Below are 69851 nucleotides of genomic sequence, written 5' to 3'. Positions count from 1 at the left end.
ATTCCAGGTTACAGTCAGCTTGTGAGCCCTCTCTATCAAGTGACCTGAAAGAAGAACAATTTTCATTGGGGTCCTGAGCAGCAACAAGCCTTTGAGCACATCAAACAAGAGATAGCTCGAGCGGTAGCTCTTGGGCCTGTTCAGACAGGACCAGCTGTGCAAAATATACTTTACACATCAACTGGGGAGCACGGACTCACATGGAGCCTCTGGCAGAAGATACCAGGTGAAACTCGAGGTCGACCATTAGGATTTTGGAGCCGGGGATATCGAGGATCAGAAGCCCACTACACTCCGACTGAAAAGGAGATACTGGCAGCATATGAGGGGATTCGAGCTGCTTCAGAAGTTGTTGGTACAGAAGCACAGCTCCTCTTGGCACCACGGCTGCCTGTATTAGATTGGATGTTCAAAGGAAACATCCCTTCCACACACCATGCAACCAGTGCTACCTGGAGTAAATGGGTCGCGTTAATCACGCAACGGGCTCGACTGGGGAAACCCAACCATCCAGGGATCCTGGAAGAGATCATGGACTGGCCAGAAGGTAGAGATTTTGGAGCGTTGCCTGAGGAGGTGGCTCTTGCCCAAGAGGCACCGCCATATAACAAGTTACCAGAAGATGAGAGGTGTTATGCTCTCTTTACTGATGGATCCTGTCGTGTGGTAGGAAGCCATCGGAAGTGGAAAGCTGCTGTGTGGAGTCCCACAAGACAAGTCGTTGAGGCCACTGAAGGAGAAGGAGAGTCAAGTCAGTTCGCAGAAGTAAAAGCGATCCAACTTGCCCTAAAGATTGCTGAACGGGAAAAGTGGCCAGTATTATATCTCTACACGGACTCCTGGAGGGTGGCTAACGCCCTGTGGGGGTGGCTACAGGAGTGGAAGAAGACCAATTGGCAGCGCAGAGGTAAACCCATCTGGGCTGCTGCATTGTGGCAGGACATCGCTGCCTGAGTGGAAAACGTGGCTCTAAAGGTACGTCATGTAGATGCTCATGTGCCCAAAAGGCGTGCCACTGAAGAACATCAAAACAATGAGCAAGCAGACAAAGCTGCCAAAATTGAAGTAGCTCAGGCTGGACCCGGACTGGGAGCGTAAGGGTGAGCTGTTTGTGGCTCGATGGGCCCATGAACCATCAGGGCATCTTGGCAGAGATGCAACGTACAGATGGGCTCGTGATCGAGGGGTGGACCTGACCATGGAGGCCATCTCACAGGTCACTCACGAATGTGAAACATGTGCTGCAATCAAGCGAGCCACACGAGTAAAGTCTCCCTGGAACAGAGGGCGATGGCTGAGTTTTCAATACGGTGAGGCCTGGCAGATTGACTCTATTGGACCACTGCCACGAACACGCCAAGGCAAGCGCTACATACTCACCATGGTAGAAGTAACTACGGGTTGGCTAGAAACGTACCCTGTAAATCATGCCACTGCCCGAAATACCATCTTGGGTCTTGAAAGGCAAATTTTATGGCGACATGGTACTCCTGAAAGAATCGAGTCAGACAACGGGACCCATTTTCGAAATAATCTTATAAACTCCTGGGCAAAGAAACACGGCATTGAGTGGGTGTATCCCATCCCTTATTACCCACAAGCATCTGGAAAGATTGAAAGATATAATGGACTGTTGAAGACTATGTTGAGAGCATTGGACAATGGGGGATGGAAGCATTGGGATATAAATTTAGCAGAAGCCACTTGGCTAATTAATACCAGAGGATCTGTTACCCGTCCTGGGCCTGCCCAAACAAACCCCCTTCATCCTGTGGGAGGAGATAAGGTCCCTGTAGTACACACAGGGAGGTGGCTGGGGAAGGCAGTGTGGATTGCTCCTCCCTTGGGAAAAGGCAAGCCCACTCGTGGGTTTGTCTTTGCTCAGGGACTGGATGTACTTGGTGGGTAATGCGGGAGGATGGGACTACTCAGTGTGTGCCTCAAGGACATTTAACCTTGGGGGGAAAGCAATCTGTGGGATGAGTTGTATGTTGCAGGAAGTGATGGAGGAAGTAGGAACGATGAAGAGTGAACCAGATACGTGCAATGACGACCCAAACCTAGCCGGTGCTGGAGTCCAACGGTCAAGCATACTTCTGTCCTGAGCATCTATCTTGACAGATGGAAGCCAAGTCACTGAACATCTGAAGGAGTGAAGAAAGCTTATGGAATGGAGAAATGAATATTATGTGGGACCTGGGCATAACGTAAATGGTATGGAATAAGGGGTGGAGACTGTATTGGGTCTGGCTGAACTGGAATTGGTTTTCCCCTATAGCAGCCCCATGGTGCTGTGGTTTATGCTGGGAGCTGCAGGGTGTTGGCAGCACCCTGGTGTTGTGGCTGCTGCTGAGCAGTGCTCACACAGCACCAAGGCTCTTTCTGATATTTTCCCCTGCAGTGGGACGGGGTGGGCAAGATCTCGGGAGGGGACACAGCCAGGACAGCTGACCCAAACCGACCAAAGGGATATTCCAGCCCATATGACGTCTGCTCAGTATAAAGCTGGGAGAAAGGAGGAAGGGGGTGGGGGTCACCCTTGGTCCTCCGAGGCAACTACTACGCATATTGGAGCCCTGCTTCCGGAGAAGGCCCGACATCGCCTCTTCATGGGAAGTAGAGAATAAATCTGTTTGCTTTTGCTTCCGCACGCGGACTTTTGCTTCACTTTGCTTATATTAAAACTGCTTTTGTTTCACCCACAAGGGTTCGTTTATCTTCTTTCCCCTCTTTACCCTGTTGAGAAAACAAAGGGAAGGGGGGGGGGGGGGAGTGATAGAGCGACTTGGTGGATACCTGGCATTTAGCCAGAGTCAAACCATCACAAGCTTAAACATCATAAAACATGTCTGTCTTGAATATATCCTTATCTTTCTTCGTGTGGAGGCAAGATAACAGGGCCACAGAGACAGTTGTCCAGCCTTGGGACCTGATGTGTGACCTTGCTCATAAATCAATTAGATAAGCTGGGAAACTCCCTGAGCTTCCCTGAGCCCTGGCCAGGCTCTGGGGGAATCTCATGTGAGAGTGAAACCAGGTATTTCTGCTTAAAACAAAGGTGCCAGCTCTTCTGGCTTGTTGATTTTTGGGTCTATAAGGCTGGACCCGCTCACAGCGACTTTGGAGGCCTCAGCTACGGGTGGAGGCACCGTGTAGGATTTCCCACTGCCCGGGACAGGCTCTGCAAACCCTCGCTGTGACCAGGGCTGCCCAGCGCTGCGGGGCTGGGGGATGGTAAAGTGTGCGAGTGGGGATGGATCTTTTCTCAAACACTACTCTCCCTCTCATGTAGTAATGATTTGATGAGTTACCCCGTATTTTCCTATTTGTTTGAGTGCACTATTCTGTCTTCTCTTACTGTATGTATTCTGTATTACTGTGTTATATTACTTAGTTATGTCTAGTAAAATACACCTGCTCTTTTCACTCTGGTGTCTAATTGGTATCCCTAATCAGCAAAACATAAATTGGTGGCAGCTGTGGGATTCGACAAAAAATGCCATTATTTAAATTTAAAGGTAATCTTTCAAGTCTACCAGATATTCCTGGCTGGGAAAATCCTCCCTATCGTTCACTGGCCCAGGAGTGGGCCAGGGTGGGAGGACTGTGCAAACAATGGGAGAGCTGGCTGAAAGAGGCCAAGCCATTAGATCTTCTAAATTGTATGAAAAAGGTACCGCATGAAAAAGGAAAAGAAACTACAAATTTGAATAAGCGAGGACGGGTTTTGTTAACTGCCTGTAGAAAACAACACCAGAGTAAAGAGAGGCTGTTGTCAGAGCACTCCCAAATGAAGCAACAGATGTGTGATTTGCAGCAATGCCAGAATAAGTTGTTTGCTGATAAGCTGCATACTGATCAGACAGTGGCAGAGAAAGCTGCGGTGCGAGTAGCACAATATAAATATAGGAGAAGGAGGGGGCGAGTGAATTGTAAGAAAGTGCATGTGGTGATTGCAAAGTGGGTGTGCAGTGGGATCCCAGTAAAGATCCTAATATTGGGCAACCTGTGAGGAAGGATCTGATAGAGGATTATACACAGTATAGTGATATAATTGAAGATTCAAGCAGAGACCAGCTCTTTTGGATGGTGAGTTTGCAGGATCAGGGAGTGGCAGGGGTAACCCTAGACACAGGAGATGCTATAAGATTTTTGATTTTAGGTTCAGATTCTTTTGTGCAGGATGCATTTCAAATCAACACTCAGAATATTAATTTGTTAGCATTGGCTGCTCTGGGATGTAATACCAGATATCCTACAGAGAATGACTGGCTGGCATCTGACTGTCAGCAGTTTGCTTTGTGAGACTGTATAAAACGAATGAAAGAGGATTGGGCACCACTCTCTGACTTGTACCCTTGGCAGGAGGCAAGGGAGGTGAGTCAACATTATGATCAGCACAAATGAATTAATGGCCAAGCTCCAGGGCAGTGGGTACAGAAGGACCGATGGCCCCATGTGGAGCTCAAAACTTTTTGGAACAACCAGTCCCCGCAAACTGTAAATGCCCCAGTTGACACTGGAGTGGAGCCCTCTTTAATATTTGGAAACGCAAAGAAGTGTAGGGGACAACCCACAGTTATTACTGGGTTAGGAGGAAAACAAATTGAGGCAGTGCAAACACAAATCGAAATGAAAATAGGGAACCTCCCAAAGCAATTGTACTTGGTAATGATTGTTCTATTCCTGAATATATAATCGGCATAGACATTTTGAAAGGACTGACTTTAAAGCTCTCTGATGGTCAGTATCAGTTTGGAGTCAGATCCTATATAAGGGCCTGTTATGGTTGGTAAAGTCAAAATGCCTCCTGTGCAGATCCCAGCTGCAGCTAAGTTAGTTACAATGAGGCAATATAGAATTCTGGGAGGACATGAAGAGATATCACAGAAAATTAGCTATTTATTAGATGTAGGAGTTTTAAGGTGGCAGTCCAGTGTGGCCTGTCAAGAGAAGTGATGGATCCTAGAGAATGACGGTGTATTTTAGAGAAGTAAACAAACATCCTGCACTGCTTGCAGCAGCTGTGCCAGACACTGTCACTTTAATATAAGAAGTTCAGAAACATCCAGGAACTTGCTACGCTATAATAGATTTGGCTAATGCATTTTTTACTGTCCCAATTGCAGAAGAGCTTTGGGACCAATTTGCTTTCACAAGGGTGGCTGCACAGCCCCACCGTCTGTTACAGAATTGTAGCTGAACACTTAGATGAAACGCAGCTGCCTCCTCACACACAATTGAGTTACTATATAGATGATATTTTGATTCAAGGAAATGAGGAGGAGGAAATACAACAAGTTCTTGAATTAGTGGTAGATCATATGAAACAGAAGGGTTGGGAAATTAACTCTGCAAAAGTCCAAGGACCATCTCAGACAGTGAAGTTTCTGGGAATTCAGTGGCACTGCGGGCACTGAACCAGCCCCACATGGCCCTGACCACCCCAGAAATCCATCTCCTTTTCCAGGACAACCTGTCTTAGTCGAACTCCCCATGGTGAGAGCAGCACCACTGGTATTGGATACCCCAATGAACAAGTACACCTGGAAAGCTAAAGATGCGCATGGAAAGGAGCACAAAATTAATACAAGGTAGATTATCCCATCTTTCTAACTATAACCCACCTCCAGTTCTCAGAATGAACCGAGAAGCTTTTCTTTCCTTTTTCTTGCAGGTAAACCCCCCCAGAGAAAAATACCCTGAGTCACGATGGGGGATCCTTATGTGAATTTAAATTTTTGTATAGTATTGATGTTCACTGTCTTATTAATATTTCTAGGATATGCTGTTTATCATTGCAAAAATTGCTTTGCGTGACTGTTTCCCTCTCGCTTGGTGCTGGGGGAAGCTCCAGCTTTCTAAGTGTTAACCAGGAATGGGAGGAAAATGAATTTGTGGGTTTAAGTCATTCTGTTGCAGTATTACGAGCAAACAACAGACACCAAATCAGGGGAAGGTCCCTTTGTTAATGGGGCCTGGGGCGAGATGGAGGTACCAACTCCTAAACCACACCTGCACTCTGGGCTGGGGGCGTGGAAATCCATTTTCCTGCTGCGTAGGCAGATCCCCAACTCCAGCGAGCCAGAGCATGATTTTCAGCTCCACAACTGACAACAAACCCCAGAATATTTTCCCTTGTGATTTGTATGTGTTGGTCTTGTAAGTGTCCATGTAAACAGTCTTGTAATTGTACTTGTTCATGTAGATAACCACCTTCTCCCCCCTAATCCCTAAGGACCAGGAGCACATCCTTAGGCCTGGCCTGGAACACATTTTGATTAAAAACGTTTAGTTAAAAGATTGTTAATTGACATTGCCTGCGGGTCCAGATGATGGTAACGGGTGCCAGGGGTGATGGATCTTAATCACTATTCTCTCTCTCAGGTCGTAATGATTTGATGCATTAACCTCTATTTTCCTATTTATTTGAGTGCGCTATTCTGTCTTTGCTTACTGTATGTTTTCTGTATTTCTATGTTATATTACTTAGTTATTTCTGGTAAAATACGCCTGCTCTTTTCACTCTGGTGTCTGAGTTTAATTGGTATCCCTAATCAGCAAAACACCCTCCTGATGCTGTTTTGCAGGTACCGTAGCAGAACTCATCAGTGCTGGTTTCCTTCCTTCCTGTGAATCCGGGACCGACCTCAGGGCTCTCCCCTCAGTCCAGGGCAGTGCTGCTCCAGCCTGCAGTGCTGATCAGGTTCCTGAAGCCAAAGCTCGGACACAGGGCTGGGCCTGCTGGAGATCAGCGGTTCCCCTCAGGCCTCTGTCCCAGCTGAGTGAAAGACTTTCTCCTGGTGACCCCCTTTCCACACCTGTCCCTAATGGTGCCTTTTCAGGGGTGGGAGGCGGGAGGTGGGGGTGCCCTGCTGAGCCACTGGGCAGAGAAGTGTTTCTGTAAGGCCCTGACTAGGGTGGTTTCATAACCAGCATTCTCCTCTTTTCCATAACACTGAGACCCCCCTCTGTCAGGCAGGAAAGGTGACCTGCTTCTGTCTGTTCCTCACAGGCACCTTATTTCCGAGCTGCAATAGCCCCCCCAGACACACTGGTCCCGTGCTCCGAGCGGCACGAGCTGTGTTGTCCCCAATGCACTCTCACCCCTCACTGCTCTCTCGTTCTGCAGCCGGATGTGTCCCCAGGGAACTGCTGGCCTCTCCAAGGGCACCAGGGCCAGGTGGTCATCAGGCTGCCAGCACGAGTCCATCCAACTGTCAGTGTGCAGCACACCTACAAAGAGGTGTCTCCGTCTGGGACCATCGCCAGCGCGTCGCTGTCTTCATAAGTCTCTGCTGGGCGCGTCTGGTGGGGTCTGGCCCTGGGGGAAAGCCGTGACAGGGACTTGCCTGCTGCCTTTTTTGCACCCTCTGGGGTTTGTGTCCTGCTCTCTGCTGAGCACCGTGCTGCCCTGGGGGGATGCTTCAAGGGCTCTGGAGGTTTCACCCCTCTCAGGACATATTCTGGCCAAAGCACCTCCAGGTTCTTGATCCTGAGGAGACTGAGCTCCGCCCCGGGCAGTGTCAGATGGCTGCTGAAGCCCGGGAGAGGCCAGGTACCTGCCCAGGCTGAGCCAGCAGGCACACATCCCCTCTGTGGGGCCGAGTCTGAACTGCTCTGCTTGTGCTTTGGCCCCAAGGTACTGGACGCGGATGGAGAGGAGGAAGTGCTGCTCCTTATGTTCACCTACGACATGACCAAAGAGGCCACTCAGAGCTTCCCTCTGAAGGTACGCTCCATATGCGGGGGCAGGATGCTGGGGAGCAAACCAGGCTTGGCTGGGAGCCCATGGCAGGGGGGTGTGAACGCTTCCTCCCTGGGCACAGGGCCCCAGGCCCCTGCCCAGAGAGCCCTGCAGGGCTGGCAGAGCTGAGGAGCAGGCGGCGGTGATACCAAAAGGAGAGCAAGGGCAAGGTCACACTGTGCGAGCACGAGTCCTGAGAGGGCCCTGGCTGCAGGCAGTGCCTTCAGCAGGGCCAGCTGCACACACGGCCCCTCCACCAAATGGCGCCCGTGTGCCCTGGAGAAACAGGGATGGCCGGTGGCCAGAGCTGCCGGGCAGCACTATCGCTGCATCCCATGGTCCCCTGGCAGCTGGACAGGGCCCTCTCTTCGCACCAGAGCGTCCCCTTCTCTGCGGTGCTCACCCTGCCAGGAGGAAGGCGGGCAGAGCGGGCCTGGGGGGCTGCACACCAGCTGCCCCACACACAGGAGCCCCTCCCCGGCCTCTCTGTCGGCGCAGAGCAAAGGGCAGGGTGTAAGAGTCAGTCGGAAGATCAGCATTGTCTCAACATTGTCATCAGGGATGTGGATAGGGAGGTACCCGACAGCGGCCTACCTGAAACAGTTGCCGATCCCTAGAGTGGAATGTGGTGCCGAGGCTCCTGAATGCAGAACTGTGTGGCACAGCGAGCGCTGGGCTGTTCTGAGCACTGACCGTGCGGTGCAGGCGGTGCTGGGCTGTTCTGAGCACTGACCGTGCGGTGCAGGCCGTGCTGAGCTGTTCTGAGCACTGACTGTGCGGTGCAGGCCGTGCTGAGCTGTTCCCCTGAGCACTGACCGTGCGGTGCAGGCGGTGCTGGGCTGTTCTGAGCACTGACCGTGCGGTGCAGGCCGTGCTGAGCTGTTCTGAGCACTGACTGTGCGGTGCAGGCCGTGCTGAGCTGTTCTGAGCACTGACTGTGCGGTGCAGGCCGTGCTGAGCTGTTCCCCTGAGCACTGACCGTGCGGTGCAGGCCGTGCTGGGCTGTTCCCCTGAGCACTGACCGTGCGGTGCAGGCGGTGCTGGGTTATTTTTCAGTGCCTGGGCCCGGCCGGAGCTGTCAGAGATAACCGTATAGCCACTGTCAGAAAAGATGGATCGCAAGTGTTGCCATAACATCGATGAAGAAATCATGAACCTTAGACGAACTTTGCTTCATTATAAATACCAAAACACCCTTCCTGGTGAAAGGCTGCCCGCCTCCAAGACTGACCATGCCTCGGATGCCCCCCCTGTGCATTGTGATGGCCTCACTTGAGAAAGGCAGAGATATGATAATTGAATTCTGAGAAGGGCGGAGACCCCTGAGGCAGAGGTGGACCAAGGTGTGTTACTGAGCATAAAAAGATGACTTCTGGACAACGAAAATTGAAAGTTTCCCCACCACGGACCACAACAATCGACAACGCTGCATCAGCTGGACCCGAGACCGTTCGGATGTCGTGATCAGCGGTGGTAGCTATAACCTCTCTCCCCCCTCTCTCTGAACTTTACTTTTCTCCTTTCTTTCACCCATCTCTTAACTATCATGTGGCGCTTCACGGGCAACACAATAAAGTTTCACTGTCTGTTTACTGCTATCCCCCTTGGTGTTTGTCACCTTAGTTTTGCACTTTAGAGATCTTAGCAAACGAACCATCACGAGTCCACCGAGTGGACCGTGACACAGGGGGAAGGGGCAGGGGGAAGGCGGACACAGCCCCAGCTGGCCTGGCACGCAGAGGAGGCCAGGAGCCTTTCCCTGTCCCATGTCCCGGCCTCCCCAGCACCAGCAGTGACCCCGATGGCAGCAGCCGCTCCCATCCGCCTCTGGGAGCTGGTTCCTGAGCAGGAGCAGGGCTGGCAGGGAGGGACTGACTGCACCGTCGCTCTTAACACCTCTGCTTCCTTTTCCCTTTTGTCTTCACAGACCGTGCCATTTCCCAGAGCCTTTTCACACATCAAGTTCCTCGTGAAGAGCAACGGGGGAAACCTGAGTACACCTGCATTTACTGAGTGCGGGTGCATGGGCTGAGGGCGAGAGCAGGAGGCAGCTGAGCCCTGTCCCGCTCTGGGCCAGGCTGGAGTTCCCTCTCCTTGGCTGAGGGGAGCACGGCTGAGGGCAGGGCTGGGTTGGAGCGTTCCACATTGGGTCACGTCACGCTCAGTGTCCAGGTGGACGCTGCCCCCCCCGCGCCCCGTTTCAGTTCCCGGGTGGTGGCAGGTTCTCTGGTGCGGTCGGGTCACTGCTGGGACGGGCCCGGACTGGCCACCGCTCAGTGACCACTTTTACCTCTTTTGTACTTGCTGTTGTTACTGTTGGTTTTGTTACTATTAGTAAATCTTCTTTATTCAACCTGTGAATTTCTTCTTTTGTTCCTCCCCTGTTTCACTGGGGGGGTGGGGTGTGTGGGAAGTAAACAACTGGCCACGTGGCGATTGGCTGCTGGCTGAGTTCAAACCACAACAAACCAGAGAAGAACAAGAAGGACCAAAATAAAAAAGAAGAGGGGAAAAATAAATAAATGCTGTGGCCGTTCAGCTCAGTGTAGATTTGTCTCCAAAGGGGGAACACAAGAAAAGCCCGGGGGGGGGCGGATGGAGCCATCTGGCCCAGGACCTGCCCAGCAGCCAGGCCCTGACTTTGGGGGTGAACCTTCATTTCCATCAAGTGGGGGTGGGGAGCCCATCTGAGCAGCTGTGGGAGAGCCCCTTCCCCACCCCGTGAGCATCCCAGGCCAGGTCTCGCTGCTCTGACTGTCACTGAAGAACCGGGATAAAAACTTCCCGACACCAATGTGATGTAGATAAGCAGACACTTCTTTACTAATGGTCGGGTGCGCAGGGGAGTCGTCTCACCAACAACGCACACCGAGCACCAAAATTATACAGCTAGAAATGTCTAGAAATAGGTCTGGGGTGTAATACGGGTAGGTGGTCCATGAGTCGGGGGTCACGATCTCTCCCTGCCAGAATTACCTTCTGCTTAAGTTCACGGTTTCTTGGCAGGTACTTGCAAGCTGTTACAGTTGATTTTCCTCAGTTCCCATTAATCCTAGACCTTGGCAGCTACGTGCTTTCTTCTCGTTCTATGTATGCCTCACAAATCAGTTTACAAATCAACTTGTGTTTGTTACCTAGGTTCCAAACACTCCTACTAGATAATTCTGTCCAATCCCTTTGGCCTTGGTACGGGGCTACACAGGGGATTTTAGAGTAGCATTCGGTTGCTGGTATAAAGTGCAATAAATGTGAACAAATGATTTCTACTAAAAGATCTCTTTATACTCATATTAAAATCAAACATCATTTCATTTCATTTGATAGCAAAATCGGTACCATGTCCAGCAGCTGCTTGTGCCCAGAGGCACACCCAGGCAGCAGGACAGCGAGGGTGAGCCAGGCTGGGCCAGCGGTGGCTAAAGCAGGAGCTGCTCGATTGCAAGGCTACAGCCAGGCCGGTGCCTTCCCAGACGTGGTGGCGAGGCCCAGGTAACGTGCCTAGTTACTCATGTGACGTTTCCGGTGTTTCTTCTTACGCATTTTCTTTTTAAGATGCCTTGCAGTGTCTGTTGCTTTTCCTCCATAGACTCTCTCCACACTCGGACTCCTCACTCTTTTTTTCTTATGCTTTGTCTCACTGCTTGCTCGACTGTCTGAAAGGCTGTCTTCATTTTTGAGGCAGTCACTGAATGTTGAGGAAGTTTTCTTGGGTTCATCTTCTCCCTCTAGACTTGTGCTCTCCGGGGATGCATTCTCCAAGTGGTGAGTTTTGTACTTCCTTTTTCCACCAGGCTTTTCACTTTTCATTCTGTCAGTCCCTCCAGAAGGGGTCCTTGACCTGGTGTTTGACCAACTCCTTGACCTGCGTTTTCCATAACGGCGTCTCTCACAGCGTCCCCTCTGGCTACGCAGATCTCTCCTTTCGGTAAGTGACCGCATCCTGTGTCCTGGGCTATCAGATTGCCTGGAACAGGGGGCATTAGGCTGAGTCTTCCTCCTGCCCGAGGATTCACTGTCATCTCCAAACACCTTCTGACTACATAAAGCACATCCCCACCGGCATCTACTTTGATAACTGTCTCTCACACAGTAACAATCACTGTCTCTGCTTCTTGATCTCCTTTTGCCATGGCCTTTGCCACGTGATCGTGATCTGCTTGCTTCTCTGGATGGAGTGCTCTCACATCTTAGCGAGCCTCTCTGGCTTTTTAGAGACTCTCTGGTGTCATGAGCCCTCGATTGCCTGCTGCTTCTTTTGCTCCTGTGTTTGCTACTATCTCTGCTTCTTGGCTGTCTCCTTTTAAGTTGGCTCTTGCTATGATGCTCCCTCCTAGACCAGTGGCCATGACTGCGACTGTTCCGTGAACAGGACTGTGGGCTCCTGGACTTTCCCTTTCTAGACAGTCGGTGATTCCAAGGGGAGCGTAGTGTGTCGCTCCCCGAAGAGGGGCTCCAGCTCAAGTCCCATGGAGACTCATCTTGTACTTTACATTTGTTCTTCTCATCATCCTCTGACTCTGTCTTCTCAACTGCAGGAGATAAGCAGCTTCTACAACTACCCACATCCTCGTTACAGGTGGAGGAATGTGGTGATAAACTCCTGCTTGGTTCACTGTCACTCCAGCTGCAACACTGGATTGGCCGCTGTTTCTTCACATCTTCCCTTTGCTCTTCCTCAGCGTCCGAGGACAGCTCAACCACTTCTGGTGTCCTTTCAGCTAATGGCTTAACATACCCAACGATAACAGAACTGTCCGAGGAAGAGTCACTGTTGTTCAAGTCAGCAGTAGCCTGTAACCAAGTCTGCAGTTTGGTTCTTCGACTCTGTGCAGCAGAGCCCTCATCAGAACTTTCTGACATCTTCAGAGGAGAAGCTATGGTTGCATGAGCCTCTTCTGAAATGGAACAGGAAGGCCCCCGAGTTTCATCGTCCCAGGGGGCCTGACCAAGACCAGTCCCAGACCACCTGTTATCTGACCCCTGAGAATATGCCATATCTGGAGATGTAATAATTGATAAGTCTGAGTGGTTTCCTTCATTGTATGATGGTGCAGGACAGTCATAATTGGCATATAGATCATATGCTTCTAAGTTAAAAGGACAACGGGCAAAAGCGATGAATTCATGTAAGAAATGTTCTGTCCAATTCAGCAACAACGGCTTTAACTCGTCGGCAAAGGCCTGACTTTCCAGATCATGCCTAGTCACGTTACTCATGATAATGCGTTGCACAACATTAGCCAGAGATCCTTGGGCACCAAGCAGGACTGTAAGTTCTCGCTTCAGCCAAGGAGCCAACCTGTGAAGGCAAGCAGGGTTGCGGCGGAAAAACTTTGCTGAAACGTCTCGATAGCGGCCACCGTCCTGAATGCTGCGAACCCGCACAGCGTGGCGGTACAGAGCTCTGCGGAAGCTGATCATGTCCTCCTCCGGAATCTGCGGCAGAGATGTGCCCTCTGCCCTCGCCTGCCTCCTCCAGGCCAGAGTCCTTGTCATAAGCTGAATCTCTTCAATCGTCTCCCACACTGGTTCGTCAGAGAACCCTTCAAACAGCACCCCGCAATCTGGTGACAGCAGCATTGGGGCAGGGGAACTGCCAGCGCGGCGCTCCCTCGCTGAGGCAGGGCTGTTTTCTGACAGGCCGAGTATATGCTCTTCAAAGTCATCGTCAGCACGGATGGTGTGGAAAATGGAAACAAAGGGTCTCTTGCAGAGGGGGCATTCTGCTTTGTTTTTTGACCACTCCTGGATACAGATGAAACAGAACCTGTGAAAGCAGCAATCTAGACAGGCAACATTGTCAAATCTGTCCAAGCAGATGGGGCATTTAGAGTCAGGAGACGGATCTGCTGGCAGCTGGCTGGTGCCACTTTTTGGTGAAAAATTGCTGTCTTCTGAAAATTCCTTTTCTGCTGAAGCCATGTTCTACAAGAGAAAGACACAAAAGATCATCGCTATCTCAGAAAGACAAAAAAATTAAAGTTTAGACACAGGAACCCGTACCAGTCACCTTCAAGGCTGCAAAACCCCGTGTTGGCACCGAGAGAGCACCAAACAAAGAGGTAGCACAACCTGACCACTTTGCTTGGCTCCTCCTCACAGGGAGATCTGGCTCTTCAGGGCTGCATTTTAAACAGAGTGTGAATAATGCTGGTATGTGTGAAGGGAACAGCACTGCTCTGTCTTCAACCTCACTCATGAACAACTGCTTTGATGTAGTAAGTTTATGATTAACACGGTATCCTTTGAAACACGCTTCCAAAAGAGACCGCTGTTTACATATGAAAAATACAAGAGCATGTTTTGACAAAAGTCAAAACAAGTAATTGTGCTGGAACTAAACTATCCGTTTCCAGGTTCTGCTGGGCCTGTTTTGCTCCTGCCCCCCTGCCCACGAGCATCCACACGAGCCTCTGCTGGGCACTCGTGCTGGACCACATACGGCTTCTTGGGCTGAGCCACCTCCAGGAATGTTTTCCAGTCCAAATTAGTCTTTGTTTTTAGGAATGAAGCAGGAGCAGCCGGGTGTTCTTCCCACGCCTGTCCTCGGGTACACGCTACCTTTGTATCTAGTCAGGCTGCCAAGCACGATTAGCCATCAATCCATCTATTCTGAAGTTATTTCGGGTATCACCATTATCTTAAGGCATTACACAGCGGAGATCTGTTCCTCGCTGCTCCCAAACCCGGCAGCCCGTGTTCCCCGGCGAGCTTGGGAGTGCGTCGCACCCGCCCGCCAGACACCGGGCACGAAGCCTGCCGTGCAGGGCAGCGAGACACACGCACTCAGCCGGCCGGGCACACACCGGGGCACAACCGCACGGACACGGGGGCGAAGGGGCCTCCGCCTCCCCGGTGCGACACCGCCCGCCCGCTGCGGGACGCTGCCCCACCCAGCGCCCTCCTCCGAGCCTCCCGCTCGCCCCGGGCCGCCGGCCCGCCTGGAGGGATGCGGCGCCGCTCCCCGTCCCCAGCTCACCTCTGCTGAAACCTCGTTCCCCGTCCGGGCTAGGGCCGCGGCCGCCTTCAGCTCGTGGCACACAGCAGCGTCCGGAGCCGGGAGTGTCCGGAGCCGGGAGTGTCGCCGCGATGCTCCCCCAGCGGGCGGCTGCGTTGCCATGGGAGCCGTTGCCATGGGAGCCGTTGCCCTGGGAGCCGTTGCCGCGGGAGCCGTTGCCATGGAGCCGCTGCCCCCGCCACCACGGGGCGGTGCCGGGCCCGCTGCCTGCCGGGAGCAGCGCGCGGGCGCCCCGTTTTAGCGTCACTTCCGGCGGCGGCCGGGCCTGGCCGGGGGCCGCGGGCGGTGCTGAGCGGAGGAGGCTGGGGAGGGGCCGGGCCCGGCGCGGCTCTGCCGGGGAGGCGGGATCCGCGCCCGCTGTGCCGCCCGGGGCGGGGGTCGGGCGGGTTTACCGCCCGCGAGCAGGGGGGAGCGGGACTGGGCGTCCCTCCGGGCGGAGGCAGCGGACACCGGGACCTGGCGGGTAACGGGGGGTCCCGGTGCTGCCGCCACCAGCGCGCCATGCTCTGTCCCGCCGGTGCTGGCTGGCGCGGTGCCGCTCTCCCGAGGCTCCGTCCTCTGCGGAGCCGGGGGCTGCCCGGCGGCGGCTGGAGAGCGGCCTCCTGGCCCGGGGGCTGCCACGGGCAACGGCAGAGGCCGGGGGACAGCGCCGGGAGCGGGCCGTCGTTTCCGAGGGTGCGGGTGGTCCCTGGGAAGGCTGAAGGAGTCGTTCGGACACTTGGGCAAATAAAGCGTGGATAGCTCTCAGGACAGAGGCGGGAAATCTCCGCGAGCAGTTCCTGGAGGAGGCAGCGATCGATCTCTCCTCCCTGGTTGTGCTGGCGTGTGTCTGCGGGAGACACGCGGCCCCATGTGCGACGACGGGCAGCGCCAGGGCCAGCTCTGCAGTGCCCCAGAGAGCGCTGCCTGCAGCGCTGCCAGGGCTCGCACAGAGCGTGCTGCCCGGGCTGAGCCCAGGGGACAAGTGTAGAGCACCAGGGGCCTCGATCGGTCCCTCCCCCCCCAGGGGGGAGGCAGGAGAAAACAAAACAAAAGGCTTGAGAATGGATGTAAGGACAGGGAGGGATGACTCCCCCATGATGGTCACAGGCAAAAGACTCATCAATTTAAGTGAAACACCACCACCAGTTGATGTTCCAATCGGAGTAGGACAGTAAGAAATACAACCACATCTTAAAAACACCTCCCCCCAGCCTTCCATTTTTCCCGGGCTCAGCTTTGATCCCGATCTCTCTCCCTCTTCCCCCCGCAGTGGCTCAGGGGACGAGGACTGAGGTCAGTTTGTCACCTGCTGTCCCTGCTGCTCCCTCCTCAGGGGAGGGCCCCTCGCCCTCCTCCCCTGCCCCGGTGTGGGCTCCCTCCCCTGGCAGACAGTCCTCCAGGAACCTTCTCCAGGACGAGCCCTGCCCAGGGGCTGCAGCCCCTCCGAGCTGACCCAGCCTGCGTCCCTCCAGTGTGTCACAGCCCCCGCATTCTTTGGACAAAGCTCCTGCTCCAGCCTGGGGCCCTCCCCAGGCTGCAGGTGGCATCTACTCCCCCGGTGCCCTCCCTGGGCTGAGGGGGGTCTCTGCTCCAGTGTGCCTCGCCCCCTTCCTCCTCCTCCTTTCTTCCCCTGGCCTCAGTGTTTGCAGAAGTGTCTCACAGCTCCTCCTCACCAACCCCACTCTTCCAGGGTTCTCCAGTACCTTATCAGAGAGGTGCAGCCACCATCACTAGTTGGCTGGGCCTTGGGCCAGAGGTGGGTCCAACTTGGAGCCAGGGGAGCCTCAAGAAGCTTCTCACGGGGGGCCACGACTGTCCCTTTTCTCCTCTACAGCTGGTAAGGACTGAAGTGAAAGTGCAGATGCCCTGAGCACCAGCACAGCTCTTCCGTCCATCTGATAACCCTGCCGTGCGCCCTCAGCCCTCTGACTGGCTCCTACACACCAGCTGGGCCAGTTCCTGCACACACACACGCACTGACACCTTTACCCAACGAGCACTCCACAGCCACACATCTCCCCAGATCCAGCATGAGCCCGATACCCTGCCTGGACCCAGGGCCTCCTGCTCACCAACCGGCCCTCCCGCTTGAAGTTTGTTAAAACGGAACACCCCCACCCCCAGCACCGCTCCCTGGTTCCTGTGGGAGATGCAGTCACTCTGGCTCCCCGCAGGCAGCACCAGGCACACGGGCTGTGACCTGCAGTCCTGCTTTGCGTGCTGCTGCTGCTGCAACTTGCTTGCTTTACTCACCCCAGTTCCTCCAGTAGCTGCACCCGGGACACACCTACCGGTCCTGTCCCAGCCGCTGGAAATGAGACCCTCACTGTCACCAGTGCCCTGTGCTGACCCCAGACCCTGACCCACTCCCATCTTGGCACAATAGACAGGATCTGATCTAGAACCATCCTAACTTGGTCACCTTCCTCACTGCTGTGTGCATGTGTTGGCTCTTAGGTGAGGTGGGATCCACCTGGAGAGTCCATCTCTGGAACACCCTGAATCACCAGGGTGGGAAGATGGAAGGTGCCCCAGGCGCTTCACAGGGGGATTTTAATTTATGAGCTGAAAAGAAACCGTTCTGGAAGTTAAACGACTGTTTTCGAGCCCTGGTTTTCTACACAGCTGGGAAGAGCAAAAGTCCTTTGGCTCCTCTCCCACAGCCTACACAGGCCAGCAGCACCTCATCCCACCCACTGACCTCCTGAAGCCCGGAAAAAGCCTCCCCCTGGAGAGGCCTGGTTCTGCTTCCTGGCTACTGGGTGCCCTAGGGTCACTGGCCATGGCAGGGGTTTTCCCCATAGGCAGCTCTGTGGGAGGGAGAGCACGGAGGGGCCTTGGTCTCACGTTCTTCTGAGCACCAGCTGCAGCTGCCAGTGGTGGCCAGACATAAAATGCATATAAACCTAAAGACAGTCCTTAGGACTACAAGCAGCTCCCAGGTCACCATAGACCAAGAAGCAAAAGCTACAAATTTTGTGGTGAAAAAGGAAAAAAGTTTTATGCAAGATACAAGACACAGACAGATAAGGGTAAGAGAGAGGTGCAGGAAAGCAGAAGACAGCACTGAGCCCAAAGGAAGGTGACGTGTCAGAGTACCCTGTCTGAGGACGCTACCAGTGCTTTGTGACTGGAAACACTCAACAGACTTAGGATGGGTTTGTCTGAGTTGCGGTGCTGCCAAAAATCCTGTAACAATTTGGGTAGACGAGTTTCAGGTCCCTCTCTGCAAATCCTGGCCAGGAGTTTCTTGCTGCGTTGCCACTTCAGGTCTCCTCTACTGTTTGGTGCAGCCATCTGCCATTACTCAGCCCTGCTGCGACCACTTCAAACGTTTCTGCGGGAAGGAACCCACATACCTGATCAGAAGTCAACGCCACAGGACCGTGAGTCACCATCAGGGGCTCAATAAAGCTGTGTAACACATGAATGCGAGCAACTACAGCGAAGCAGCAGCATCCCAAACCTTTGTAGAAGCCAGCCAGCAGTGCTGGCACAGGCTCTAGGGCACAGGCAAGCTACTGCTCATATTTCACACAGTGGGCTCTAACTGTGGCTCCTCTATTGACAGGAATCAGTTCTGGACCTCCTTTTTCATCAGCTGAAGAGAAAATGGTTTAGCACCTCTGAAACTTCAGCCTCAAAGGAGGTACTCTGAGTTCATGGGGGAGAGCGAGAGCCAAAATGACTCAGTTCCCAAAGCAGAAAGACCATATCCTTTCCTTTAATAGTAAAAAGGCGGTTTTCCCCCCCAAGTCACGTTTCTTCCTGTCAGTAGATCATCCGATTTCACAGTGACACACCACCAAAGGAGCTCGTCACTACAAGGAAGATGCAGGTTTTTAAATGGCTGTTTACATGCAAATGAGATAAAAAGACACGTGGAGGCTCTGCCACAGATACTGGAATAGACGAATGGTTAAAATTATAAAAGACCTTCAAAGACCATATGTTGCCCCAAGAAGCCTTTAGTGAATTTTATTGTGGTTCAGTGAGCCTCGTTTGCTTTCATTTGGCAAGTTGTTGCTGCAGCAATTTCTAATAATAATGTCACAAGAATTTTTTAACTGGGTACAGCTTTGTGACTACACAGGGCTGCTCTGAAAGTCAGTTTTGGACTTGGTAAGATGGAAAAACATCTGCAGTATGTTCCTTTAGTTCCTTCCTCCCTGGTGCACAGAGAAACAGGAGGACTGTCCAAGTCACTCCGAGGAAAAGCAGAAGGAATTTTCTGCCACTCAGATGAGGATTATTTTGAAACTGTAACAGCAGCTGAGAGCACAACATTGCCAGCAGACAGGGACAGCATTTACTTCCTTCACACTTTGAGGGTTATTGATTACAGTCAACAGAACAATATATTTCTTCCCAACATACTAGTTTTTTGGTAGAGTTATTTTCCCAGTCTGCTATTCCAAATGATATTTTGACTCTATCCTTGTGCTGTGCTGATTCAAGTAGAAAGGTAACCAAAATGACTAAAATAACGAAGTGATGAACTGTAATTAAGACTGTATCTATCTATATTATTTTTCATCATGAACTGAAAGCTCAGTGGCAGCAATAAAGCCCAAAAGGAAAAAAGATTTAAACCCAAACTACTGAAATAGTTTGCTAGCTATGCATCTTCATAACCCTACCTTATCTTTTTTCATCAGCTGCAGTCATCCTGCTGTCATTCCACCTTTCTGTAGAGGCTCTCAAGCACAGGAGAACACACACTGTCTTCTGTATTGTCATTTTTCAGGTGTAGCTGTGGGTGGACAAGATATTTCACAGCAGGTAGGAATGCCTAATGCAAGGAGGAGAAATTTGAAGTGCAGGAAAAGGGAAAGAAATTGAAAAGGAGGCTTCCCCTAGGAGATTAAGTCCCAGGTCCGTACAAACAACTCACCATGACTTGGGGCCAATAATCCTATCAAAGCCAATAAAAGCATGCAGTTTAAAAAAACACACTCTGTGTAATCTGCAGCAGGCTTCAGATCAGTGGCAGACATGAAGCTTGTACAACTTTGATAGTTTTTCCCAGGGATTTCAATGGGACTGTTCACACACAAAAGCACACGCTGAACTGCCAGAATCTGGACACACAGCCGGTCAATCCCATCCAGCTACAAACAAGCTCCAGACTAAAATCCTTGCAGGGCTGTTATTTATTAATCAGTATTTGTGCATCTCTCTGTGGTACCTTCTCGTGGTGTATCTTAAGCCCCATCCCCTAGCCCTGTGTGCAGGCCCAGGCCCAGGGCTGAGCTCTCCCCGAGCACCGTGTCTCTGCAGGAGGGGCTGGCACTGTCCCCTGCCACCCTGCCCCCAGCAGCGGCCCAGCCCCTGGCAGCGGGCAGAGAGCAGCTGGGCTCTGACTGCAGCAAACCCCTGCAAGCTGGACGCTTACAGCATTTGTATTCCAAAGGACTGTGGACACATACTGTATGAAATTCACAACTGAATGCACATGTCCATTATCATCCCATCACTGATTAAAGAAGAAAGTGCATGACTTCAAATCAACCACCTCTGCCCTGGTCATGCTGAGCTCTCCTCTGCACAGAGAGGAGCCCTTTGGGTTCTCAACAGAACTAAACTAAGCAGTTAACAGTTCAGTCCTTGTTTCCATCTCTGTGCAGACAGACAGCACCTATTAGGAGTTATTGCCAATCTAAAAGGTGGTCAATTAAACTATTAGCTTTGCTTCAGGCATGCAGTATCCAGCCACAGCCTACAGATTTTATCAACTGCAACCAGGAGGGTTTTGCCTCAGTAGAGAACTGAGAGATTTGGTCTAGTGGTGAAAGTGTCAGCTTCATAATAAACCCCTCCACAACTGCAGTTCATTAAGCCTCGATGCAAAGCATGGAGCAGGCAATGACTTCCAGGAGGTCTGTCAGCACTGCTGAGTTGGGGGCACGTGTCATCCCAACGCTCAGATAGCCAAGCTTGTGTAGGGTGTAAAAGATAGCATGCATCCTGTGGAGTTTAGTCTTATGTAGAACTGCTGCAAATACAAGTGAAGGGAAATAAAGTCACAACTATTTCCTCGAGTAGGAGCTGAGGAGAGAAAAGCTGGTAAGAAAGTTGGCTGAGCTGCAGTCCTCCTGAGGGCCCCACGCCAGAGCCTCTTTCCAGGCTAGACAGGGTTTTAAAGAGCCTTTCAAAACCCAGTTAGTATATACTTTTTACTAAACCCTTCTGAAACCCTACTAAAAAAGCCACAGCCATTATGGGAACGCTGGGCTACAAATCGATGACAGTGGAGGAGTGTAGAGATTAACAAAAAAACACCCCTGTAGTGTCCCAGCAGACTGCTCCAGACTGACAGGTGATGAGTCTGAGGTTTAAAAACTTGAGGCAATAGTTATTTGATGGCTCCCACTGCAACAAACTGGAAGAACAAAGAAATGCATTTGTTCCCTTGAAATCTACAGCATCTGCCTCTACCTGCAGAAGAGCTTTTTGCACTAGGTGTGTCCAGGACACAAACGCTCGTGATCACGCTGTCCAGCTCTCACAGGAGTGGGCCCAGCAGAGGTGGAGCAGGATAAGCTTATTTCAGTTTTGCTCCTGAACCAGCAGTCTGTAGCAGGAGAGTCGTCCCACTGGCCCAAGACCAGTATAACCATTTTCTCAAAACCACTGAGACATTTTTCCATTTTCTCAAGAACTTTTGTAGATTTTTTTTTTTTTTTTTTTTTTTAACAACTGACAGCTCACCTGCACTTCACAGAGAAAGGGGCAAACTTCATCTTTTGCACATACTTGTTCTGCACTCCTGTTGAGCAGTCTGTGAATCCTGGGTGGTTATTGCAGCCACTAACATTTGTTAGCCCCTGGTCTCTCCAGGTGCTCTCTCTGCCCCCAGTGAGTCTTCTCCTCTAACTTTTTCTTGCCTTTCATTTGAGCCTGGAGTACATTGGAGAGCAAGACAGACAGAGGGACAGAACTAGTCTGAGGGGTAGGATAGGAGGGGAGACAACTCCCCCCAGCAGGCAATGGCAAACTGCCTTCCTGGGGTTGAAGCAGCCCAGCAGAGAGGGGTGTTCTTCCATCCTCTGGAGGCTGCAGCACAGCACAGTGCATAGGGACAACAGCCATGTCTCACAGGTGATTGATTTGTATCTTTCCTTGCAGAGATTTTTTGCTTCTGAATGGTCCATTAATTCTTCCTTCTGGAAAAAAAAAAAAAAAAAAAAAGAAAAAAGGAAAAAGATAAAATAGTATTGCACAGGAAATTTTGTTTCTAGATAGGTTTTACAACATACGTTAGCACAGAGTTGAGAACTCAGAAACAACTATTTCATTACTTTGTCAGATACTACAGGGCATATTAGCACAAAGTCTGTGTACAAATATGTAATTTAATATGCTTTATAAACAGCTGTATCTCAGATCACTAACTCTTCATTTGAATAGATAATAAATATAATTTTCAATTTTCTCAAAATGGTAAAAGCTCAGAAAAACCACAATTTCTTAACACAGATCTCAGTAGACTTTCATATAAACTCCTGGTTGTGTTTTCTGTGCAAGATTCACCCACAGTTAGTCTGATTGCTCTGTCAATTTTTCTTCAGATAAATTCAGATTAGGAAATCTTTATCCAACAGGAATAAAGATACAGGACTACATTTCAAAACTACTTTGCTCATACTGCAACCTGTCACAGGCCAATATATCTCTCTCGGCCACATTAATGTTGATATTAATAAATACTAACTGGCTCCTTCTGGGAAAAGAGTACCCAATGCTCATTGGAAGAATGCACACTTCTAGTTTGAGAAGCAATTTTAGAAAGAGCTTAGTAGGATTCCTCTATTACTGCTTAATAAATATATGTTCTTTTATTGCTTCTTTTGAGTTAAACAATGCTCCCCTATGTTGTCTTCTGCTGTTGAAGTCAGATAATGAAACGGTAAGTGATACTTTAGAAACCTGTATAAAACTTCAGTGCTGCATTAAATGGACAATGTCAAGTGCTAAATAAAAATGAGTTACAATTAGTTTTCGAGGAGAGCAAGCTATGCCTGCAGCCTGCTGATAATTTACCTTTTCACAAACACATTTTTCACTGAAAGGAAGGCTTCTTTCCCCAATAGTGTTGTGTAAAAGGCCCAGATGAAAAAAGAGTAAGACTGATGGTATGTGTAGGAATGCAGAGAACTGTCAGCACGAGATCAGGCACCTCTCCCCATCCCTGCCAGGGGACAAGAGACTTCTGAAACCTCTTACCGCTGAGAAAATGAGGCCACCTCCACCAGCTGAAGTTTGACTCCCTTCCCTGACATGACCAGATCATCACACACAGTCATGCCTTTGAAAAGAATTAGAAAAAACCTGTTCCTTACTTTGCTGCATTTATAACAAGTTTAAGCACATCTTGCCACAAATTTAAATTTAAAAACTCGAAGTCATGTTTTTGCTAAGTTCACACAATGTTCCTTTGAAAACAGCAAAGTAAAATTCTGAAGTGCAAGTAACAAGAACAGAGGCCACAAGCTCTTCTTACTCTACGGTGTAGCAGGCATCATATTTAGTCTCACTCTTAACAGAGGTGATGAGTGCAAGTACAGAAGCTGCAAGGCAAGAGATTGTAGATTAAGAGATTAGCAGGCAAAGACAATGGACTTCTTGCACAGGCTCAGTGCAGAGGTTTTGTGTCTTCTGAGACAAAAGCTTTTACTAAAAAAGTGATTTGAATTAATGAATTTTTCAGAAGGAACATAAGGCAGAGAGATGCCATTGGGATGGGGCAACCTCAAAGTCAGATATACATAGTGAGTTTCTCCTGAACATCTCACCTCTTTGCTGCTCTTCATCTTTCCATGGCTTCCAAAATGTGTGAAACTAATTTAATCAACTCTGAACAATGTCCCTATTAAAAAGAACATGTGAAGAGGAAGAATTTAACCCGCGCATGGTGTGAGGGTACAGACATTTGTCCTGTTCATGTCTAATGCCTTTTGTTTCTGAGAAGAATATTTGACACATGAAGTATAATCAGCAACTTGGCTCTCCAGTTTGCCTTCTTGACTTGCTTCTGGTGCCTCACCCTAAGGGTTATGCATCAGTCAGTGTATTTCATATCCTCCTACTGGCCTTGAAAAAAGGCAACCAGCCACAAAGCTGTCTAAATGCTGCAAAATTATCAGGTGAGCCTCACTGTTCAAAGACAAACTCATTAATTACTTTATAATCAGAACAAAGGTAACAAAGAATCAAGAAGGTATTTTTAGCACTAACAAAGCCCAATATATTCCAACATGCTTAAGTACCTACACAGGCCTATTTTATAAAATGTGTTCAGCTTCCTGAACAGAGTCTGAACTGACAGTGCAAAACTCAACCCCCTTGCTTTTTTCACCCTTTCATCAGGGTCTGCTGATTCTATAGTAGGACTGTAAGTTGACTAAAAAGGCATGTCTGGGGCTTCTTGGTCTCATCCCACACCTCTCCTTCCCAGCACTGACTGCAGATCCCTCCTCTCCCAAATCCTCCTGTGCACGAGGGGTGAGTTGCATTTGCCACTAACCATTCACAAGGGACAGCTGGCATGTGACCTGGGTATCTCTAAATAAAACTTGTGAGGACACAAGGAGTGAGGAGATGGGCAAACTCGATGTGAGGTGAGTTGTTCTGCTCTGTTTTTTCACCCAGAGGAGACCAACACTGTAACAAACTCTGATTTTGTTAGTCTCTGAAGACTGGGCAGCATCCCCATACCATTCGCATGAATTAGAGAAAGAATGGATTAGTATTTACGTAGCAGGTAGAACCACAACTCTCCCTAAGAAAAGGCACTTTCCAGTGGTTTAGCCTTGCTTGCTGGGCACATCTGCCAGGCTGCACCATCTGCCAGAGCAGGCAATGTGACTTCTAACAATGAGATCCAGTCATGCAGTGAAGAGGTTAATTCACATCAGTTACAATACCTATGGAACAGCTCATTAAATCAGCCAGGCTGTGCCATCCAGCACCCCTGATGGTCTTAATCTAACCTCTCACCCTGGCCCTGGGGTCATCAGTGGGCAGCTGTGACCATAAGTGATGGAAAAGACATTTTCCCAGGAGAGTGTCTGTTTCCTGGAACTCAGGCATCACATTATTTTCCCTGTGTTGCCCATTTCAGTCTTTCCTTTCCAATCTTCTTATCCCCTAGAAGGGCTATGCAGCTTTTTAGTGACTTGAAGTCAAGGTATGAAATCAGCAATATTCCGATTACAAGCAAGTTCTGGAGGTATCACATGTAGTCTTATAATGACACCACGTTAGCACCATATCAATCTACGATCTGCTGTTGTCTCTGCACAGGTAGGAGCCAATTCATCTAAGAGGTCAAATTTTGTTTCCTTATTCCTGCAAAGCCTTGAAGTGTGTTACATGTGGAAGACATAACGACTTTCAGGAATGCCAAAGCAATTGTATGTGGTTTTCAGAAATTATAGACTTCTTTAAACATGAGTCTTTTCAAAGAAAATTGACCCACCGGGTACACATCTCCCAGCTAACAGAATGCACGTGGCATCCACCACGTTTTAAGGTTCCTATTTGGCTAGCTGGGTCATTCCTGTTGAGAAGCACCTTGGAGCTTGAGTCACACCCTGACCTGCAAAGGACCGGTCACTTTACTCACGGAGATGAGCAGTCTTTCCAGGCAGAGCACGTCACATGTGCATCTCCCATCTCTGTTCTTAGCACTCAGCCAAGGGTGCCCACAGGGACCCAACCTGCAGGACAAATTAGAGAGGCTTTTTTTTTTGTTTGCTTTCCTCCGGTTTCCCTTCAGCCTCAAGGACTGGACTTGTACCACCACCTCATTTTGATGTGAGCTGCAGGCAGCTGTCAGATGGCAACACTGCTCACTAATACGTGAGTGGGAATTGAGTCAGCAACTTGGGAAGTAAAGGTTTAGCTTCTGTAACTGCTCCTTTAAACTGCCCAGTCCCTAGAACCTAGTTAGCTATTTTACCTTTAAAAACAATCATGTTCTGGGAAGAAAGAACACACACATCATCCCCTCCAGCAAGGCAAACTTGTCTGATGCCAGCGCTTCAACCATTTCAAACACTGTGCTTCAAACAGCAAAAGTCACTTACCAGCATACTCAGAGAGGAGCCCAACAAGGAACGGAATGACCAGGTCATTGATTCCCTGCACACAGCTGCTGGCTGGGTGTCAAATGGCCCAGATAAACAGGATCCTTTCAAAGATCTAGGGAAGAATGAGGGAAAGCAGGTACCTACATTAGCCGTGCACAAAGCAAAGGCAGAAAAGCGTCACTGCTAAGCTCAGGGAGCAGAGATCATGTGCTGACAGGTTTTCTGCAGCGATACGGGTGAGAAGAAGCATGCAAGTCCTAGGAGAGACTCTGGTATGATCCACAGATCCCCACACAGGCCAGCCCACATTTCACCAACAAAGCAGCCCAGGCTCCTCAAAGCCTCTGTTTGAAGAAGTACAGACCCAACTTTTCCAGATCCAGGTGGCTTAAGACCCTTCCACCCCTAGGGCAGGGCTGCACATTAGCAGAGTAGCACACTCTGCTGAGCGTCAGGTGGAAAGGCAAGGCTGTTACCTGTTATCACCACAGTTCTCCCAGCAAAACATCACGGGTCAGGATAGTTCCCAACAGAGCAGCCTCCTCCCAACAACCAGCGTGTTATTTACAGACTGCCCCAGCCCCAGGACACTGTGCTCTCACATAGACACACACGCTGAGCTTGTTTCTGAAGAGGACAGACGCTCCTCACACCTCCTGGCCACCTCTCAAACCTCGCCCCCGCCTGTGTTTCTCACATCCTGCTTCACACAATAGAGGTTTCATAGCAAAACACAACTGATCTCCTCTGGTTCATCACCCTGAATTTATCTTAAAAGAAAAGCTTCAGGTATTTTACCAGTTTTTTGCTACATCTTGCCACAAAAGAGCTGATCTCATCACTCCTGAGCCACTGAGCCTCAGTTCTCATGCAGAGCCCAACAATCCCCAGCGATCACAACCATCATTTGTGAGATAGAGAAAGACTGGAAATGGACAGGCAGCTGGTGGAGGACATAACCACCTGCCAACAGAGCAGTTTGTGCAACCATCCCACTTGGAGCAGCTGCAGGTAGTCCTTTCATCCATGCCAGAGCAGACCTGACTGCGACCTGAAGCAGGCAGCAGGCCCCCTCTGCCTTTCCCTTCCCACCCGCAGGCACCCCCATTTTACCACACTCACCCAGGTCCATGCTGTGGCTGGAAAGGAGCTGCCAAAACTTCTCCGGGCGGGTTTTCTCCCTCAGCATTATGGGGGCAGCACCCGAAGCATTCTGGTCAGAGATTCGGGCAATGAGTAGAATGACAGGCCAAAGGGGAAGGGACTGCTGCTTCTGAAGGGGTCCACACACAGGCCTCCTCTGCAAGGAGCAGATGCTGTGGTGAGGTGGGGACAGAGTCTGCACCTCTCCAACCCCACCTCACTCTTCTGGCCACTGTCAGAGACCTACCAGTGCAGATTCCACCCCTCTCTTCCCCAGTCCCAGCAAACAGAGCACCGCTGGCCCACTCTGATGGATCAGCTGGTTCACAGGCATCTGCTGTGGCTCTTCCATCATTTCCCCCCCTCCCCATTTCTCCCTGCCTTCCTTCCTCCTGCATCAGACACCTGGCTGCCAGAGGATCAGAATTCCCTCTTCCCATGGGAAGCCATGGGCAGAAGGGCACAGGAGATGAGACAGAAGGAGCTGTGGGAATCCCACAAGAACCAACCTTCAGATCTGTTCTGCTCCCCGCTGATCTAAAGAGTGTTCAAGCCGATTGCTAGCGGAGAGAGGAGGCGAAGGGCTGCCAATGCCACCTGCTGGCAGCAGGGACCTGCTGGGTAACTTCCACAGCACAGGCAGCTGGCTGCCTGCCATGAGCAGGGGCTGATGCTGCCCAGTTCTCTGCTCAAACTGCCTCGACCTTGGGCATCATCCAGACCTTTACTAAGAGCAGCACACTGGGCCACAAAGGAAGCAGACAGTGAGCAACCCCAAGAGCGAGCTTAACAGATCTTCGCAATCCCCCAGCACCCAGAACACGGGATCCTCTGGGACTTTTACCAGCTGTCCTGGAGAGCTGGGCCTCGCTGCTGGACTTGACAACCTTGCAGTTGGTGGACTCGTCGCTGAGAGCAGACTGGGCCTGCTTGGGTTTCGCCCGCAGCTTGCTGTGGTTCTCCAGGACCTGGGCTGCTGTGGCCTCAGCCACTTTAGAGTTCAGAGTCTGCAAAGAAGAAGAGGAGGAAGAGAAGTCCTCATCTTCACCGTCACCGATGTCCCAGGCATCACTGGTGTTGCGAGCAAACTCGTGAAAGCTGGAGCCTTCTTGCTTTTCATAGACAACGCATTGGCCTTGGAGCAGTCCCTGATGAAGCTGGGAGCCAGAAACAGTATTAGAGCCATGCTGGCAGACCAGTCCATTTTCTTCCCTACCTCCTCACTCCAACCAGCCAGTCCCTTCTTCTAGTTTCCCCATTCCTCCTCCCAAACCCAGGGAACCTGTTAAGTCTCTCCGGGCTGCCTGCTGGCTGGAGGCAGAGCCTGAGCTGGTACGATGGCAGGGCATGGAGGCCACAGTGCCAGCACACAGTTGGAGAGGTGCCAGGCTTCCCAGCTCAGAAGGGCAAAGGAGAGAGATGTACTACTCCTCCGACTCTGCCTCCCCCACCCTAGAGAAAACTGGCAGATTAACGCCCAGAAAAAGTCCTGCAACCTGGGGAGAGGCACGTCAGGAGTTAGAGCCAGTCTGCGCTCACGGATGCTCCTGATACAGCTGCGATGGATCACAGCAGACAGGCCAACCTGTTCTTCTCTCAGGCAGAGGAGGAGCCTTTGCATTTACCTTTCAGCTACAGGAGTCAAAGTCCACCACCTGAAGTGTCACAAAAAAGGGGGAACCTTCAACACTACACAGCACAAGATAGAGACAAGGAGGCAGTTCAGATCAGCTCTGCCTTCTCCTGCCAGGAAGGGGCTGTGGTTCTCCAGCCTCGCAGCTGCCAGGCAGCTTTACCTCCCCTTCCCTTAGTTCTTCTGTCTCCAAAAGGGAGCAGAGGGCTCAGCCACCATTGCTAAAAAAATACACCCATCTCCTTTGATGCGACTGGTACAATAGGGATTTCTGGCCACAAGGGACACCAGCAGATGAGCTTTCCCCACAAGCTTTTGCAGAGCTCAAGGCAGTATCACACGCCACTGCTGCCTTTCTCTGCTGGAACATCACAGTGCCAGAGGGTGCTGGAGACCTACACCCACTGCAGGACTGAGCAAAAACCCTGCAAAGCCTCTTGGCCTGCATCTGCAGAAGATAAAGACTTACTTTTATGAGTGAGCCGGAGATCCAGCGGAGGATGCTGTGCTCCACAGACAGGTTGAATGCTGCAGAAAAGGGAAAGAAAAAAGACAACAATGCAAGAAGCCAGAGAGCACCCACGAATAACCTCCTCAACCTAGTCTGGGGTTGCACTTCTTGCCTGTTGTTAGGAGCTGAATACAGACCAAAAGCAGCTTCAATAATCTTCTGTCTTCAAAATCTTAGATCCAAAGTGCCACATTCAGCCGAAGATTTGTTCTTTGCAGCAGCAAAGAGAAGCCTTGTTTAAACTCTCAGGCTCTCTCCAACCTGAGCTGGGATTTGAGATCTGCTCTTTTCTGCACCACCAATTCAGTCTGAGTGACCACATGTCTCAGTTCCCCTGACTTACACACTGAGGTTCATTCTTCTTTCCTTCAAGGGGATTTCCAGGTTTGGGAATTCATGTTTCTGAGCCCTGTGGGACAGGGAAGGACTCCAGTCAGGGACACTGGGGCTCTTCTGACCCACACACCTGAGGGAATGAACCCCACGCTGGCTCTCAGGTTTGCAGCCAATGCTACGGTACATGGTTGGACTCTGGTCCAAATCCCAGCTTAATCAACTACTTCCTATGTGGCCTAAAATGAGTCACATCTCCATCCCTCAGCTCCCCTCCCTGTGGACAGGGAGCCTGAGGGCTGCAGGCACTACATGGGGAGTAACACCTTGGAGAAGAGCTCCTATACAAGCGCTCATCACTGGTTGTAGAGTCTCTGGATGCAAGACAGGAATCCTGAGCTATTACCTCCATTTGGGTAACTATTCACAGCCACTCCAGCCTGAAAAACCATCTCTGGAAAACAATTCCTCCTCACCCCCCGGTACACAGCACAGTCTCGCATCCCACGGCAAAGACAAGGGCCCGTTCAGAGCTGGCACACAAGGGACAGGCTCCTCTTGGGTCAACAGAGCTGGCCTTTTTTTCCAGGGGCTGCAGATGGTGCCCAGCAGTAAAACAAGCAGAGCCCAGCCGTGCAGGAGGGGGTCAGCAGCCCGGTGCAGCTGGAAAGGTGCTGGGAACCCGCTGATGCAGGGGAGGCGGCAGCAACAGGCCCAGCTGGCAGGGAGAGATGCAGAGATCCAGGGCAGAGGCTGGAAACAACACAGCACAGAGAGGTCCTGGTGGCAAAGCCTGGCAAGGGGTGGGCTCGCTGCCGCAGCAGCCGTCCCTCATGGCTGGAAGCGCTGAAAATGTTCACTGTGTTTGCCCAATCAAGCCTAGGAACGAGTTTGCTGAGTAATTAGCATCTAGGAGACAGGACAGCTATTAATCACCCTCGTGGGTGGGCACAGCAAGCAGATTATCAGGAGTAAGAAAAGCAACCCCTCCAGATCAGTGCTGCTTCCCAGGGACTCCTGGCAGCTCCTGGCAGCAGAGGAGCCGGCAGAGACTCTCCGATACCCAGCACAAGCTCACGCCGCCTCGTGACAGCAGCCACAGCCCTGCTCCTCTCTGCGCGGGGGTCCCTGTGTCACGTCCCGCTCCAACGAGGGGGAAAAGTGACTCAGATTCGCAAATCCCCAGTTGGAGCGGACAACAAGTCTCCAGGTTCAAGCATTTATTAACTACCTACAATGTACTAATTGAACACATGATAATTGGCTAAATACAGAGCAAGTTGTGGCGAGCAATATAATATGCTTTGCATTTCTTAATAGAAAAAGGAAAAGAGGGAGTTAGAGGGAATGGGGGAATACAGATCACCGGTCTGGGTTCCTGCGCTGATCCCGCCGGCGAGGGTTCCAGGAGGCGGCCATCTTCTTCGCTGGCATTCGTCTTCTTCGCTTCACTGCTTTCTCCAGACGGTCGGGGGGGGGGGGGGGAGGGGGGGGGGGTGTCAGGGACAGGGGCAGAGAGAGAGAGAGAGTCTTTTCTTCCCCCCTTTGATTCATACCCATTTTCCTTGGGTCCGTCCCCTAGGCCGACCCACAGACCTACGTATCCCATGTACGGGGAGGGGTCAGGTGTTTCATGGGGTGATGTCATCAGCATGATCATGCCAGTCTTCATTAGCATATTGAGGGGTGTTAACTTTAATATGCATTTTGTGGATAATGAAGCAAAGTTCATTCATCGGACACATGGCCCTTGAAATTTGCCCAGGTGCCCCAGGGCAGAGCTGTCCTGTCTCCACAGGGCTCTCTCCCCCAGCTGCATGGGGCAGCGTTATCAGCTCTGGCCTCCACAGAATGCACCCTGGGACTCAGAGTTTTGTCTTGCGAGTGTTTGAGGCATTTCTTCTATCAGCCTCAGCTTTTGCTTTCCCAGGTTGTTTGTCTTAGTTTCTCACAGGCCTGGTTTCTCGTCTCTCACACCCTGCACTGCTGAGGGGCGACCACTTTGATTCACATGCGAAGGCCTGAACTTCACAAGCCGAACGAACGATGTGTGTTCAAGATAGGGGAGGGGATGTGGCAGCCAGCTCTGGGTGAAGAAACCCTTTCCTGGGGCTCTGAAGCAACTTGCTGATGCCTTTACTGGCTAACGGCCGATACAACAGCAGAGGGTCCCAACTCCCATGCAGCTATTTTTAAAGAATTTGAACTCAGGCTCCCCCAACAAAGCATCCTGAGCTGATCTATGTGCACAGTCCATCAGGCTGTGCTCCTACACGAGCAGCTCAAGATGATGGTCTCACATCCAGCAGGCTACAGAGGAAGGGCTGAACACCACCGTCCTGCATCGATGAGCTCTAACTGCTGCATGAAGTGGGTTCTGCCCGTGTTTGTCCCATTTTTGCCTGTTCTCTGCCCTATCCACCCGTGCAGAAGATGTAACAGGCTGGACAGGAGGTGTGCAAATGCTCCAAGGGGTGCAACAGGTGACTTCGAAGATACACGAGACTTGCACAACTGCCAGACAGCAAGTTTCTGCCAAAACATCTGTAGTACCTTCAATGTCTGATCCCGCTCCTCTAGCTCATGTCCTTGTACCCGACTCCCAGCACATCCTACAGCTCCACACACAGGTGCATTATCACATCCTGCCTTTACAGATGAGAAAACTGAGTGATCCCACCAAATGACTTCAGTAACTTTATTTACCCACTCTTGTCTGGTTTTCCCAGATGCAGCTCGGCTAGATGAATCTGCTGTCTCCCAGCTTAACTCCCTGTCTGAAGCCCAACTTCTGCACGGACAGAAAGCTCAGGGCAGGCACTACCTCTCAGCAAACACACCACTCCTTGGTCAGGAGCCAAGACCTAGGCTGACTCTGTGCTCCCAGACCGACTGGATGAGTCCCCTGTCCTGTCTCAGTTTAAGCTTTTCAGGACAGGCATTTTTTTTACCCATATGTTCAGTGTCTGGTACAACAGCTGCGGTATCTGCGTTACAACGCTCACGAGGAGATCCTCGCAGAGTGGAGGTTATTGACACTGCACATCCATGAAACCTCAGTGCCACTTTGGATACAGAACACATTTATTCCTAGCAGATTCTGTTTCTCCCCTTTTAAAACAGCATTTAAATACCTCCCACTGGAGCCTGGCCGCCCTTCTCTCTAAAGAACAGGAAATAAACAACCCACTGCACAGAGGATAAGACAGTAGACCAACCTGTCAGTGCACCCCAGAAAATTACTGGGCTGAGAATTCCCGATGTAAAAACCACACGGCAGTATTGGAAACATGAAACAACATTTACTAGTTCTGACATCTTAAATTTGCAGGGAAAAAGCACCACCTAAAAACTAATACAACTAAGTGACCAAATACACCATGGAAAAGGAAGCTAAGACAGTCTCCAAACCTTTACAAAGCCTCCCTCTGTCAGCTTGTCAGGGCAAAGAAACGAAAACCAAGAATCTCTTTGGGAATATCTCTCAAAGCTCAGACAAAAAAGAAAGGGAGCTTCACATCCAGCGACCATGGATGCAGCATGTCCCACCTCCACCTTCCGTGGCTGTATTGGCCAAGCCCTGTCGTAGCCGTCCCTGGGAAGGATGGGCATGCAGGGGATTTGGAGGTGGCAGCAAGCCTCCTGGGCAGCAGCCAGTAAGGAGCAGGGCGACTCTGCCAAAAACTTGACTTGGAGTGTATTGTCTGGGCAGGACTGGCTGACTACCAGACTGGTTCACCCGGTTTAAGCTTTCCAAGCCGAAGCCCTAAGTCATCCACTGCAGAAGAGAGACGCTGTCTAAGGCCACCAGCTGGGAGCAGGACTGTGACCTCCAGGAGGGACAGAAGCAATCGGGAAACAAAACGACCCAGGGAGACTACAACATTTGCTTCCCCGTGAGAAGAAAAGGAGGAACACATAGTGCTCATTGCTCTCCCTTTGCTTGCCATGAGCCTGGATTGTCCCACCAACCTGAGGGAGACGGCTCAGCGACAAAGAACCGAGTGAAAGAACATTATAAAGAGAGATTTAACCGGCCCAGCAGGATTTAGAGCAAATTAAGCATTTCAGACTGCAACCAGACACCAGGAGGGGAAGGGCAGGGTTCAGATAAGGCAAATGAGAGCAACTGTGAGGAGCACCAGACAGGAAGAGCACTTGTGAAAGCCTCCCCAGAGAGGTAGGTGCCCTGTGACTATGGGAGCCTTGCTCCAGAGGCCTCTTAAGGATCGTCTCCTTCATCAGCACCAGCCTCTTCTTCCTAAACACCACTTGAGTTGGACATTTCATTTGTTTCTCCCATCCGCGGGTGAGTGCAGATGCCTCGACAGGAACAGGGACATCCCAGCCAGAGGAACCACAGCAGGGGAGGTGCTCACAGAGAGGCCCCACAGTCTCTCGTATCGAGCAGAGGTAGGCCAGGAGTGACACCCCGCAGGGAGGATAACAGAGGGGGCACACACGTTGGCGGGGGCACCTGTTTGGGACAGAATTGCTCCATCTCTAAGGCGACATCTCTAAGGGCTTCAGGAAGGGGTGTGGTGGACGGAGGAAGCAAGCAGTCGATTCAATGTGAATGACAGAGCAAGCTTCAACTTTATTGAAAGAAATCACATCTTATATAAGCACTAACTATAATTATGCATACTACTCACAAATCTATGGGATACATCTAAAAGGTTACATTACAATATCCCAACCCCTCGTGGCATTTCGAGTATGTCACAGCATCCTCCTTCTTCCGGCTTGTTTTTTTTTCCCCAAGTTGTTTGCCACAATAATCAAGGCCACTCTGTACCTCAGTTTCTCCCTTTGTTAGCATAACAGTCCTTTGTTAGCATAACTGTGCCCTGAATCTCCTTCCTTGTTAGCATAACTGTACCCTGGGTTTTTTCCTTTGTTTACCTCAGATGGCTGCAATCAGCTCCTGCACAGAGCCATGGCCTTGTTCTGCAAGCCATTCTCCAACAGTCAGGAGCTGTTCAGAGTCTTGGTCTCTGCCTGTCTGTCTGTTCTGGGCTTTCTTGCAACTCTCCCCTTTATCTTTTAGTTTCCCAGAAAATGGCAGGAGGGTCAGGGCGTGCAGGCATTAAGTCTTCCTTATCTGTTCTCGATTAATCATGAAGTGTCTGTTGCCAGTGTCCTTCCCCTGGGGATTGAGATGGCAATCCCAGTCCTTTCCTGTTAGAGGCTTTGTGTTTTAAGATGGAGAAAATGATGGAGTTGCAGTGAATTGAAACTGTAGGCTAGCAAATTGTTTTATCCATTGGAGTCAAACAGTAGCATTATGGATCTTTTCCCTTTCAGAGGAAGGAGCCACATCTCTTCTTGGAAACCGTCAAATCTATCAGAATGACAGAAGAAATGTACTATGGGTATTTCCCCTTTAAGCACTGAGCCTACTTTTTCTATGAAGAACTCTTTTTGAAAGCAGTTGTTTCTTACAGAACGTGTCGACAGTCCCCTGTGCACTCAGAAATGTACAGCAGATACTCGAGCATCAACTGAGCAGTATTGCTGCCCAGATTATGTCCTGTTCTGAGCAAACTTTTTTATAATTGAGACGTGATCTTTTCCCTGTTTTTGAAGCAGTGGTGTTGAAGGTTAAACTTTTAGAACAATGTAGCCATGCTTAGGTCAAGCAAGATGTCCTTTGTCTATGTTAAAGACACCAGCAGAACAGGTCGACAGCTGCCTTTGAGCCAGGACATCCCGGAGCCATTCGACCTTGAAGAGGGTACATTGCCAACTGGGCAAGCAAACTCAAGGTCCAGTGATCCTTCACTGAACTGCCCTCATTAGAATACTAAAAATCTTGCCTGTAGGTCAAGCAGACCCTTGGCCAGGTGAAGACCCTTCCCCTCAGCATGCGTAGAGTAGAAGTCTTGTGTCAGCAGTGTTATAATTGTATGTAAATTAGTAACCAGCCCTCCTAGAGAGGATAGGCTTGGGAAATTACTATCTCTGCAAGTTCTGTGTATAAATCTAGCAGGAAAAGCCTCGTTGGGGTGCTTGATTTGTGGGAAAGGGCCGAGCCCACAGGCCTGTGCAAGCCTAAAAAAAATAAGTGTGGGATTATTGACCTGTTGCCCAGCAGGCAATGAACCCGCTTTCTGGGCACCAGCACCAGCCCTGACAAACCGTCTCTTCCACTTCACGTTCCCACCTAGGGAAGCGTCGGGCAGATTAAAGCTACTCCCCAAGAGCTGCCCCCATGAACCCTCTTTCAAGATGAAAACGACCAGAATCTTACAGGAGCGTGAGTCTAGACCCACCCTTCTCTGCCCTTGCAAGTGTTTGGGTGCCCCTGGAGTGGGGCAGGGAGAGCGCCCCCCTCCTGCCCGGGCTCTCCGCTGGCAGCCCAGCCCAGCCCGCAGCTCCCATGTGTGTCCTGTGCTGCTGCTGCATACTGGCTGCGGGCACGGGTGGGGGGTGCAGGGGGTGCACGCCCGGGCGGCCTCGTCCAGCTGCCGATCCCCAGCGATGGAGATGGTGGCAGCAGCCACGGAGGTGCCCGCCAGGGCCGGCGCTGGCGGGGGGGGGGCTCTGCCCAGGAGGCAGCTCTCCAGGGCTGGCAAGGGAGTGCTGGGGTAGTGGGGACCGGGGGATGCCCCGGAATGTGCTGGGGAAGGCCCAGGGAGCTGCCCCCAGGCACCCCGGGGAGGGAGAGGGGCAGGCAGTGGGGTGGGGATGGGGGATGTCCCGGGGGTGTTGGGGTGGGGGCCGGGGGATGCACTGAGGACATGGAGGAGGGGGCTGGGGGTGAGCCCAGCAGACGCTGGAGGAAGTAGCGAGGACGCGCTGAGGGGGGGGCACTGGGAGGGACTGGGCGGTTCCTCCCCAGCGCACCCCAGCACGTCCCTTGGTCCCTGTCCCGGTGCGTCCCTGTGCTGTCATCGCTCCTAGGTGCTGGCCCCGCCTGGCCTCTGGCCCCGCAGCAGTGACGAGCTCCAGGCCACTGGTGGGGACACTCCTGGCCACCCTCCCCCTGTGCCAGCTGCCACCAGAGACAGGGACAGACCCCCACGCACATGGGTGTGCAGGGGCACAGGCCACCCCCATCATGGGACACACTGGGGATACAACCTGCCCTGGGGCTTTTTGGGATCCCCAAAGTGGGGCGCAGGCAGCCCCCAGCCCTGTTCCCAGCCCTGTCGCTGCATGGCCATGGGTCGCTACTGCCAGCGAGTGGCCAGGGGTCAGGAGACCACAGCTCCCAGCTGTGGGGCCGGGGGGAGCCCGGCAGCCTGGGGACCCCCGGAAAGGGCGGGGGGGATCACCCCCGCACGGCCCACAGCACATTAGAGACCCTACAGCAAGGTGCAGCATCAGCTGGTTTATCATCGGTGCCGTGTCCGTGGGTGCATCTCCATCGTCTGCCTCCTGCTCCCCCGGCGGGTCGGGCTCCTGCCTGACCCTGGGGGAGTTACACGGTGGGTTCATCCATGTCATCTCAGATATCAAATGTGCAAGGAGCCGCTGTCCCAATCCAATGTCAGGGGAGGTTTCGATACGATCCCAAGAGTGAGATTAAGACACAAACAAGGTCAAATGCCGTATACCCCAAATAGGTTTTTATTATTAAAAAAGTGAAGAGGGGTAGCGGTAGGACAGAATGGAAGGAAAAGGCAGAAATAAAGCAAGGATGCGGGATAGGGCTGCAAGAACAGTCACCGCCATGGATACCGCGGCATCCCTTTGGTCCTCAGCCTTCAGTTCTTTGGTGGTGGGTGCACACGGGTCTGGCTTCCATGGTGGATGCACAAAGAGCAAGGTTTTCAGCTGCCTTTTTTAGTTCATAGTACCAGCTGATCAGCATATCTGATCGCCCTTTTTTTTTCTCTGGTCCAACAGGTTTTGTTGCATCCAGCTTCAAGGGCAGGAACGTTTGCCTCTTATCCGTTCATCAGCCATGCATGCATGGAGCCTGGCCTACACAATGGAGCCACGAACAGCTACAGAATGGGGCCAGCTCAGCACAGCTCTTCCCCTTTGGAGCTTCTATGAAGAGTCCGGACAATGCAACTGCAAAGAAGTGGAGAGTGCATCCTTCAGTAGACGCCCGCTTCTCGGGGCAGCAGAGAATTTCGTTCAATTCACAGGCCGAAGCAGCTTCTCTTGGAGGTTTGCACAGATACAAGCAAGCTTTGAGACAGTCATATGACATTTCATTCTCTCACAGCCACCCTGCAAGAAGTATTTCACACAGCAATCTGTGAGGACAGGAACTTATGCCACCAAGCGCAGCAGCATGAGGCACAAGGGGGCCGGAGAACCAAAGCTCAGCGTAAGCACGGGAGGTTGTGCTGGCTGAGGAGTTTGGGGAGTCAAACCAGAGAGCTGCAGAGCAACAGCTCCAAGCAAAGGCTCTTGCTGGTGTTTGGCCCTGCAGTGGGCTCCTAAGCCACCGCTGCTAGGGATCGTGCCTGCAACTCCTCATTGTTAAGTGTGAGGATCTCCAGCCACTGTCAAGTCACTGATGAGGTCAGCTTTTGGGTCAAACGTGGTGAGCAGCCACTCTGCTTGGGGTCAGAGCCCTGCCATCACCTCCTTGCAGCCCTGCCCCTAAATTGGCATTTCCCACCAGGCTGACTGCTGCTTTCTGTGGGGTGCTCCATAAAGATACAAGGGGGGAAATCTCTGCCAAACCCCCTCCAACTAATCTTGCTGCGGGTCCTGGCTCTGGGTGGGGCTTTACCTGTCACTGCTCTGCTTTGGGGTAGCTGAGTCGCTGGTCTTCCCCAGTTTCAGCTGAACTGACTTTGTAGCAGCAGCTTCCAACATCTTCTGGGGCTCCTGGTATAAGAGGGACAAATCAAGTTCTCTGTCTTTGATCCAAGTGGAGGTAAACTAAACACCCAGCAAAAACAGTGCCTGCTGCCCTCTCCTGACTCTTGGCAGCTTTAGCTGTGAGTGCAGCAGGGTAAAGTCCTTTCACTCCAAACACTGGAGGTTAAAAACACCATTATGGGCGAAGCTTTCCATCTTTGTTATAAATAATTCGTTTTGAAGATTATACCTCCATTGAAGTGTTAAGCTCCCTCCTAATTTAGGAAGAAAGGTTGCACTGCGGGATCCAGGCTATTAGGATGTAGTTCTGCTGAGTCCTGACCTTCCCCCAGCATTTCAAGACAAGCTGTGATAGAAACAGGCGATCTCACAGCTCGAGGGCGATGTTCAGCCCCAGCACCCATCAAGTGTTACCTCTTCTCCTTCGGCTTCATTCTTGGCACTGTCCAACACCTTGCTTTTTGGCATAAGGTCATCCAGAAAACTGAGTTCTCGCTTCGAGAAGCAGAAATCCATCATCTTCCGGACAAAAATGAGAGCCAAATCCTTCACAAGTCAGAGGGAAGATGTGGTGAGGCCAGAGATGAGGCTACATCTCCCCCTAGTGCTGCAAACATCCCACTGCCCAGCGGCACTCTGGCTCTTACCATCACGGGGAAGATGACGGCGGCACGGGACACCTTGATGGCCCAGAGCAGGATGAGGCAGATCAGCTGGATCATGGTGAAGAGATGCACCTTTCTCAAGGGGACGTGCCGCAGGTAGAGGAAATCCGGCTGGTGTTTCGCCGGCATCCAGAACAGCTTCAGGCGGTCAAAGAACTGCAAAATAAAAGCAATTAGTGGCCATCTTGGGACTGCAGGAAGTTTCTGGCCCTGTTGAGACATGTTGGGAGTTTTCAGGACTTCATGTGCAATGAGAAATCCTGGATCCCACTGTGTTCCTCCTGGGAGCAGCACTCATTTTCCCTTCACTCCCTCTATAAAGCAGCTTGCCCATGAGGGCTGCCCACCAAGCTGCCGTTATTCCATGCTGGTCTATTAACAGCCTTTGTGGCCCACTGAATCCCCCAGCAAGGATTTCCACCAGTGGGAGAAACCATCTTCCCTTTGCACTGAATTCCCCCATTTTCACAGAACCAAACACCAACCTGCTCTAAACTGTGTAACGGAGAGCGCTGAACCCGCCTGCTCCGCCCAGCCCTCTATACCTGCCGTGCATCCACCAATCTTCCCCTTACACAAAACATTGTCATAGCTCGCTTTTGGAGAGGTTTTTTCCCACGCTGCCACTTTTTTCCTGCTTCTACGGAGGTGAAATACCAGGGAGCCGACACGCTGCACAAGAGTCCGTACCTGAATGCCTCCGAGCGACGACACGCCCATGTAGAGAAAGACGCCATAAAGCACCGGCATTGGTATAAACTGAAACCAGAGAATGCACTCATTTGGGGGGTTAAATTGCATTTTCAGTATTACCCCTCTCTTCTACAGGCACTGCCTAAAATTGCCTAAAGCTTTCCACTTCCCACAGGGTAAGAGGTGTGTCAGATTCTCCCCATCAGAGATTCTGTGCGTGCGAGTAAGCTAATGCTCTGCTGAGGCTGAACTTTGGAGTTCTTTCATGAGAATAATCCTCTTTTTCAGAAAGGTTGGAGGAAAAGAGGTGACCTCACCGAATGCCATGTTCTGTTTCTACATATTCTTGTGGCACCATGCAAAAGTGACGTGCCTGCTTTCAGCCTAGAGAGGAGACCACTTTGTGTGAGGAAGCCCATGGGGACGATGTCAGTTGTTCAGCTACTGGGAACGGCAGTTCTGGGGCATCGGGAGCAGCAAACTGCAACCAGTGAAGTGCTGCCTGTTTGAAAGACAGCAGATGTCCTGCTCTGAATACCCTTAGCTGCAACCCATAAACACGGGTGGGCCTGAAAGATGCCTGAAAGTTAAAGCCGCTGCGTTGCTCGCTTGCCTCGAGCACAGCAAACGGGACTCTGCAGGCCTGGAAAGCGACCAAGGCTGGTTCCCACTGTGGTCAAGCCCCAGGGTCTGGGATCACCTCCTCCTCCGCTCCACAACCGCTCAGCCCTGCAGAGAGGGGACTACTTGTGCATAACCCCAAAAAGCTCACGGTGGTTGGGTGTTTTGCATTTTCCTCTCACCTTTAACAGAGACGTGAAGAAGACGGAGCAGCCCATGAGCACAAAGATCATCAAGCCAGTGACTCTCTGCTCTCGTATTCCCAGAAACTGGGGTTGTTCTCCTGGAGCTGAGCACTTGGACTCTACTTTGAGGCTGCTCACGTGGGTGAGGGACAGGACGGTCGCAGCCACAAACCAGGGCAGCCCCATCACGGAGCAGACCCCGAGCATCACGGCCACGATGAGAAGGTCCAGGTGGTACCCGCATCCTTTCTGCAGGGAGCAAAACATGAGATCCAGCATCCCGCAGCACAAGAGCAAGGACAACATCACAAGTCAGGCTCAAACCCTACTTGAGCACAAGCCAACTTCTTGAAAATTTAAAACGAGAATTGGAAAAGACTAAGGACGTCGCCAGCCTCTGCGCAAAATCTGGCAGGAGTTCAGACTAAGTGGATTTGGAGAGACTGTTTTTTTTCGTTCGTAAATTTCCACCACTTGCAAGTAAGATGTGACTCTCAGTTACCCCTGGCAGCACATCAGAACAATTCGTTCCCCCAGCTGCTGCTGACATTTAAAATCAGAAACGTGCTTCTATATTGCTCTAACATTACTTTGGGCCTCCAAAAGATCGCTTATCTGAACTCCCCTGTCATTCTCTCCCTGTGTCATCGTGAGTTCAGGAGAGCATCCTGCCCCGCAGCCTGACGTTGTCCCAAAGCAAGGCCTTCACAAAGCATTTGGTATAGGAGCTTCTCCCTGTCCCTGCAGCCCGGAGTGGGCTGGGGGTGGGGTCATCTCTTGCAGCCCCGTACCTTCAGCCTGTGCTCCTTCCTGTTCACAATAACAGCAGTGATCTGCTGGTCCATGAAGATCAAGATGGTGCAGAGCAGAGCTGGGATGAGCGCAGCCAACACCGTCCACCAAGGGTTGGGTCCAATGGGGTTGATGAACCACCCGCGGTCGTCTCTGGTAGGCTGCAACAAAGCTCACACCTCAGCATTGTCCCCCAGCCCAGCCCCTTCACTGGCTTTGATTTTCCCTCCCTGCCTGTGTCAGAGCATCTCCCAGCCCTGGCTTCATGTGGCCCTCTCCCGTGGGGTTCAGAGCACCAGTGTCCTCTGTGCAAGCATCTACAGATACTTCTCCTGTAGGTATCTAGTTTGGGGCTGCCTTCTCATTTCCAGAAGGAAACGATGCGTTCAGAGGTGGAAGAAGAGACGGTCACAGCACCAGCACCTCCTCCAGACTCAGACCTGCCCTGCCCTGACATCCCCTTGGGGCATCCCCAAGAGCTGAAACCAGCTCCAAGCCAAACCCTCCCGTTACCTTGAACATATGGGGGACGTGGAGCTTCGGGGATGGGATCCCAAGCGCAAAGTCCATGAGCACCATGATGACGATGGTGAGGAAAACAGCAAAGTCACTTACTGTGGACCGTACCTGGGGCAAGAAACCAGAGCTGAGAGGGGCATCGCAAACGGGGCCCTAACATGAGGTGGAAGAGTTGGGGACATCAACAACGTGAAGGCTGGTTAACACACACCCCCGCCCCCTGCCCTGCAGACACGCAGCAAGATCCCTTGGTTAGGTGCTGCCGTTGTGTTTGTCCCTGGGAGATCTGGTGCTTAATTGGGTGGAAAAGGGTTGTTTGAATTCAGACCTTTAAAAAAATTAATTAAGAAATAAGGGAATAGATGTCTGCCACTACAGCCACGCTCACCGCTAAAATGGGAGTAAGGCACCGAGGCACCATTTGTTCCTCGTTTGAACCAACTTTCCCCTTGAGCACATGACGCCCAGAAGGTGGGAAAAAAACCCAACACTTTGGAAGACATGATTTCCCACTGCCTGAGCAAAAAATTGCTCCGGGGAAGGTCATGAGGCAGGTGGGAAACACTACAATGGCTTTGCACTGATGAAAATGAGTGAGGGACGTGGCAGCTGATGGAGAGCTCGGTCTCCAAGGTCAGTGTTTCCCAGCTTGACCAAATGGTGGCAAACACTGCTCAGTGCTCCAGGAAAGCCATTTTGGGAAATGAGCGTGGAGACTGCGGCAGGCCACCATTTTCTGCTTACTCTGGTTGAGAAGTAACGGCTGGTTTTAAACTTCTTCAAGAAGCTTGACAGCGCAAAGGTGGAGAAGAAGAGGATGCAGCACCAGAAGAGGACATTGGGTGCGTAGGGGCCGTTGTGTCCACAGGCAGGTCCTTGAAACTCTCCATGCAAGTACCGACATTCCTGGAGCAACAGAGCATCAGGACACAAAGGCAGTGCACGTGCGGCAAGGAAACTCGGGATAACAAGCGGGATTTGAGGATCACGGTCAGAGGTCCTGTGACTACTGCTGCTGCTGCTGGAGATTTATAGTTAATGAGCAGCAGCAGCTGAACGAGTGACACAGGGAACTGCAGAGAGGAGAGCGGAGAGATGGGAGGTGATAGGACACCATAACACAGAGCCAGGGCACATCCTCCCCCAGAACGGCAGGTAGCCGTGGCTGAAGAAGACACCAGAGGGGAAGGAAACGCTGGAAACTCTTGGGGATAGAGAAAGAGGGAACGGGGAAGGAGGTCTAAGAGAGCCATGGCAGGAAAGGGTAAGAGACAAATCGTCCCTTCCCCCAGCAGTGGCTCAGGGCACTTACAGTCACCGTGAGGTTTTCCCAGGCGATGCCAGACACAGTGATGTTGTTGCTCTCCCAGAAGCGCAGGGTTTCATTGCTGGGATGGGCCGGTGCCTCACACTTACAGCTGGGACGAGATAGGCCAAGAGAGGGGTCAGGGGAAGGCGGTGAAGGTGCAGCCCTGAGCTCCTGCCAAGGCACAGCCGTGTTTTAGGAGGAAAAACCCACTAGTAGGTGGTGAGCAAGTCGAGCTTGCTGTGCATGTGCACAGGGTAGATCTCCCACAGGTGACTCAGCTTCTCCAGAGCCTCGTAGATGAAGATGAGGCAGATGAGGGAGGCGAAGACTTCTTCAGTGAAGCGGGTGATGTAGCACACCAGAGAGCTGGCATCGGTGGCCACCAGCGCTATGGAGAAGAAGGCGGTCCACAGCCCGATGCACGCCCGCAGAGAGAGATAGGAGAGCGCGTGTTCCCTGGGAAATCAAAATGACACAAGTGTGGGAAGGGCAGCACGAGGCTCCGAGCCAGGCCTTCCCGCAAAGGGGAAAGCAGTGTAGGAGCCCGTCAAGGCTGTGGAGGGTACATGCAGTTTCCACATACTACCACAGACAGCCTCGGGGCTGTGGTGCAGGGTGGGGGGCTGCAGGAGCAGAGGCCAGTTATTTCATTATCATCGTTTAGCAGTTATCTAATTGAGGCTAATTGCAGCTGGTGTGCAAGATGGTGTTCTCCCCCATCACCCTGATGGCCAAATACAGAAAAACTATTTGGATATTTGGGAAAAATGCCTTTCGTCTCCCAGCAAAATCCGGGGTAAAAAGTGCCCGCTTTTGTACTTGGAGAAAAGCAAGTCTTCCCTCCTTCCCAGACCAGACTGATTTGTCTCATCTTCCTTGTGCAGCCCATCTTGGGCCTCCATATTCTTGTGGCTTCTCCTCCTGCTGCTGCTGTACTTCAGTCCTAGAAACCCCAAACTCCCCATCCGTCCTTCAGAGGCCGAGGGGTCTTGCGCCATCACATACTAAAGCAGCAGCAGCGGGCAATGTCTTGGACACAGAAGACAAATCTAACAACTACCACCAAAAAAACAGAAGAAAAACATCTTTTCTCCATCACTGCTGCCTTCTGAAGGCTCTGGCAGCACCCAGTCGCGGCAGGCAGCCTTACTTGCAGAATTTGTAGAGGATCTTCTCAAAGACAAGGACGGGTCCGGTGCTGCCGAGGATGGTGAGGGGTTGGCCGGCAAAGAGGGAAAACACCACGCCGGTCATGGATGCGCCCAGCAGCGACTCCATGGCACTCTGTCCGGGGAAAAGAGGCAGCAGTCAGGAAATAAATCATGAGGGAAAAACCCAAAACCAGAGCAAATTCACTGGAGCGAGGACTTTTGCACGAGTGTTACCCTCCCCCGTGCCACCCAACAGAGATTGGTGCTCACGATGTGGCCGTCGGTCGCCTCCCCCAGCAGCCCCCCGAAGGTGATGACGGGGGACATGCAGGCACAGTAGAGGAAGAGGAAGGACGCCAGACACTGCAGCCTCAGTCCGTCCCGAAAGTCGCTCAAGAACCACGGGGCTTTCCTCTTCACATCCCGGATCAAGCCTCCAAAGAGCCTGGAGGAAAGGACAATAAAAATATAGACTGTTCTCGTGGAAGAACACACGGGAGTTTTGCTCTGCTGCAGAAGGGCCCTCACAAGCGCTGCTCCACAGAAACACTTGCCTCCTCCCATTTCATACCCAGTAGAAACAGGCCCTCAAACACACCCCTCCGACCAAAAGAAAAAGGACCCAACCTGAGAGCCTCTCCCCTCTTACTGCAACAGTCCCTTGCTTTGGGAAGCAGCAGAGGCACTTACACATCTGCTTCCACCCCAGATCAGGAAAACCTGTGAGCAGTGATGCTGTGGCTGAGCCCAGCTGCCCAGATCTCCCACCTGCCCAGCCCAGGGGACCAAGCCGGTATCGTGGAGCACCTTCACTCAGCCAACTCATCCCAGGAACCTTCTAGAAGGGAAGCTGCCTGCTCAGATTTGAGAGGCAAACAGAAAAAAATCCCAAACTGTAAAAGCTCACACCTTCCCGTTCGCTCCAGTTCATGACCGCTGTGTTTCTCCGGCTTGCTGTGAGAAGCACTGTCATCGGGAGCTCCTGGCATCTTCCTTTTTTGCTGTTGAAATGGGAGCAGGATAAAGGGATGGATTTGCAAGTGCTGGCTTGCCTTGCTTCTGCTCTGGGAATGTGACTGTGTCAAACTGGACCCTGGGAATTTGGGCCCTGAGCAGCATCCCCAGCCAGGCTGCCGTCCTGCCCGGACCCCTCGTGCCTCCCTGCACCGCAGCACCCACCTGCGAAGGGACGTTCTTCGGGGGCTCGATTCGGATCGACGGATCCCACTCTCCTGGTGGCAAGACCGTGACCTGATCCAGGAACTCGTCGATGCCGGCCACGAGGTCATCCCGGTTCTGGGCTTTATAAGCCACATCGTGGAAAACCTGCCGACAGGAGACAACCTGATGAGAGGACAACCCATCCCGGACAGCCTGAGCAGAGCAATAAGCTCATGGCTAAATGCAAGATCATTTTCCCCTGAAAATGGCAGGGAATGTTCCCCCAAAAGGAAAAATCTGTGCATCCCGGTATCTGCACGAGTCCCTGTCCCCCATGGCACACCACAGCCTTTTCCTTCCAGAGCAAGGCAAGGTTTCCTGGCCCTCGCGATGCCAGCACTGGGGACGGCGTGCTGGGGACCCCCAGGGAGAAGGACGAGGTGCAGGATGCACCCCGGCTGGGATTTCAGCCTCCAGCTAATGTGCGTGTTTGCTTTGGGCTGAGAACGAGGGGTGGGCTAGTTGGAGAGCTGCGGGCAGCTGGGACAGCAAATCCTCTTCCTCACTACTATAGAGACAGGGAGAGGAGAAGAAAGACAAAAGTGACCCAGAGATCTCTCTTATCTCATCACACCTCATCCGTCATGAGCGTAGCCATGGACCTGCCGATCTCATGGTACTGATGGCCTTTTCCTTCTGGTCCGAGCAAAACAAACAGGAACCTGGGCAAGAACAACAACATGAGAGAGACGAACGTGCCCTTGCTCAAAGGGCACCCAAGAAAATCCCTGGGAGCTCCCAGCCCAGAGCACAGTTTGAGAGGGAACTCATAGGCTCACCGACTCTGTGGTGAATTTGAAATTCACCAAAACCAATCCCAAATCTCACTTTTGGGCCAACTGTCATTAAAATTGGCCAGTGGGTTTAAAAGATACAGCAGGGAAGGGAGAAACAATGGTGAGGGAGATGTGCAGGGGAGAAACGTGCTTGCTCCCGCTGGCCTCGTTCCCTTGGGACACCGAACTGATGCATGCAGTCTGATGTTGTTTTGCTGGGGTTTTTTTACATAAAATTTCTGTGCTTCTCATTCAGACCTTGTCCGGATGGGAACTTCTGTCATGCCGGAGAGGAGGACAGCCGGGGTCAGGCGGACAAATGCCACGATGGGCTGCTGAAGGAAATCCAGCTCTCCTACGAGCACGTTGGACACTTCAGCGCCAGCAGGAATTTTCTTCAGGAAGCGCAGCTCCGCCTGGGCACAACAAGCAGTTTTCAGGCAATTACCCCAAAAACAAAGACCACAGAACTCTGCAGCCAAGTTTGCAAGAGCAAATCTGGCGCCAAAAGCATAAGAAAGCTACAAGTGTCTCACCTTGCTTAAACCCATTGTGCCGGTCTCTTGGTTCACCCCATTTTTAGCTTCTGCAGCTGTGGCAGAAGGAAGAGGGGTGAGTGTTTGGGCTGGTAAGAAAAACAGTCAGAAAGACAGACACAGCGCAACCGGGATGCTTCCCCTTTGCCAGGCACAGTCTAACGGGGCCGAAGCCCTGCAGGAACCCTCACCTGTCTTGTCGAGGACATGCCGGTCTAGTGGCTTCTTGCTCTCAGCAGGAAAGAAGTGGACAGTGTCAAAAAGCTTGTTTCCTTTGTTCTCCTGATGGTGATGCTTCTTCATCAGAACTTCTCGAACCTTTGCCCGCACGTGCTTGTCAAACTCTGTGGACTGTTCTTGCTGGCACAGGATTGTGTCTGGGGACGGCAAAGGGAAATGAAGCTGTCAGAGCAGAAACCCCCACAAGTCCTGAACCCTGAAGCCCCCGGGGAGGCCCATGCCACGCAGGATACCCTAACGCGGGCTCAGCCTTGCTTAGCAAGACGTTTTAACACAGTTCAGCCTTTGCTGCCACAGCAAGAATTTTCTTTTGCAAAAAAACATCATCGAAGTGCTTATTCAAATATCACTCCACTAAGGTAATTATTTCCCATCCTAAATAATGCAATTCTCTTGCCCCGTCTGGCCATTCTGTCTGACTCTACACAGTGAACCAACTTATAAGCAATCTACAGCACAGACTTTGCCAGAGTTTCCTTGGCCGATCGACTGCAACTCGCCGCGCCCACGGTACCTGCGATCTCTTCGATGCTGTTGGCACAAATGTCCAGCAGCACTGTGCCGCTGAGGATGTAGCTCCTCAGTGCAAAGAGGCTCTGCAAGGACACTGTGCCCACGTAGGGCTTGCTCCAGCGCTCGCCGCCATCCTCCACGTCCTCCTCAAACTTCAGCCACCTGCAGACATTGGGCACCGTCAGCCCCATTGCAAGAAAACAGCCCCAGCCCTGCAGCCCCCGGGATCGAGCTGTGGGGTGCCGAGAGCAGAAGGCTCCTCACAGCAGCACCTGCAGCTGCCAAGCCTCGCCTCTCGCAGAGCAATAGGCAGAGCCCACGGGCGCTGTCAGCATGGGGACTCCTCTCCTACCGCAGCCGGCAGCAGAGACTTACCTTGCTGTTTCCTTCCACTCGGCACCCTCACCCTCTTTCGTGCAGATCTCGTCCAGCTCGGTGAACAAGTCATGGGGGACGTGCTGCTTGTCCTCCTTGGTCCCCAGGATGAACTGCACCCGCTGGGACGGGGTGTCTGGGGGCAGAAGACAAAGTCCCGTCCCGTTACCGCGCTTGAATTTGGCGCATCATGTTCATGTGCAAAGTGAGCATCGGATCAGCACCAGTTCAGCCACAAATATTGGGCTGGGCCCTCTCCCCTGGCTCTGGACAGGCTTGCACAGAGCCTCGGAGAAGGAGAAGCATCGATTCCACCTCTGCATAGGGATGGGCGTCTTTCCTTCCCCATATTTCCATTCTTAAAGCCAGGATCCCTCTACGGAAGGTGACCCTAATTCCATTATGCATTTAACTGCCTTAGAGAGAAAAAATCTGAGAAAAGTTTGGAAAAAGGGGGTCTTGCTAAATAATGCCCCTTTCCCTCGGAAGAACAGCAAGTCACTCCAGCTAGCCACATGGACCCCAGCGCCCATGTAGCCCTGAGGAGTTTAGTGAAGGCTGCGGTGGGACTCACAGTGGTAGCCTGGCTCCGTCGGGGAAGAGTCCTTCTCCCGCTCCCGTTTCCGATGCTTCTGGCTGTGGGGTCGGTGACGCCGGTGGCTCTGCCTCACCAGCGGCATCCACACGCCCACAGGCAGGGTCCGGTGGCCTGAGAAAAAGCAGCATTTGCAGCGCTCTCACTATCGTGGGATGGTTGATGCAGACACCACAGTCAGATCAGTGCAGCTATCCCAGGAGGAAGCACCAACTTCTCTTAATTTTGTGATTTTTCACTGGATCCCTGAATGTCACAGGCCTGCCCTATCAAGGTTTATTTTACCCGAGCTTTGCAACAACTGAGCAACAAGCAATGGCTCTGGGTCATTTAAAACTCACACCATGGCCTCTGCAGGGGCTTTTTTCCCTTTGTTAAAAAAGCCATAATATAAACTCTGTGAAAAGAACTGTGCTGTTTTGTTCAGAAGCACAGCACTTGCAGAGACTCACCTTCCAAATCCTCCCTCTCATAGTGAATATTGACAATGTTGCTCACTCTTCCCCGGTCAATCATTGCCTCCTCGTCGTGTCTCTGGATGGCAATGAGAAGAAGGTATGAGTTGGGGCTGGGTGTGTAGAGCTCCCTTACATCCTCCCACCCATCATCCACCCCTGCCTCCACGCAAGTCCACGAGGCCTCTGCGTGCCTCCTCCTCCAGACGCAGCCCTAAAAACACGGACGAGTAGGAGCCTTTTTTCCCATACCCAAATAAAACAGCTCATAACATCACCTATACTGTACACAAGGTGAGTCGGGAAGGATTTACTACAGGGAGAGAGAGCTGAGGGTTTCAGACCAGAAAAACAAAGCTCCTGCTTCCTTCTTGTCATTCCTATCTGGAAACAAACAAAGAGGATTTCCAGACTGGGGTAAAAAAACCCCAAACCCTGCACTTTTTATCACAGCAAGTTTCAGTCTCCAAACGCGATACCTGCGGGACTCACTAGCTGGCCCTTGGCCACAGGACATGGCCACCAACAACCTCCAAAGGCCCTCAAGAGCCTGCAAGGGCAAAGCTTCGTCTTCAGCCCTACGAAGCTCCAGCTTCCCTTGGTGCCAGGGTGCTTCCCACCAAACACACCGATTTTCTCCTTGCAAAAGCCAAGGGCTGAGAGCTGACGCCCTCTTCACCTGAAGTACCACTGCTGGTGCTGCATGAAGAGCCGCTTTGCCTTAAAAGCCAAAGGAGAATTACAGGGGCAAACAGAAATAAATCCTTTGGCTTCTCTTTTCCCCTCGCACTGGGGCTGGGGAAGGGCATTGCCAGGATTTTCGTGTTCAAAGAAGGAAAATCCCAGCCACTGCATCTCACCCTCAGGACACAGCTGCAACTTTGAAAGGGCCTCCGGGAAGCACTTGGTGGCACCAGTTAACCTGATGGGCAACAGGAGTAAATGCTCCTGTCTGGAGATGAGTTTGCTGGTCCCTGAGTACTAATTTCAGAGCCAACTTGTTGCTACCTCCCTGCCAGCTCCTGGGACTTGCCCGTGTTACCCAGCACCTGGATTATCGTGCGCCTGTGGCTTTCCTGCCCTCTCTCTCACGACAGCCCCCACCACCCTCCGTCCCTTCCGAGCAACGCATCCTGCTCCCCTCTGGATTTGTCAAGAAAAACCCAAACCCCAACCTCGGAAAAATCACAGGATGAAAGGGCTTAATAAAATTGCTTGAAATCGCAATTTACATAAAATAGCAATTTATCTAAAATCACAAGCGCAAGCACGTTACGTGGGTTGTTTCGGAATGGGCAGAAACGGAGCGATTTGGGAGTCGCCGCTTTCAAACGCCCTGCGGGCAACACGGGGAAAGTCTCCTTCTCTCTTAGAAACCACTTTTCCTCGGTGCTCCACCCGGTGACACTAAACCTGCCCCAGGAGCCCTCCCTGGGCAAAGCATCTGCCCGTGCCCGTCCTCCTGCGCGCTGGGGAAACGGCAGTGGGACTTCGGGAGGAGTTTTCCCCCTGGCTGGGGGATGCTCAGCCCCTCGGCAGAGCCCCGGCTGTGGTACCTGTAACTCTTCCAGAAGGGACATGTTGTAGCCCCCACTCGGGTTCATCCTCACGTCGGTCACCAGTTTTGGGGTCAGTCGACCCTCCAGAGCAATCAGGGGTCAGATTCCCCCAGGACACCAGTGCAGCTCTCAGCGAGTGGAGCTCAAGTGGCCCCCAGTGCGCCCCAGCAACAGAGCCCCCACTGTGGCCATTGTGACCTCATCAGCTGTGGGGCGGAGCCTGGACTGAAGCCGTGACTTGGCCTGGCTCTCGCTGCCCGAGGAGCTGCTCAGCCCCGGCTGCAGCATCCCCAAGACCGACGACGCCATCCTGGCCCTGGAGGACTTTGGGACGGGGCTGGAGGCCCAGGAGCCGTGGGGGGATGTGGGGATGGAGCCGCCCCCGTCCCAGCCGGCCGTGCCAGAGAAACAGGGCTGGAAGCGGGGGCAGAGCACCCTGTCACCACCCCGCAGCAAGTGCAGGGTGATGGCAGCCAGCCCGGGGGGGCCAGGGGGGACTAGAGACTGATGTGGGGAGCGGGGCGGTGGGTGACAAGGGTGGGGCATTTGGGGGGTGCAGGAGGAGGGTGGTGTATTGGGGGGGGGGCTATGTTATTGTATTTGAGGAGTGGGGGAGGCGGGTGGGGTGTTTGCGGGATGGGTGGGGATGTTGGTGTATTTGGGTGGGAGGGAGGGTTTAGAATAGTTTTGATGGGACGTTCTCTGATGTTTATTGCCATTAAAATCTGTTTTCCTCAAAATCTCTCTGTGCCTGTGTGGGAGGGGGAGGCAGCACAGGGGGCACCGGGAAACGGCACCCAACAGTGCAACAGCCCTGCTGAGCCCCAAATCAGAGCCGGCGAGTCCCGAAGGGCACCAAGCCCCCCCAGGGCTGAGTCACCACTAGCGGGGCAGGCAATGGCGGGTGGGGGCGACACCCCGGCCCCTTCCCCAGGGCAAGCAGCCGTTTGGCGGTGCACTCAGGACAGACGGCTCCCTGCAGGACTCATGGACACGGCTCCACGCAGAGAGCAGCACGGAACCCCTGGCACCAGGACAGACCCTGGGGGCCCAGGGGGGCGCGGGCACACACCCCAGCCAGGGCCCAAGGCCTTCGTCCTGAACACGGCAGCGTCCCCTCCGCGGGGACAGGGCTTGCTGCAAAGCCTCTCAGCCTTGAGATCTTCCCGCCCTCCCTCGCCTCCCACCCCGCTCAGCTCCGCAGCCCGGCATCGCCTCACTGTCGCAGCAAAAGGACCCCAAATCCCCCCAGGAACGGCCAGGGAGGAGCAGCCGGCCAGGCTGGGACCCTTCTCCCTGGCCTGGCTGCACCCTGGGCAGACACAAGACTGGGACGGGGTCAAGATAGAAGTATAAGGAAAAAAAAAAAAAAATCACTGCACAAGCCCCAAAGTGCCTGGAAACTTCATGTCTCTATTGCCCGTTTCCCACCCGAGATCCACAACCTGGGCCCAGCACCGGCGGGAAGCGGCCTCAGCTCCCCAGGCTGATAGAGCTGGTCCCTGGCAACTCCAGTGGCCACAAAGGGAAAATCGCTGTGGCCACACTGGGGGTGATTTGACTCAGGGGACCGGGCAGCCCACGGCCAAGCAGCATTATTACAGACTGAGGCAAAAAAAAGATTCGATCCCTCGCTTTGCCTTGATGCCCGTCTGTCAGGGCTCCCCGGGGCGAGTTCGGGCCAGGAACCGGGCGCCTTTGGCCGGGTCGGGGTCCCGGCGCTGCCGGGCGCTCCCCGACTTGGGCTGTTGGTTTCGCGGGGTGGGTTCAGCTTTTCTCCCGGGGGGTGTATGTGTTATTTTGTTTATCCCCCCCCGCTCCTGTCACGGGGTTCTCGATGACGCCGGCCGCCCCCCCCCGCTTTCTGCCAGCAGCAGCTTGGCCGCCCCCGGAAGGCGGGCGGGAGCCTTTAGGACCCAGCGGCGTCCCGCCGGCTCTGCGCCCGGCGGCACAGCGGGGGCTCTAACCCCGCTGCCGAGTCCCTACCGCGCCCTGCCCGGAGGTGGGGGGGGCGGCCGCTTCTGCCCGGTCCCCCGGCAGCGCCCGCGGGAGGCGTGGGGGGGAGCGGAGGGGCTGCCTGGGGGTTGCTGCCGGCGAGCGACCGGCAGAGGCGGGACCCGCGGCCGGAGCCGGAGCCGGCAAGGGGCGCCGCGGTCTCCCGGAGGACGCCGACCCGCGCCCGGGGTGGGGGGGCCGCCGCCGCCCCTGCCCGGTGCCCCGGCCCGCGGGTCCGCCCGGCGCAGCGCGGGGAGGCCGGGTCTACCCGGGGCGGCCCTTCCCGCCCGCGCCCCCCCTGCCCGGCCCCGCCTGCCGCCGCGGCAACGGGCGCCCCCCCCGCGCGGCGCGGCCGTTGGCTCCCGGGTGTGGGGGGGCCGCGGCTGCCGGGCACCCCCGCCCGCTGCCGGCTGGAGGAGGGGGAGCCCCTGCGCCGCCTGAGGGCGAGGGGGAGTCTCCTCGCCTCTGCGGAGCCCCAGCTCTGCCGCAGGTACTGTGGCTGCCCCCGCCCGGCACCGCCTGGGGCCCGGGGCCTGCGCAGGGCCGGGGTCTGAGCGAGGACGTGGGGCCGCCGGGGTGTGGGGTCAGGGCTGGGGGGTGTGGGGGCACCTGTGCGTGACAGGGTCGGGATGGGGGGAGGTGCGTGGCCTCCCCTGTGTGAGGGGGGTGCGAGCTGTGGGGCTGCCGGCGTGTAACGGCGAGGTCTGGCTGGGGGCAGCGCTGAGGCAGCGCCTCTGGCAGTGGGGGGCGCGGGGGGAGCTGTGGAGACCCCCCGGGGCGGTGTGGGGGGGCTGGCTGGGCGGAGCTGTGGGGGCTGCCTGCGTGTGACAGCGGGGACGTGCAGGGGCAGCTCCGAGGGTCCCTGTGCGTGGCGGGGGAAGCTGTGGCAGTTGTTTGTGTGTGGCAGCTCTGGGGGGGAGGCGCCGTGGGGCGGGGAAACCTGGGGCTGTGTGTGGCAGAGGGGGGGCGTGGGGGGAAGCTGGGGGGCTTGGGGCAAGGGGCGGTGTGGGGGACCTCCCTGTGTGACCCCGGGGTCAGCGCCTGCCGGGCAGTCAGGGTGAGGCCTCCCCTCCTGCCTGTGCCCGAGCAGCAGAGGGTGGGGACGTGGGAGGACGTAGTTCAATCTGGAGGGGAAAACCCCCCAGCCAGCCCTCCTCTGCGAGTAGAACAGGATCCAACGTGCCTTTGAGTTCAGTGCCCTGGGAGGGCAACTTCTGCAGGAGGACGTGGTTCGGGGAGAGAGGTGGGGAGCGTGAGGATGGGGAGAGGGTCTCTGCTTGGAGTCGCCCCCTTTGTCGGACGGGAAGGGAAGTCTTGGGGCTGAAACTGTGTGAAAAACCTGTCAAGAAAACTACCAGGCAACGTGTTCTTGTAACATTCTCCCAGTAGCCCTGATGTTTACTATTTCAGCGTTGAATCGTTGTACCGGTAAGGAGGTAGTGATGTGTACGAGAAGTATTTGTCCCAGAAAGCAAATTATTTGTGTTCCCCTCTAGTGACGAATTATGAGACAAGTTTTCAAGTGAGTGGCAGGCAGGAACAGCAGCGTATTTTGGTGACAGGACTAGAAGAAAAAGGCACCAAAAAAGGGTTATTTCCTTCACATCTGTTATTAACTTTGAGATGTACCGCACCCGCAGGACGTGGCTGTACAGTCTGAAAATCCTCTGTTCCCAACTGAAACGAGTGGGAATTTTTAGTAGAAAAACTGCAGAGCTGTGCAAGGCCTTTCCTGCCTCTGGCTCCCTTTGCTTGGAGAAGGCAGGAGCTTTGCCTCTTGCTGCTGAACGATGTTACGGTTCAAAACTGAGGTTGGAATCTGTCCTCTTATCTGCACCTCACCGGAGAAGGTGGATGCTGCTCCTCAGTAATGAGGTGGCAGTGCTGACAGGAGAGTTCATCGAAGAAATATTACCTATTTTTACTGGTAAAAAGAATCTCATTTTTCTGTTTTTAAGATGCTAAACAGGACTCTGGCTAAAGGTAAAGTCCATTTACATAGTTGCAAAATGCTAACTTCTGCTTTTTTTTTCTTTCCAGGGCTGGAAAACTCATAAGCTCATATTACAACATGACATGCTGGCCACTCTGGTATATTGGTGAGTTGCTGCAGCATTTGAATTGTTTTTCAGGGTTCTTTTCTTTTTTTCACTTGCTGGAAAGGTAGTCTTTAAAGTAGCTTTTTTTTTTTGGGGGGGGGGGGGGGGGGGGAATTTTTTGTTTTAAACTTAAATCAAAGCTTTGGTTTGCTGTCTGCTGTCTCCCTTGAAACTTGGAAATTCATCCGTGTTAGTGACAGGTGTTAACAGCTTTCTTAGACAGGAAGAACTTGGTGCATTAAATCTGCTGACTGTGTAGAGGAAGGCTTTGGGAAACACGGCAGATTTTTCTTCTCTATTGTACCGTGGGTGTGGATGGCATTTCACGAGAATTCAAGTTTGTTTTGGAGGAGCAGACTCTAAGCCAGCTGTATCAAATATGATTAGAGGATGAAGCAAGAGGAGGAGAAAAATCATGAGATGAGTGACAGATGATTTGGCAGAGGATGTTTTTTGAGAAATACTGGGAAACTTGATTGTAGTAGATTTGGAAAATGGCTGTCCATCTTTAAAAGTTCAATTTTAGCAGTATCAATTAATCTCAATACAGAAAGGAAAATTATCTCCAATGGTTCGTGCATAAAAAAGGGAAGAAATCTTGGCTATTGCCCAAATTGGTACTTCCTGACAGTACTAATAATTAGACCTGTTTTTAATGGGCATATGCCCGTTTTTGCAAACAAGACACTTTGGTTATTCCCTGTGCTCAAGCTACGGTAAAAACTTCTCTGTTTCTTCTAGAACTCGCACTTGCATCTCTGTTCAGCCTGAACGCCGCCTTTGATTTCTGGGTGTGCTTCAAATACGCAGTGGCACCGACCAGCCTGGTCGTGAGTCCTCCTCGCCAGCAGACCCTGCTGGGGTTGCAGAATGCAGGTGGGTGCAATAAATATCTCTGGCAATCTTTTTTTATCTTATTTTTTGTTTCTCAACGGCAGGATTCTCTAGCGAAGCGAGTTCTGAATCGCCTCCTCTGACAGGAGCAGTAAACTGAATTACCTGCAGCATATTCAAATTCACCACGTCAAGTGATGATTTGATGAGTGTTTGTGGGGAGAACTGGAGGGGAAACAAACACAGACAGTGGAAAAGGCAGGATGAGAGCCGCTGCTGAAGGACAGGGAGGGGCTTGAACACTGTGAGATTGGGCAAGGAATTTATGACTTGTCCATGGAACTAGGAGCCAGGCAGAGAGTGCAGGTTCATATTTCCTTTTGATTTCCTACTACTGTCACGCTGGGTAAGGAGAACTAAAAGGAGTGACAGACAGACCTTTGTGTGAAGTGTGAAAATGAGCCTAGAGAGTGGTCACTCAGAAAGCTTTTGGAGATCAAAGCAAAGGTCTAAAAAGAACCTGACAAGGCAAATATACCAAAAGTGAAATGCTGGCACGGTAGTATTGCACTCTGCTCGTCTACCCTAGAAGATGAGAAGCAGATGGTTGTAACGCTGTAACACCAAGGTTCGAGCATCTCTCGTATCTCCTGTGTTTACAAACATTTCATTAGCGGAACATACCCTGTTTTGTCCCCTGGAAATGGGTATGAAGCCCCTCAAACTAGCACAAAATTCTGCTTTTGTGTCCTTTCAAGCCCCAGTAACTGCATGAATCTTGTTGCTTGCAGAGCTTTCTCGGGGAGGATGCCTGAGTTCCTTCCGATGGAGCAGAGGAGGGGAATTCAACAGCTGCCAGTGGAACACCCTCTTGCCCACCAACTCCTGTGTAAGTGTTGGAAGCCATCTTGATACAACAGCATAAAGCAGGTTGCCTTTCAGCGCAGGTTCTTTGGAGGGAGCAGCCAGTCAGTCTTTTGAGGAGCAGGGTAAAATCCTGTTGGCGTCATTTGCAGAGAGAATCCCATTGGGTCAGCGGGGTTCCGTGGGGAGCAGCGCCAGCGGGGTTGGACGTTGCGTAGATCACGGCGGTGCAAGTGCAGGGCTTAGCCTTAGGCCGGGCTCTCCGACTCCTCTGCAGTGTCAGTCAGGTCACTGCAGGGAGCAGCCTGACAGGCCCGGGTCTCGCTGGGGCGCTGCCCTTGCTCTGTTTCTTTTAGAAAGGCAAATGTCTGCCTTAACCTGACAATTCCTAATGCAAGGGAAAGCTTTCGCCGCCTTCTCATTTTCCTTTGCTTTAATGGACAGAGGGGAAAAATGCAGATGGAGTGGCATGGCTGTGGTTTACTTCAGTAATATTTTGTGAGAAACCTGAAATCTGTTGTGTCTCTCACGGGGGAGAAGACTCATAGCAATGCTTTGCCCGTTAATCTGAGAGGTCAGGAGGAACAGCGCCTCAGTGTAAACATGGCTTGAAAATTCAACTTTACAAAGCCTCCCTCTGTCAGCTTGTCAGGGCAAAGAAACGAAAACCAAGAATCTCTTTGGGAATATCTCTCAAAGCTCAGACAAAAAAGAAAGGGAGCTTCACATCCAGCGACCATGGATGCAGCATGTCCCACCTCCACCTTCCGTGGCTGTATTGGCCAAGCCCTGTCGTAGCCGTCCCTGGGAAGGATGGGCATGCAGGGGATTTGGAGGTGGCAGCAAGCCTCCTGGGCAGCAGCCAGTAAGGAGCAGGGCGACTCTGCCAAAAACTTGACTTGGAGTGTATTGTCTGGGCAGGACTGGCTGACTACCAGACTGGTTCACCCGGTTTAAGCTTTCCAAGCCGAAGCCCTAAGTCATCCACTGCAGAAGAGAGACGCTGTCTAAGGCCACCAGCTGGGAGCAGGACTGTGACCTCCAGGAGGGACAGAAGCAATCGGGAAACAAAACGACCCAGGGAGACTACAACATTTGCTTCCCCGTGAGAAGAAAAGGAGGAACACATAGTGCTCATTGCTCTCCCTTTGCTTGCCATGAGCCTGGATTGTCCCACCAACCTGAGGGAGACGGCTCAGCGACAAAGAACCGAGTGAAAGAACATTATAAAGAGAGATTTAACCGGCCCAGCAGGATTTAGAGCAAATTAAGCATTTCAGACTGCAACCAGACACCAGGAGGGGAAGGGCAGGGTTCAGATAAGGCAAATGAGAGCAACTGTGAGGAGCACCAGACAGGAAGAGCACTTGTGAAAGCCTCCCCAGAGAGGTAGGTGCCCTGTGACTATGGGAGCCTTGCTCCAGAGGCCTCTTAAGGATCGTCTCCTTCATCAGCACCAGCCTCTTCTTCCTAAACACCACTTGAGTTGGACATTTCATTTGTTTCTCCCATCCGCGGGTGAGTGCAGATGCCTCGACAGGAACAGGGACATCCCAGCCAGAGGAACCACAGCAGGGGAGGTGCTCACAGAGAGGCCCCACAGTCTCTCGTATCGAGCAGAGGTAGGCCAGGAGTGACACCCCGCAGGGAGGATAACAGAGGGGGCACACACGTTGGCGGGGGCACCTGTTTGGGACAGAATTGCTCCATCTCTAAGGCGACATCTCTAAGGGCTTCAGGAAGGGGTGTGGTGGACGGAGGAAGCAAGCAGTCGATTCAATGTGAATGACAGAGCAAGCTTCAACTTTATTGAAAGAAATCACATCTTATATAAGCACTAACTATAATTATGCATACTACTCACAAATCTATGGGATACATCTAAAAGGTTACATTACAATATCCCAACCCCTCGTGGCATTTCGAGTATGTCACAGCATCCTCCTTCTTCCGGCTTGTTTTTTTTTCCCCAAGTTGTTTGCCACAATAATCAAGGCCACTCTGTACCTCAGTTTCTCCCTTTGTTAGCATAACAGTCCTTTGTTAGCATAACTGTGCCCTGAATCTCCTTCCTTGTTAGCATAACTGTACCCTGGGTTTTTTCCTTTGTTTACCTCAGATGGCTGCAATCAGCTCCTGCGCAGAGCCATGGCCTTGTTCTGCAAGCCATTCTCCAACAGTCAGGAGCTGTTCAGAGTCTTGGTCTCTGCCTGTCTGTCTGTTCTGGGCTTTCTTGCAACTCTCCCCTTTATCTTTTAGTTTCCCAGAAAATGGCAGGAGGGTCAGGGCGTGCAGGCATTAAGTCTTCCTTATCTGTTCTCGATTAATCATGAAGTGTCTGTTGCCAGTGTCCTTCCCCTGGGGATTGAGATGGCAATCCCAGTCCTTTCCTGTTAGAGGCTTTGTGTTTTAAGATGGAGAAAATGATGGAGTTGCAGTGAATTGAAACTGTAGGCTAGCAAATTGTTTTATCCATTGGAGTCAAACAGTAGCATTATGGATCTTTTCCCTTTCAGAGGAAGGAGCCACATCTCTTCTTGGAAACCGTCAAATCTATCAGAATGACAGAAGAAATGTACTATGGGTATTTCCCCTTTAAGCACTGAGCCTACTTTTTCTATGAAGAACTCTTTTTGAAAGCAGTTGTTTCTTACAGAACGTGTCGACAGTCCCCTGTGCACTCAGAAATGTACAGCAGATACTCGAGCATCAACTGAGCAGTATTGCTGCCCAGATTATGTCCTGTTCTGAGCAAACTTTTTTATAATTGAGACGTGATCTTTTCCCTGTTTTTGAAGCAGTGGTGTTGAAGGTTAAACTTTTAGAACAATGTAGCCATGCTTAGGTCAAGCAAGATGTCCTTTGTCTATGTTAAAGACACCAGCAGAACAGGTCGACAGCTGCCTTTGAGCCAGGACATCCCGGAGCCATTCGACCTTGAAGAGGGTACATTGCCAACTGGGCAAGCAAACTCAAGGTCCAGTGATCCTTCACTGAACTGCCCTCATTAGAATACTAAAAATCTTGCCTGTAGGTCAAGCAGACCCTTGGCCAGGTGAAGACCCTTCCCCTCAGCATGCGTAGAGTAGAAGTCTTGTGTCAGCAGTGTTATAATTGTATGTAAATTAGTAACCAGCCCTCCTAGAGAGGATAGGCTTGGGAAATTACTATCTCTGCAAGTTCTGTGTATAAATCTAGCAGGAAAAGCCTCGTTGGGGTGCTTGATTTGTGGGAAAGGGCCGAGCCCACAGGCCTGTGCAAGCCTAAAAAAAATAAGTGTGGGATTATTGACCTGTTGCCCAGCAGGCAATGAACCCGCTTTCTGGGCACCAGCACCAGCCCTGACAAACCGTCTCTTCCACTTCACGTTCCCACCTAGGGAAGCGTCGGGCAGATTAAAGCTACTCCCCAAGAGCTGCCCCCATGAACCCTCTTTCAAGATGAAAACGACCAGAATCTTACAGGAGCGTGAGTCTAGACCCACCCTTCTCTGCCCTTGCAAGTGTTTGGGTGCCCCTGGAGTGGGGCAGGGAGAGCGCCCCCCTCCTGCCCGGGCTCTCCGCTGGCAGCCCAGCCCAGCCCGCAGCTCCCATGTGTGTCCTGTGCTGCTGCTGCATACTGGCTGCGGGCACGGGTGGGGGGTGCAGGGGGTGCACGCCCGGGCGGCCTCGTCCAGCTGCCGATCCCCAGCGATGGAGATGGTGGCAGCAGCCACGGAGGTGCCCGCCAGGGCCGGCGCTGGCGGGGGGGGGGCTCTGCCCAGGAGGCAGCTCTCCAGGGCTGGCAAGGGAGTGCTGGGGTAGTGGGGACCGGGGGATGCCCCGGAATGTGCTGGGGAAGGCCCAGGGAGCTGCCCCCAGGCACCCCGGGGAGGGAGAGGGGCAGGCAGTGGGGTGGGGATGGGGGATGTCCCGGGGGTGTTGGGGTGGGGGCCGGGGGATGCACTGAGGACATGGAGGAGGGGGCTGGGGGTGAGCCCAGCAGACGCTGGAGGAAGTAGCGAGGACGCGCTGAGGGGGGGGCACTGGGAGGGACTGGGCGGTTCCTCCCCAGCGCACCCCAGCACGTCCCTTGGTCCCTGTCCCGGTGCGTCCCTGTGCTGTCATCGCTCCTAGGTGCTGGCCCCGCCTGGCCTCTGGCCCCGCAGCAGTGACGAGCTCCAGGCCACTGGTGGGGACACTCCTGGCCACCCTCCCCCTGTGCCAGCTGCCACCAGAGACAGGGACAGACCCCCACGCACATGGGTGTGCAGGGGCACAGGCCACCCCCATCATGGGACACACTGGGGATACAACCTGCCCTGGGGCTTTTTGGGATCCCCAAAGTGGGGCGCAGGCAGCCCCCAGCCCTGTTCCCAGCCCTGTCGCTGCATGGCCATGGGTCGCTACTGCCAGCGAGTGGCCAGGGGTCAGGAGACCACAGCTCCCAGCTGTGGGGCCGGGGGGAGCCCGGCAGCCTGGGGACCCCCGGAAAGGGCGGGGGGGATCACCCCCGCACGGCCCACAGCACATTAGAGACCCTACAGCAAGGTGCAGCATCAGCTGGTTTATCATCGGTGCCGTGTCCGTGGGTGCATCTCCATCGTCTGCCTCCTGCTCCCCCGGCGGGTCGGGCTCCTGCCTGACCCTGGGGGAGTTACACGGTGGGTTCATCCATGTCATCTCAGATATCAAATGTGCAAGGAGCCGCTGTCCCAATCCAATGTCAGGGGAGGTTTCGATACGATCCCAAGAGTGAGATTAAGACACAAACAAGGTCAAATGCCGTATACCCCAAATAGGTTTTTATTATTAAAAAAGTGAAGAGGGGTAGCGGTAGGACAGAATGGAAGGAAAAGGCAGAAATAAAGCAAGGATGCGGGATAGGGCTGCAAGAACAGTCACCACCATGGATACCGCGGCATCCCTTTGGTCCTCAGCCTTCAGTTCTTTGGTGGTGGGTGCACACGGGTCTGGCTTCCATGGTGGATGCACAAAGAGCAAGGTTTTCAGCTGCCTTTTTTAGTTCATAGTACCAGCTGATCAGCATATCTGATCGCCCTTTTTTTTTCTCTGGTCCAACAGGTTTTGTTGCATCCAGCTTCAAGGGCAGGAACGTTTGCCTCTTATCCGTTCATCAGCCATGCATGCATGGAGCCTGGCCTACACAATGGAGCCACGAACAGCTACAGAATGGGGCCAGCTCAGCACAGCTCTTCCCCTTTGGAGCTTCTATGAAGAGTCCGGACAATGCAACTGCAAAGAAGTGGAGAGTGCATCCTTCAGTAGACGCCCGCTTCTCGGGGCAGCAGAGAATTTCGTTCAATTCACAGGCCGAAGCAGCTTCTCTTGGAGGTTTGCACAGATACAAGCAAGCTTTGAGACAGTCATATGACATTTCATTCTCTCACAGCCACCCTGCAAGAAGTATTTCACACAGCAATCTGTGAGGACAGGAACTTATGCCACCAAGCGCAGCAGCATGAGGCACAAGGGGGCCGGAGAACCAAAGCTCAGCGTAAGCACGGGAGGTTGTGCTGGCTGAGGAGTTTGGGGAGTCAAACCAGAGAGCTGCAGAGCAACAGCTCCAAGCAAAGGCTCTTGCTGGTGTTTGGCCCTGCAGTGGGCTCCTAAGCCACCGCTGCTAGGGATCGTGCCTGCAACTCCTCATTGTTAAGTGTGAGGATCTCCAGCCACTGTCAAGTCACTGATGAGGTCAGCTTTTGGGTCAAACGTGGTGAGCAGCCACTCTGCTTGGGGTCAGAGCCCTGCCATCACCTCCTTGCAGCCCTGCCCCTAAATTGGCATTTCCCACCAGGCTGACTGCTGCTTTCTGTGGGGTGCTCCATAAAGATACAAGGGGGGAAATCTCTGCCAAACCCCCTCCAACTAATCTTGCTGCGGGTCCTGGCTCTGGGTGGGGCTTTACCTGTCACTGCTCTGCTTTGGGGTAGCTGAGTCGCTGGTCTTCCCCAGTTTCAGCTGAACTGACTTTGTAGCAGCAGCTTCCAACATCTTCTGGGGCTCCTGGTATAAGAGGGACAAATCAAGTTCTCTGTCTTTGATCCAAGTGGAGGTAAACTAAACACCCAGCAAAAACAGTGCCTGCTGCCCTCTCCTGACTCTTGGCAGCTTTAGCTGTGAGTGCAGCAGGGTAAAGTCCTTTCACTCCAAACACTGGAGGTTAAAAACACCATTATGGGCGAAGCTTTCCATCTTTGTTATAAATAATTCGTTTTGAAGATTATACCTCCATTGAAGTGTTAAGCTCCCTCCTAATTTAGGAAGAAAGGTTGCACTGCGGGATCCAGGCTATTAGGATGTAGTTCTGCTGAGTCCTGACCTTCCCCCAGCATTTCAAGACAAGCTGTGATAGAAACAGGCGATCTCACAGCTCGAGGGCGATGTTCAGCCCCAGCACCCATCAAGTGTTACCTCTTCTCCTTCGGCTTCATTCTTGGCACTGTCCAACACCTTGCTTTTTGGCATAAGGTCATCCAGAAAACTGAGTTCTCGCTTCGAGAAGCAGAAATCCATCATCTTCCGGACAAAAATGAGAGCCAAATCCTTCACAAGTCAGAGGGAAGATGTGGTGAGGCCAGAGATGAGGCTACATCTCCCCCTAGTGCTGCAAACATCCCACTGCCCAGCGGCACTCTGGCTCTTACCATCACGGGGAAGATGACAGCGGCACGGGACACCTTGATGGCCCAGAGCAGGATGAGGCAGATCAGCTGGATCATGGTGAAGAGATGCACCTTTCTCAAGGGGACGTGCCGCAGGTAGAGGAAATCCGGCTGGTGTTTCGCCGGCATCCAGAACAGCTTCAGGCGGTCAAAGAACTGCAAAATAAAAGCAATTAGTGGCCATCTTGGGACTGCAGGAAGTTTCTGGCCCTGTTGAGACATGTTGGGAGTTTTCAGGACTTCATGTGCAATGAGAAATCCTGGATCCCACTGTGTTCCTCCTGGGAGCAGCACTCATTTTCCCTTCACTCCCTCTATAAAGCAGCTTGCCCATGAGGGCTGCCCACCAAGCTGCCGTTATTCCATGCTGGTCTATTAACAGCCTTTGTGGCCCACTGAATCCCCCAGCAAGGATTTCCACCAGTGGGAGAAACCATCTTCCCTTTGCACTGAATTCCCCCATTTTCACAGAACCAAACACCAACCTGCTCTAAACTGTGTAACGGAGAGCGCTGAACCCGCCTGCTCCGCCCAGCCCTCTATACCTGCCGTGCATCCACCAATCTTCCCCTTACACAAAACATTGTCATAGCTCGCTTTTGGAGAGGTTTTTTCCCACGCTGCCACTTTTTTCCTGCTTCTACGGAGGTGAAATACCAGGGAGCCGACACGCTGCACAAGAGTCCGTACCTGAATGCCTCCGAGCGACGACACGCCCATGTAGAGAAAGACGCCATAAAGCACCGGCATTGGTATAAACTGAAACCAGAGAATGCACTCATTTGGGGGGTTAAATTGCATTTTCAGTATTACCCCTCTCTTCTACAGGCACTGCCTAAAATTGCCTAAAGCTTTCCACTTCCCACAGGGTAAGAGGTGTGTCAGATTCTCCCCATCAGAGATTCTGTGCGTGCGAGTAAGCTAATGCTCTGCTGAGGCTGAACTTTGGAGTTCTTTCATGAGAATAATCCTCTTTTTCAGAAAGGTTGGAGGAAAAGAGGTGACCTCACCGAATGCCATGTTCTGTTTCTACATATTCTTGTGGCACCATGCAAAAGTGACGTGCCTGCTTTCAGCCTAGAGAGGAGACCACTTTGTGTGAGGAAGCCCATGGGGACGATGTCAGTTGTTCAGCTACTGGGAACGGCAGTTCTGGGGCATCGGGAGCAGCAAACTGCAACCAGTGAAGTGCTGCCTGTTTGAAAGACAGCAGATGTCCTGCTCTGAATACCCTTAGCTGCAACCCATAAACACGGGTGGGCCTGAAAGATGCCTGAAAGTTAAAGCCGCTGCGTTGCTCGCTTGCCTCGAGCACAGCAAACGGGACTCTGCAGGCCTGGAAAGCGACCAAGGCTGGTTCCCACTGTGGTCAAGCCCCAGGGTCTGGGATCACCTCCTCCTCCGCTCCACAACCGCTCAGCCCTGCAGAGAGGGGACTACTTGTGCATAACCCCAAAAAGCTCACGGTGGTTGGGTGTTTTGCATTTTCCTCTCACCTTTAACAGAGACGTGAAGAAGACGGAGCAGCCCATGAGCACAAAGATCATCAAGCCAGTGACTCTCTGCTCTCGTATTCCCAGAAACTGGGGTTGTTCTCCTGGAGCTGAGCACTTGGACTCTACTTTGAGGCTGCTCACGTGGGTGAGGGACAGGACGGTCGCAGCCACAAACCAGGGCAGCCCCATCACGGAGCAGACCCCGAGCATCACGGCCACGATGAGAAGGTCCAGGTGGTACCCGCATCCTTTCTGCAGGGAGCAAAACATGAGATCCAGCATCCCGCAGCACAAGAGCAAGGACAACATCACAAGTCAGGCTCAAACCCTACTTGAGCACAAGCCAACTTCTTGAAAATTTAAAACGAGAATTGGAAAAGACTAAGGACGTCGCCAGCCTCTGCGCAAAATCTGGCAGGAGTTCAGACTAAGTGGATTTGGAGAGACTGTTTTTTTTCGTTCGTAAATTTCCACCACTTGCAAGTAAGATGTGACTCTCAGTTACCCCTGGCAGCACATCAGAACAATTCGTTCCCCCAGCTGCTGCTGACATTTAAAATCAGAAACGTGCTTCTATATTGCTCTAACATTACTTTGGGCCTCCAAAAGATCGCTTATCTGAACTCCCCTGTCATTCTCTCCCTGTGTCATCGTGAGTTCAGGAGAGCATCCTGCCCCGCAGCCTGACGTTGTCCCAAAGCAAGGCCTTCACAAAGCATTTGGTATAGGAGCTTCTCCCTGTCCCTGCAGCCCGGAGTGGGCTGGGGGTGGGGTCATCTCTTGCAGCCCCGTACCTTCAGCCTGTGCTCCTTCCTGTTCACAATAACAGCAGTGATCTGCTGGTCCATGAAGATCAAGATGGTGCAGAGCAGAGCTGGGATGAGCGCAGCCAACACCGTCCACCAAGGGTTGGGTCCAATGGGGTTGATGAACCACCCGCGGTCGTCTCTGGTAGGCTGCAACAAAGCTCACACCTCAGCATTGTCCCCCAGCCCAGCCCCTTCACTGGCTTTGATTTTCCCTCCCTGCCTGTGTCAGAGCATCTCCCAGCCCTGGCTTCATGTGGCCCTCTCCCGTGGGGTTCAGAGCACCAGTGTCCTCTGTGCAAGCATCTACAGATACTTCTCCTGTAGGTATCTAGTTTGGGGCTGCCTTCTCATTTCCAGAAGGAAACGATGCGTTCAGAGGTGGAAGAAGAGACGGTCACAGCACCAGCACCTCCTCCAGACTCAGACCTGCCCTGCCCTGACATCCCCTTGGGGCATCCCCAAGAGCTGAAACCAGCTCCAAGCCAAACCCTCCCGTTACCTTGAACATATGGGGGACGTGGAGCTTCGGGGATGGGATCCCAAGCGCAAAGTCCATGAGCACCATGATGACGATGGTGAGGAAAACAGCAAAGTCACTTACTGTGGACCGTACCTGGGGCAAGAAACCAGAGCTGAGAGGGGCATCGCAAACGGGGCCCTAACATGAGGTGGAAGAGTTGGGGACATCAACAACGTGAAGGCTGGTTAACACACACCCCCGCCCCCTGCCCTGCAGACACGCAGCAAGATCCCTTGGTTAGGTGCTGCCGTTGTGTTTGTCCCTGGGAGATCTGGTGCTTAATTGGGTGGAAAAGGGTTGTTTGAATTCAGACCTTTAAAAAAATTAATTAAGAAATAAGGGAATAGATGTCTGCCACTACAGCCACGCTCACCGCTAAAATGGGAGTAAGGCACCGAGGCACCATTTGTTCCTCGTTTGAACCAACTTTCCCCTTGAGCACATGACGCCCAGAAGGTGGGAAAAAAACCCAACACTTTGGAAGACATGATTTCCCACTGCCTGAGCAAAAAATTGCTCCGGGGAAGGTCATGAGGCAGGTGGGAAACACTACAATGGCTTTGCACTGATGAAAATGAGTGAGGGACGTGGCAGCTGATGGAGAGCTCGGTCTCCAAGGTCAGTGTTTCCCAGCTTGACCAAATGGTGGCAAACACTGCTCAGTGCTCCAGGAAAGCCATTTTGGGAAATGAGCGTGGAGACTGCGGCAGGCCACCATTTTCTGCTTACTCTGGTTGAGAAGTAACGGCTGGTTTTAAACTTCTTCAAGAAGCTTGACAGCGCAAAGGTGGAGAAGAAGAGGATGCAGCACCAGAAGAGGACATTGGGTGCGTAGGGGCCGTTGTGTCCACAGGCAGGTCCTTGAAACTCTCCATGCAAGTACCGACATTCCTGGAGCAACAGAGCATCAGGACACAAAGGCAGTGCACGTGCGGCAAGGAAACTCGGGATAACAAGCGGGATTTGAGGATCACGGTCAGAGGTCCTGTGACTACTGCTGCTGCTGCTGGAGATTTATAGTTAATGAGCAGCAGCAGCTGAACGAGTGACACAGGGAACTGCAGAGAGGAGAGCGGAGAGATGGGAGGTGATAGGACACCATAACACAGAGCCAGGGCACATCCTCCCCCAGAACGGCAGGTAGCCGTGGCTGAAGAAGACACCAGAGGGGAAGGAAACGCTGGAAACTCTTGGGGATAGAGAAAGAGGGAACGGGGAAGGAGGTCTAAGAGAGCCATGGCAGGAAAGGGTAAGAGACAAATCGTCCCTTCCCCCAGCAGTGGCTCAGGGCACTTACAGTCACCGTGAGGTTTTCCCAGGCGATGCCAGACACAGTGATGTTGTTGCTCTCCCAGAAGCGCAGGGTTTCATTGCTGGGATGGGCCGGTGCCTCACACTTACAGCTGGGACGAGATAGGCCAAGAGAGGGGTCAGGGGAAGGCGGTGAAGGTGCAGCCCTGAGCTCCTGCCAAGGCACAGCCGTGTTTTAGGAGGAAAAACCCACTAGTAGGTGGTGAGCAAGTCGAGCTTGCTGTGCATGTGCACAGGGTAGATCTCCCACAGGTGACTCAGCTTCTCCAGAGCCTCGTAGATGAAGATGAGGCAGATGAGGGAGGCGAAGACTTCTTCAGTGAAGCGGGTGATGTAGCACACCAGAGAGCTGGCATCGGTGGCCACCAGCGCTATGGAGAAGAAGGCGGTCCACAGCCCGATGCACGCCCGCAGAGAGAGATAGGAGAGCGCGTGTTCCCTGGGAAATCAAAATGACACAAGTGTGGGAAGGGCAGCACGAGGCTCCGAGCCAGGCCTTCCCGCAAAGGGGAAAGCAGTGTAGGAGCCCGTCAAGGCTGTGGAGGGTACATGCAGTTTCCACATACTACCACAGACAGCCTCGGGGCTGTGGTGCAGGGTGGGGGGCTGCAGGAGCAGAGGCCAGTTATTTCATTATCATCGTTTAGCAGTTATCTAATTGAGGCTAATTGCAGCTGGTGTGCAAGATGGTGTTCTCCCCCATCACCCTGATGGCCAAATACAGAAAAACTATTTGGATATTTGGGAAAAATGCCTTTCGTCTCCCAGCAAAATCCGGGGTAAAAAGTGCCCGCTTTTGTACTTGGAGAAAAGCAAGTCTTCCCTCCTTCCCAGACCAGACTGATTTGTCTCATCTTCCTTGTGCAGCCCATCTTGGGCCTCCATATTCTTGTGGCTTCTCCTCCTGCTGCTGCTGTACTTCAGTCCTAGAAACCCCAAACTCCCCATCCGTCCTTCAGAGGCCGAGGGGTCTTGCGCCATCACATACTAAAGCAGCAGCAGCGGGCAATGTCTTGGACACAGAAGACAAATCTAACAACTACCACCAAAAAAACAGAAGAAAAACATCTTTTCTCCATCACTGCTGCCTTCTGAAGGCTCTGGCAGCACCCAGTCGCGGCAGGCAGCCTTACTTGCAGAATTTGTAGAGGATCTTCTCAAAGACAAGGACGGGTCCGGTGCTGCCGAGGATGGTGAGGGGTTGGCCGGCAAAGAGGGAAAACACCACGCCGGTCATGGATGCGCCCAGCAGCGACTCCATGGCACTCTGTCCGGGGAAAAGAGGCAGCAGTCAGGAAATAAATCATGAGGGAAAAACCCAAAACCAGAGCAAATTCACTGGAGCGAGGACTTTTGCACGAGTGTTACCCTCCCCCGTGCCACCCAACAGAGATTGGTGCTCACGATGTGGCCGTCGGTCGCCTCCCCCAGCAGCCCCCCGAAGGTGATGACGGGGGACATGCAGGCACAGTAGAGGAAGAGGAAGGACGCCAGACACTGCAGCCTCAGTCCGTCCCGAAAGTCGCTCAAGAACCACGGGGCTTTCCTCTTCACATCCCGGATCAAGCCTCCAAAGAGCCTGGAGGAAAGGACAATAAAAATATAGACTGTTCTCGTGGAAGAACACACGGGAGTTTTGCTCTGCTGCAGAAGGGCCCTCACAAGCGCTGCTCCACAGAAACACTTGCCTCCTCCCATTTCATACCCAGTAGAAACAGGCCCTCAAACACACCCCTCCGACCAAAAGAAAAAGGACCCAACCTGAGAGCCTCTCCCCTCTTACTGCAACAGTCCCTTGCTTTGGGAAGCAGCAGAGGCACTTACACATCTGCTTCCACCCCAGATCAGGAAAACCTGTGAGCAGTGATGCTGTGGCTGAGCCCAGCTGCCCAGATCTCCCACCTGCCCAGCCCAGGGGACCAAGCCGGTATCGTGGAGCACCTTCACTCAGCCAACTCATCCCAGGAACCTTCTAGAAGGGAAGCTGCCTGCTCAGATTTGAGAGGCAAACAGAAAAAAATCCCAAACTGTAAAAGCTCACACCTTCCCGTTCGCTCCAGTTCATGACCGCTGTGTTTCTCCGGCTTGCTGTGAGAAGCACTGTCATCGGGAGCTCCTGGCATCTTCCTTTTTTGCTGTTGAAATGGGAGCAGGATAAAGGGATGGATTTGCAAGTGCTGGCTTGCCTTGCTTCTGCTCTGGGAATGTGACTGTGTCAAACTGGACCCTGGGAATTTGGGCCCTGAGCAGCATCCCCAGCCAGGCTGCCGTCCTGCCCGGACCCCTCGTGCCTCCCTGCACCGCAGCACCCACCTGCGAAGGGACGTTCTTCGGGGGCTCGATTCGGATCGACGGATCCCACTCTCCTGGTGGCAAGACCGTGACCTGATCCAGGAACTCGTCGATGCCGGCCACGAGGTCATCCCGGTTCTGGGCTTTATAAGCCACATCGTGGAAAACCTGCCGACAGGAGACAACCTGATGAGAGGACAACCCATCCCGGACAGCCTGAGCAGAGCAATAAGCTCATGGCTAAATGCAAGATCATTTTCCCCTGAAAATGGCAGGGAATGTTCCCCCAAAAGGAAAAATCTGTGCATCCCGGTATCTGCACGAGTCCCTGTCCCCCATGGCACACCACAGCCTTTTCCTTCCAGAGCAAGGCAAGGTTTCCTGGCCCTCGCGATGCCAGCACTGGGGACGGCGTGCTGGGGACCCCCAGGGAGAAGGACGAGGTGCAGGATGCACCCCGGCTGGGATTTCAGCCTCCAGCTAATGTGCGTGTTTGCTTTGGGCTGAGAACG

At 52.7% G+C, this 69851-nt stretch overlaps 3 protein-coding genes across 3 annotated transcripts in view; all 3 read right to left on the bottom strand.

Annotated features, from left to right (window-relative positions):
* Positions 1–11245: 11245 nt before the first annotated feature.
* LOC141969777 (E3 ubiquitin-protein ligase Topors-like) lies at positions 11246–29963 on the bottom strand. Its single transcript, XM_074925856.1, is given in 9 exon segments — positions 11246–13672; positions 14727–14784; positions 14786–14972; positions 15158–15482; positions 18107–18161; positions 23251–23317; positions 27828–28140; positions 29086–29144; positions 29867–29963. Coding segments are annotated over 9 exon segments (3588 nt in total).
* An 8155-nt stretch (positions 29964–38118) lies between these two features.
* On the bottom strand, positions 38119–50764 carry LOC141969776 (electroneutral sodium bicarbonate exchanger 1-like). The gene is given in 24 exon segments (XM_074925855.1): positions 38119–38256; positions 38665–38796; positions 38898–39071; positions 39606–39674; positions 40412–40663; positions 41206–41367; positions 41720–41833; positions 42470–42631; positions 43038–43143; positions 43245–43490; positions 44185–44318; positions 44456–44630; positions 45095–45186; positions 45365–45511; positions 45981–46068; positions 46441–46598; positions 46719–46807; positions 46910–47095; positions 47473–47633; positions 47847–47982; positions 48421–48555; positions 48894–49110; positions 50453–50536; positions 50639–50764. Coding segments are annotated over 24 exon segments (3483 nt in total).
* An 11350-nt stretch (positions 50765–62114) lies between these two features.
* Positions 62115–69851, bottom strand: part of LOC141969775 (electroneutral sodium bicarbonate exchanger 1-like) — a 12653-nt gene continuing 4916 nt past the window's right edge. Inside the window, 14 exon segments of the mRNA XM_074925854.1 lie at positions 62115–62252; positions 62661–62792; positions 62894–63067; positions 63602–63670; positions 64408–64659; positions 65202–65363; positions 65716–65829; positions 66466–66627; positions 67034–67139; positions 67241–67486; positions 68181–68314; positions 68452–68626; positions 69091–69182; positions 69361–69507. Coding sequence (XP_074781955.1) covers positions 62115–62252; positions 62661–62792; positions 62894–63067; positions 63602–63670; positions 64408–64659; positions 65202–65363; positions 65716–65829; positions 66466–66627; positions 67034–67139; positions 67241–67486; positions 68181–68314; positions 68452–68626; positions 69091–69182; positions 69361–69507 — 2103 coding nt within the window.

The sequence above is a fragment of the Athene noctua genome, chromosome 24, assembly GCF_965140245.1.
Source record: "Athene noctua chromosome 24, bAthNoc1.hap1.1, whole genome shotgun sequence".
Lineage (NCBI taxonomy): Eukaryota > Metazoa > Chordata > Aves > Strigiformes > Strigidae > Athene > Athene noctua.
This window is presented reverse-complemented; position numbering and strand designations above follow the sequence as displayed.